The sequence below is a fragment of the Camellia sinensis genome, chromosome 12, assembly GCF_055761805.1.
Source record: "Camellia sinensis isolate YWXY chromosome 12, ASM5576180v1, whole genome shotgun sequence".
Lineage (NCBI taxonomy): Eukaryota > Viridiplantae > Streptophyta > Magnoliopsida > Ericales > Theaceae > Camellia > Camellia sinensis.
The window spans coordinates 109,097,307-109,169,395 of record NC_138972.1 but is presented as its reverse complement, the minus strand read 5'-3'; the positions used below and the strand labels follow the sequence as shown (position 1 = coordinate 109,169,395).

At 38.5% G+C, this 72,089-nt stretch overlaps 4 protein-coding genes and 1 non-coding gene across 7 annotated transcripts; 1 reads left to right on the top strand and 4 right to left on the bottom strand.

The window, feature by feature from the left end:
• Positions 1–26,302: 26,302 nt before the first annotated feature.
• Positions 26,303–28,401, bottom strand: LOC145788564 (cyclin-D3-1-like). Its single transcript, XM_082899562.1, has 3 exons — positions 28,197–28,401; positions 26,714–26,796; positions 26,303–26,601 (listed from the first exon to the last, which is right to left on the bottom strand). The coding sequence occupies exons 1-3, from the start codon at positions 28,261–28,263 to the stop codon at positions 26,485–26,487; spliced, it is 267 nt and encodes an 88-aa protein (XP_082755688.1). The 5' UTR covers positions 28,264–28,401; the 3' UTR covers positions 26,303–26,484.
• Positions 28,300–36,560, bottom strand: LOC114275323 (uncharacterized). Of its 2 annotated transcripts, XR_014347014.1 has the most exons (8): positions 33,868–36,560; positions 32,352–32,460; positions 31,665–31,939; positions 31,451–31,552; positions 30,738–30,876; positions 29,873–29,983; positions 29,589–29,666; positions 28,300–28,358 (listed from the first exon to the last, which is right to left on the bottom strand). XR_014347014.1 is itself a non-coding variant. In XM_082899561.1 (6 exons), the coding sequence occupies exons 3-6, from the start codon at positions 31,698–31,700 to the stop codon at positions 29,634–29,636; spliced, it is 282 nt and encodes a 93-aa protein (XP_082755687.1). In that variant the 5' UTR covers positions 31,701–31,939; positions 32,352–32,460; positions 33,868–36,560; the 3' UTR covers positions 29,494–29,633. The 2 variants fall into 2 exon arrangements, 1 of the variants encoding a protein (XP_082755687.1); XM_082899561.1 differs by lacking the exons at positions 28,300–28,358; positions 30,738–30,876 and having other exon boundaries at positions 29,494–29,666.
• A 6,666-nt stretch (positions 36,561–43,226) lies between these two features.
• Positions 43,227–46,090, top strand: LOC114275322 (uncharacterized). Its single transcript, XR_014347013.1, has 3 exons — positions 43,227–43,603; positions 43,695–45,647; positions 45,764–46,090. It is a non-coding gene; the product is annotated as an uncharacterized LOC114275322 (transcript).
• An 11,815-nt stretch (positions 46,091–57,905) lies between these two features.
• Positions 57,906–62,854, bottom strand: LOC145804707 (uncharacterized). Its single transcript, XM_082899559.1, has 2 exons — positions 58,916–62,854; positions 57,906–58,829 (listed from the first exon to the last, which is right to left on the bottom strand). Exons 1-2 carry the CDS (start codon positions 59,399–59,401, stop codon positions 58,572–58,574), a joined length of 744 nt encoding a protein of 247 aa, XP_082755685.1. The 5' UTR covers positions 59,402–62,854; the 3' UTR covers positions 57,906–58,571.
• A 15-nt stretch (positions 62,855–62,869) lies between these two features.
• LOC114275320 (FCS-Like Zinc finger 8) lies at positions 62,870–66,532 on the bottom strand. 2 transcript variants are annotated; one of them, XM_082899558.1, is made up of 3 exons: positions 65,969–66,532; positions 65,045–65,874; positions 62,870–63,316 (listed from the first exon to the last, which is right to left on the bottom strand). In XM_082899558.1, exons 2-3 carry the CDS (start codon positions 65,848–65,850, stop codon positions 63,235–63,237), a joined length of 888 nt encoding a protein of 295 aa, XP_082755684.1. In that variant the 5' UTR covers positions 65,851–65,874; positions 65,969–66,532; the 3' UTR covers positions 62,870–63,234. The 2 variants fall into 2 exon arrangements, with proteins under 2 accessions (XP_082755684.1, XP_028073139.1); XM_028217338.2 differs by having other exon boundaries at positions 65,045–66,479.
• Positions 66,533–72,089: the final 5,557 nt, after the last annotated feature.

The window sequence follows — 72,089 nt, the reverse complement described above, 5'->3', positions numbered from 1 at the left end:
ATTTAATTGTTAGATTCCTAATTTAACTTTGATGAAAAAGATGAGGATTCATAAACTAATAATAATTAAATTAAACAAAGCGATGAAACTAGCAATTATAAATAAAATTGGAATTTACTGATTTGGGAAAAAACCTAGGACAATAAGTTCACCACTAGTTACATAAATAAGGATTCAATTTGAAATCAATTATACTGCGGTTCGAACTAAATAATACTTCGCAACTATAAGTTCGAAGCATTTGTCAAGAAAATCATTACGTTCAATGTATAGGCACGAACCCATTAGTACGAATCGTTCGCTCTAAACTAGGGTAGCAAAACGACTCGTCCCTTGTAGTATGGCTCGTCTCATACCTTGAATGTGAAAGAAAAGAAAACCATTGTATGAAAAGCATTCAACAATCACAGAAAGCGGAATACTCAAAGAGACAATGAAAAATATTTATTTGAAACTTCTAAAGCACCATACAATTGTTCAAACCTTACATAATTAAAAACCAAAAAGAAAACCTCATCACATAGCTAGGGTTTTGTCAAAACCCTAGAAAAGAAGAGCCTAGCCACTCATCGAGAAGTGGAAATAGGTGGAAGAGATAGAAGACCCCATAGAAGTTAGATTGAAAGCTTGAGAATCCTTTGCTCCAAACCCTAGCCTCTTTCTCATTGGGAAAATATCAGAACCCTAACCTAGCCTCTTTCTTGTCTTTTTATCCTTTGCTGTCTTTCAAACAAGTTTAAAATATCGGGCCCATTTTCCGAGGTATGGCCGCACATGCGAAAAAAGTCAATGCACGTGTGAAAAGCTGTTTTCTCTCCAAATTTTGTATTTTTGCCCACTTTATGCTCCGACTATGTACAACCTGATTGACATTAAACAGACATAAAATATATAGTTTGATAAGCAAGTAAAGTTAAGAAATCCTAATTAACAGCCTCAATGTTGTACGATTCGGCCTTAATCACATCCCCTAACTTACAACTTGCTAGTCCTCAAGCAAGCAATAAAAATAAAATAAAATTAAACAAAATCTAGCTATTTCCTTTTCCGTGGGAAGAACAGTTGCATTTAGCATATACAACAAGTCTTTAAACCACAAAGTTACCCCAAGTGGACGAGTAAGGTCTCGTGAGGGTTTCCAGAAATGATACCCTTAAACATTAACATATTCACATCTATCCAACAACGATCAATCACACTACATCACTCAAGAATTAACTTATGTGCCATTATAGTGCAATATTAAGACATGATGAGTCATTGACGGCATAGTAGACAAGCATGAAAGAATCTATTGAGCAAAGACCACAATTTAGTTAATACAAAAGTGAAGTCTCATGAACTTGTGAATGCTAGTAAACACATCATCAGTACCCTCGATGTAAAGTGCAATCTCCATACTAGTTAACTGTCAACTATAATAGCCCAATGTAACTCATAATAATACCCAACATATACAGAAAAACTAAACTATTGCAACCAAGATTCTCAATTTTTTTTTTTTTTTTTTTTTTTTTTGTAAAGACTGTGCAATGTCTTGACCCATTAAGCTTTCTAATCAACTCATGTAACAAGCATTGGGCCAATTACTCTCAAATCAGACAGTTTTAGGGCACTAGGTGTAAAGACACCTCTACGGGTTTAATAACTCAAGTTGAAAAGTCTACGAATCAGAACAAGTCGTTCTCTTTACTTTACTTTAACTATGCAATGTCTAGGTCCCTTAAGCTTTCTAATTAACCTTTGTAGCAAGTATTGGGCGAATGACTCCCAAACCAGACGGTTTTAGGGCACTAGGTGTAGAGACACCCTTACGGGTTTAATAACTCTAGTTAAAGAGGCTACGAACCCAAACAAGTCAACGTTTTTTTATTTTATTTTAAATAAGAATCTTGGCTACTCATTTATTCTTTTCTACAACCCTAGCAATTATCAATGATGTACACCAAGGATTAGAATAGAGAGGTCACTACTATGAAAGTGTATTCATATGAATCAAGGCATACTCATGACAAATTTACTAATACTTATGACATACTCATGACATAATCAAGGCATACTCATGACAAGTGTACTAATACCACAAACACAAACAACTCTCCTAATGCAAACATCACATGCAAGTATCTACCCAATAAACCCTTTTCATGGAAGTCTATTATGCTCCCCAATTAACATATGCAAATATCATCACCCTACTCGCAGCAAGTCAACATCAAGTGAAGTAATGCACTCAAGTGAAGTAGGTATAAGCATGAATTATGAGCCTGTAGACGTCCCCGAACGGCCCGGGAGGGAATCTCCCCCGTTCTGTTCGTTTGTGGGTTTACTACAGTTCGGACTCAAATTGTCACGGTTCTGAATCTGATCTCACAATGTGCAATGTGAGATCGATAAATCACCAAAGAGTCCAAATTCGGCAAATCGTTTTTGAAAACAGATTTGTTTAGAAAGATGTGCCAGACATGAACTGCTTTACCAGATACAGAGTTGCCACCTAAATATTTTTATGGGAGAATTTAAGAAACCCTGACTCGTTTGCCTAAGGCCACATGTCCGTCATCACCAAAGTTGCCTTGGCTCGGGAATTTGGGTACGATTGCGGAAGGTCAGCTATGAGCACCCCCTCTCGCCCGATCAAAGATCGGCCTCTACTAACCATGATATCTAGTTTTGAAAACATTATGTGTTCTTATTCCGATTAGTTAGCTAATCTTACTATGTGATGCGCACAACACAAAAGTATAGACTAGATCGCCTAATTTGGAACAAAGCATCGCATATCCGTTTGTTTGAAAATCGGTTTGAAATTTGCTACTCGCAAGTAGGCTAAAACATGGATTTCAACGAGTTGTTCCAACTCAAACAATCCATCATTCACCCACAGGCATTCAAGCAGATATATCACATAAGCATATAGCCATATGGTAAGCATGTTGTCATATTAACATTCACACTCATGCGAGATGCTAAAGCATAAAACACTTACAGTGTACTCCAAGCCAAAACAATGAACATGTTAGCAATCAAATGTATGATCCAAGTCCATGTTAAATGGCTAATGCATCGCATACAAAATGCAATCTAGAATAGGCTCGGCTAATCTAAGAGTGGCATGTGGAATACAACAAGTAACACGTATTCAAGTTAGATTTGAAATACTAGGAAGTTAGTATGATGCGCCGAGCCTGGTGCATGCAATACAAATGAATGGATGCACACATGCATAGCATAAGGATGCTAAATTAAATATGTCCTAATACTAACCATCAAAACAAGTAAGTAAAAGGGAGAAAGAAGTGGGGGTTGGAAGACATGCACACACGCACCCACACTTATTACAAATTCGCTCTCGCTCGGAGGGACCGAATGAATAATACAAATTAATTAACCTACAAGTTAATTAATTAATTTATACAACACTTAACTAATTAACGAATCAATTAAGCTACTGAAAGCAGTAAAAGGCCTCGGGAAGAGGGACGCACGCATGCTCAGATTGGCTTCGCCCGGAAATCCGCCGCCATGCACAAGCTACCTCTGTTTTCCCTACTCTGCATCTCTGAGATTTGCACAAATCCCAAGGATGCTTCAGCATCACTCTCTGAAGGTTGTGGGATGTCACCGGCCAAGGGGGAACACCACCGGCTATAGGGAATTGGTCATCGACCATTGATATGGCTCTCGACCTCAAATGTTTGGTCGGTCGGCAATAGAGATGGTCGGCCGACCATGTATGCCTGCAGAATCCTGTTTTGATAGCAGCAGAGGGCAAACCTGGCATGGCAATGCATTTCAAGCAAATGTGCGCACCAACACCCTCCTTATCATGTTCATGACTCAAAGGAGGATGGTCCTTGACCCTCGGGGCACCAATCGCGCATTTCAATGCGTGATGGCCAAATGAATCAAGTATGCATTTTGATGTCAAAAGTAATGCAAGCCAAACACACAAATGGACCCAACCTCTATCATAATCGATTCTAGAGGCAAGGCATGCATGCCAAATGCAACCTAAGCATATAGGCTAAGTATGCAATATGAGGATAGGGGCAAGTATGCAAATATGCAATGTGCACTAGGCACACAACCTAAGCAAACAAGTATACGAGGCATGTAACAACTATGCAAGCTAACAAGCATGCAAAATGTAATACCAACAAACAAACATGCAAGACATGTGACATGTTAAACAACCAAAGCAAAAGAAATGCATGCCAAATGCACTACCACCTAAGCATGCAACAACATACAGAGGGGTCAAGTGTATGACAACATGCAAGGCAAATGTACACACAAACATTCATGCACACAAGGTCCAACACTTATGCATCAAAGAACAACTTTTAAGCACACTTAAAAAGATGATGAAAAGCATGCAAATGTGACAATGTTGCAAGCTCTGAAATGTGCTAAGAGTGATGCCAAATCACATAAACAAACCAAGCATGGCATGCAATAGAGCTTAAAGCCCAAAAATAGCAAGGGGGCTTGAACCGAAACCATGCAAAACAGAGGGCATATGGCAAATGTGACCCAAGACAGTCCTAAAGCATGGCGAAGTAAGCTTAACACATGCGATGACCAAAGCTAACAAGCTAAAAACGAAAGGGGCAAATGCATGAGGCATGCAAGGCCACTAGAGAGGCATTATACCACACTTAATGCAACCAAACATGGCATGAATTAAGCGACCAAAATAGAGATATGACATGCTAAAATGAGCCCCAAAACCCACCTAGATGGCATCTAAATGGCCTAGACCTAAAGACATGCAAAATGACCCAAGCATGAGGCATAAGGCATCAACCTTTTAAAGTATTAAAGGAGCATCAAATGTAAACATACAAGCATGCCACAAGGACTGAAATGACATGATAAGTGGTTCCAAACCACTGAAACAAAGCAAGTAAAGCATGCTAGAGGGGTCAACACTCAAGGCTTACAAGGGAGATTGTATGGTAGCTATACAAAGCAAAGCATGGATGACCCGAGTAACCAAAAAAAGACCTCAAGCACACCAAAACATGCATAAAAGCTTCACAAAACTAGGCCAAAATCATGCTAGAAATAAGGCTCAAAGCACAAAGCATGTTAAGGTAATTTCATGGCATTACAAGACAAGTATGCTAAGCATGCATGGTGTGTCTAAACCAATTAAAAACAGTGCTATATCATGACAAAATAAGCACAAATACTACTTAAGACATGGCCAACATGAACTTAAACAAGATGCTCACACATGAGGCTAAAATGGCCAATATTGAAGGCAACAAGGAGAGGGGATGGCCCTCTCCTTCTTAGGACCTTAAAGAACCATCCCCACTACTGAAATCCCATTGGATTTCAGTGGTGAGGAGGCCCAAACAAGGTGGTCCCGGAGTTCACCAAAACAGCACAAAATGGGGGCCAAACAAGGCCTAAGAGGGGTCAAACAACCCCAAACACCAAAACAACCTCAAACAACTATTTTAATCACTTAAAATCAAAACTTTTATATGTTATAAGTTAAGCTTAAAAATAGATGCAAGGATGGCTAAAAGCCTATGCAAAAATGGGGAACAAAGAGCAAAGTTCTTACCCTTGAAGACCCCTTTCAAGAACTGAGCTCCAGCTGCTTCCTCAAGCTTGAATCCACTCAAGAACTTCAAGAACACCCCTTTGGCTCCTCAGCAACCAAGGTAAGGTGTGATACTAGGTGTCCTAGTGCAAAACTAAGAACAAAACACCTTTGAACACACACAAAGAGCAAAAGAGAGGGAGATATAGAGATAGATAGATACACAAGACCTAACCCTAATTCGGACCTCTGGAACTCTTTTTTTGTAACCCTTGAGGAGGGAGGAGAAGGCCTCCCTTTATAGAGATTCACTCTTGCAAAGCTTACAAAACAAGCTAAGCAAGAGTGAAATCCCTCCATACACGGGGTGCAAAGTAGGTGCCAGCTATCACAACTGGCACAAAATATCTGCCAAAAGCAGATGCACAGTGGTCGGCCAGCCAAAAATGACAATTTGACCAAAACAATGGTCAGCCGACCAAAAAGGGTGCCGGCCGGCCATAGACAATGGCCGGTAGCAACAAAACATGGCCGGTGGCCTCAAGCCATGGCCGGTGATGTATGGGGATGGCCAGCAAGCCATTCCCTACCCCTCAAAAGTAAAACACAAGTGTTTGGTGCAAAACCAAATACAAAACAGGCAAGTCGAGAGGTCTTGAGACAAGGCGCGTGGCCGAGACCTCCGAGAACTCAGGACGAACACGAACATGGATGATCACCGAGTGTTCAAATGGTGACATCCAAGTCTCGAGGACGGTCAAAAATAGGGTGTCTACAGAGCCAAATAGAAATGCACAAAAGAAAATACCTTCATCTCCCAACTTGAATATGACATTGTCCTCAATGGAAGCAAATGCGAAGTAAATAGGAAAGAGAGAATATTACTAGATAAGGTAGGTGCACATCCAGGTAAGCAAACAGAAAGATACACACACACACCTTTTTTTTTTTGAATGAAAGAAGAAATAACTAATAGTAAAAATAGAAATAAAAGAGACAAAGCAAAAGATAGGCTGGTACTACTAAGAATCTGGTGGTGGTGGTGACGGAAAATGCTAGGCAAACAAGGCGTTCATCAATGACGGCGTTTCGAATGCTTTATCCTAAACCCGGGCGCCGAGTTGGTCAAAACGTTGTTAGCTCGACTCTCGATATGTATAAAAGTCAGTTTGCAAGGATGCAACTGACAGTTGAATGTCAAGTTGGCAGGCGTTGAGCTAGTCGAAAGCCGCCTGAGAATAGTCTCGATACACCTCAAAATCCATGCGCAACACCATGAGAATCTGGTTGTGATCATAAAGAGTGCTGTGGACCTTATCCATAGAGTTCTGAAGCTGTAAGTACTCCTCGTGAGTTATGTATAGTGGGTCCCCTTGGGGAGGCACATGGGAGGCAAAATGAGGTGGTTGGTTGTGGACGGGGTCTTGGGCCTCATCAACTGGGGCACCAACTTGCGGCGGGATGCGGGATATGCTATGCTACAATTTCCACTGCCCGAAAATTTGGATAAGCTGTGTCAATCTCCTCAGTCAAATCAATGGGAAGGCCATTCAGCTCGAATACAAGTGTGAGCAAGTTGGCAAATGGCAGGCGCGAAGTTAAGTTCTACATAAGTTAAGACTGAACTGCCTCCTGTAGAAACTTGAGCATATGCATCCAGATGACGTCCGCAAGTGGTACCTGATAACCATGTTGGTACCCATGTTGGACCCGTACAAACTCCAATCGGCGCTCAGCTTCATGCCCAAGTGGAAGGGCATTCTTATGTATGATGGAGTCAATGAATAATACGTGGACAAGCAGCTTACTCCAGTGTAAGCATGTGTAACTTGTGTCACCGTGGGCCCCCGAGAAGTACTCTTGGATGAGACTGTGTATCGATTGTCAGTCCTCAACTTCCGGGAAGGGCTGGTGGTCCGCCTTGGAAAAGAACCCTAATACTTGGGCAATCATGGATGCGGTGATGCTGGCAAGGTGGCCATCAATAGTGGACAACAGTCCGACGTCAATGAGTGACTCATACATGTTTTGGTAGAAAAGTCGTACCAAACGAGGATAAGTGGGCGCTATCACAATGCAAAGGCCCACTTGTTGCTGGAGTTGGAGCTGCTCAACGGCCCAAGAAGTGACCGAGTTACGCTAAAAATATGTGATGTTAAACTATGTGAGCTTGTGAAGCGGGCGTGAAGCGTACTCCGATCGTGGCAACTTAACAGGTAGTGGTGGCGAGGATGGTGGTGATGGTGGCAGTGGTGGTGTCGAGGAGGTGGAACCTCTGGCCTTTTTGGAGGCCCGGGTGGATATCCATCGACTCGTGACCTACACACACCAAAATTATACAGAATTCTCCCCAAATTTTGTATTTTTGCCCATTTTATGCTCCGATTATGTACAACCTGATTGACATTAAACAAACAAAAAATATATAGTTTGACAAGAAAATAAAGTTAAGAGATCCTAATTAACAACCTCAATGTTGCACAATTTGGCCTTAATCAACTTAGTCATTCAAAACTGAACCTTAAAATAATGTCTAAATCACAAGTATACTCAATTAACATAATCAATTTGAATTTTTATTTTTTATTTTTTTAGGTCCTAAATGACTATTAAATTATTTAAATTCTTTTAGTAATTATTTGACTTTAAAATATTAATAAAATTTAATTATAAAATAAATATGTTCTTTTAAAAAGTATTTTAATTTATAAACTCTAGAAAATATATATATGTTTGCTTTTCATTTTTTAATATTTTATTATTTTTTTAGTTTATTTTGTAACTAAATAATATAATAATTAAATAAGCTAAAACTCTTTATACCAAACCCAATATGAAATTAAATAGGTTGAAAATTTTAGCTCATTCTAAAATTACAAACTAAATATTTTTTCTAAACTTTAAAAATATAATATTTTGATACTGTAACATGCTAAAATATAATATTAGCATGTGAACCGTTTAGATTATTGAGATCGACCCCAAAATGGAATCACCAAACTCAAACGCTCTCTCAAATTGAGATGAAAAATTTGAAAAAATCCAAACAGACTTGAAATAGCACAATCTACTATAAATGGTCTAAATGGAACTGATTGTGCCGAGCAAACTATGAAGAGTGATGCTAGGGAACCCAAATAATATACCAAATCTCTCACATGGGTGTGGGACCCACACACATGTGGGTTTGTGTGGGTCACACATCCATGTGAGAGCTTTGGTAGAAAATTTAGTAAATTATTTGGGGTCTATAGCATTTTTCAACTTTTAATAAACTAAAGTAAAACCTTAATGACTGACTAATAAGTATTTATTAATGTCAACTACAAGTGAAATATGTAAAAACATATAAATATCTGTAATGGTGTTATAAAAAGAAAGGAATTTATTTCATACTATATTATTCTAGGGGAAATATATGGGAGTTCAAGGTTAGGAATATGGTTAGAGAGGCAAAACTATGGTAATGTTTCAATAATGATGGAATGGCTAGAGAATGAGTAGCAGCAACTATCTGGGAAGTTGGAGAGTGAACAGCTGGATGAGGGTGAAGCAAGTAGCTCAAGAAGAAGACAAATGCAGTGCCAAAATGGGCAGCATCTCCCCTAATCCCCAAAATTCCTCCTCTTGAACCTTAGGAAATAGGTCCTATTTATAGGCTTTTCCTTAGTACCAAGAGGACATCAAGTGGCCAAATAGAGAGAAGATAGGTGTTCCTAAGGATCACACAGAATATTCTGATGGTGCCACGTGTCCTTCTACATGTACTGTGTACTATCTGTTTGCTTCTGCAACTACCCTTTTGAACCTTAGTGAGTGTAGTTGCGACGGGAGTCTTTGGCGTTGTAACTTCCCTTTGAGCCTCACCAAGTGCAGTTGCGGCAAGAACGTTTGCCGCTGCACTTGCCTTCTTAGCTCAAACCTCAGCAAATGCACTTGCAGCGGTAAACCTTGCTACGACACTTGCCTTCTCAGTTCTACTTGGCTAGTACATGTATTCTCAAGACTCCATTAGTCTGCTATTGACTATGTTCATACTCACCTCAACGAAGCCTCCACCCTTAGCCACCTAACTACAAACTCCTCAACTTCTTAGGGCGAAGGCCACAGCCAAGCCTGTTATTAGCCATGCTGTGCCTTAGTACCAAGCCTAAGGAGGCTTCCTTAGTCCTTCATGTGCGACTAAGGCAGGTCCATGACCTGGGTAATGGAAAGGGAGTCCCTTACACTCGAGCTACCCTACTGCCATCTTCGCGGGATCGTCGCGGTAAACTGGTATTTCTAGGTCTGCTATCAGCTCTAACCAGTAAGTCTTGGGGCCTGCTATCAGCGCCAAGCATTAGCCTCTTCTTGCAGAGGGGAAGCTTTTTCCAGAGGCTACTATCACCTTGGTGAGATGTTTCATTCGCAAATTGGTTGTGGCAGCTATAATTGCTGCGGCAGTCGTTTCCCGTGGCAAATTCAAATGGCAAAACCAACAATATTGGAGATGGCAGCGACAAAGTGCCTGTGCAACTTGGGCGCTGCAAATAATGCCTCTGCAACTTAGTTGCTTTGGTTCTCTCCTTCCCTCAGCAACTCCAGGTGACGGCGGAACCGACAATACTTGGAATGGCGACGCTGAGACAAAGTGCCTCCGTAACTTGGCCGTCGCAAGTGTCGCCTCTGCAACTTAGTTACTTCAACTTTCTCTTTCCCTCAGCAACTTCAGATAACGACTGAACCGACATTATTGGGCAATGGCAACGTTGAGGCAAAGTGCCTCAGCAACTTGACCGCTACAAATGTTTCCCCGGCAGCTTGATCGTTGCATGTATTGCCTCTGCAACTTGACTTAGGCATTTTTCGTTTGGATCCTTGGTGGGTCGAACCTGCTTCAGCCCTCTGTTGGCCCACTACTCTTGGGTTTTAGCCTATGCTCATTTTTCTTTCCTAGTCACCCCTTTAGGATGACCTCAGCACTTAGGCCCATACTTAATTTGGAGCACGTGAGGGACACACCCCTTGTTTCTCCCGCGTGCATGACGTCAGCAAGTAATCCAGGGGTTGCATTGGTTGGGTCAAGAGTTGCGTCAGTTTTCTACATTGACATAATGACTCTGAAAAGGTGCCTTTTGACTGATGGTCTAAGGAAGCGTGTTGGCGCCCTTTTGCTACTCTCTCTATAAATAGTGCCTCTTGGGTCCATTAGTCCCCCACTTCTGCCACAATACACTTTCATGTCTCTTTGTCTTCTTTTCTTCCTTGCCTCCACCTTCTAAAGTCTTATTTACTTTACTTTATTCTTCCTCATGGCCAGCACAAGGTTTCTACCCGACAAGGCTGCCCCACCCCTATTGAGTATAGGAGGGCCCCATACTTTGGAGGGCTAGCTGACTCTTTCTGGAAGGCAGTTGACTCCTTCGTTCCTGATGCCCTCTTTCTGGAGGAGCCTTTGCTTCCTTTTGGTGAGGCTACTTTGGATAATGTTGATATGGTGAACCCAGTCTCTGTACTGCGGTTTCGAGTGGAGCGTGGCGACTTTCTCCATTCATACATTTACTACCGCACTCACTCGGGCCCTCCAGCAGACTAGTCCCTCTAGGTTGATGACATCGTTGCAGATGACGGCTTCGAGCAACGCTTGAGGGATGTTCGTCTCTTCAATGTTATTTTGATTTTGAGGGAATTGTTGGTGCACAAGGTACAGACCAACACTGATATGCTCATCTTCCATTGGAGTCACGACACTCACAGCTTTGCCCCGGCATAGGGGGAGATAGCCCCAACCCTCGAAAATGTTATTGTTCTTCTGCGCTTGAGTGCCCGTGGAGACCACCCATTCGATCCAACGTCCCTGACTTCTGCAGAATAAATTGCTATCACTACCCTCCAAAGTGCCTTTCGAAAGGCACAAAAGTATGGCTTTTGATATGATCTTAAGACTGGGGAATTGCTCCAGGAAAGGTCCAAGAGGGACAAGACCACCTACTTTTCCTGGCTGAAATATTTCTTCAAGGACTTACAATCGGTTGTGGGCGACATTACAGAGAAGAGCTACAACTCCATAGTTGGGTCGAGCTATAGCGACGACTTGTACCTGGCCGCCTTTGTTAGTTATTTCATCTCTTTTTTTGTTCTCCCTAATAACCCTGTTGAGAGTATCAATCCTCTAGTGTTCCCTCTAGCTGTTAAACTCTGTAGCGACAGCCAAATCCCTCTGGCCCCTTTCTTCCTAGGGAACTTATACTTCCGCCTTGACCTCATTCACTTGGACATGGAGAGGTCCATGGGCCGCTATGATGTATGGAGCTTTGTACACACTCAGTTCCTGATCGCCTTCTTCTATGAGCGATTCCCTGCTATGGGCCCCGTCCCTAAAGAGCATTAAGCCTTTCTTTATCGATGAAGTCCTTGATGTAAAGAGTCGTCCTATTCTAGATACAGAGGGTCGACTTGTCACAAGACAAGTACACCAATCCGTCCATCGCATCTCCCGATGGTCTGGTCTTGGTATCAACAGAACCTTCGTGGATTACGTCAATCGCATGGGGGAGTGTGTGTTTAACCCTTTTACTCAACTTCTTCCAAGCATTTTTATTGTCCCATTTTATTTCTCAGAGGCTCATCATGTCAACTTCTCCCTTGACAAAGTCCAGGCCAACTCCCTTCTACTAGCTGCTATGATACGCCCTGGGTTTCTACCCGTATGGAATGAGGAGGGCATTTCCAGTGTTGTCTGTTAACTGGATAGGGTCCTTAGGACCAGGGCATCCCCCACACCCCTTCGTCTCAGACTGATTTTTATCAGAGCTTCCAGAGGTTTGCTCGTGACTACATCGCCTTACTCATAGAGGGTTTAGGTCTCATAGAGTTGCCTTTACTTGGATGAGAAGGTGTTTTCATTCCTAGTAATAGGTTATTCTGGCACTTCAACCTCAACTCTTTTTTTAACTTTTATAATAACGCACTCGTTGTCCCTGCTATAGAACCCATTCCACAGCCTGACTTATTATTTCGTCTCTCCTCTGGTCGAGGGAAACAGACTAGTATATTCTGCTGTTGTAATAACCCCGACCCATGATTAACGTTAATCCATGATTAATTATGTCTAATTAGCAATTAAGGTGAAATTCTGAATTAAAACGCATGCGTGTGTTGCATTGTTGTGTTTATATCTGTTAGGCGTAGAAAGATCTGTTCACGTTTTAGTTTCGGTTTGCGAATTGAAAACCTTATCGGCGTTCGAATCAGAAATTGACTTGATTTATATGCTAATTAGGATTTATAGAATTTTATGGTAGGTTTAATTAAAATTCGGTTCGGAACGATTAAACTAGATTAAAATAATACCATTTGTTTACTTTTGAATAAATTACTACTTATTAGGCTAATTGAGCCCCACTCACCTCTTTTATTTATCTTGATCACACTTAAGCCCATTCTAAGAGAGAAAAATGTGAGAGAGGGTGAGAGTAGAGGAATTTGGTTCAAGAATTTGAGATTGAGCTCAACTCAAGGAGGTGCTAACAATTGTTGATAATTGAAGAAGATTTGTAGAGCCTCAACCTTAATTTTTGGAGATTGAAGCCTCTAGGTAAGAGACTAAGCTCTTCATTGAGTAATTGAGTTAGATCCAACAAGATTGTTAGTGAACTAAGTGAATTCATATAGGAATTGTACTAGAATTGGACCATACCATGCATGCATGTACATTTCCTTGCAAATTGAGCATGATTTCAAAGGTTTCTTTCATGCATGTGTTAACCTCACTTACATTTTGGTCATTCATCATGTTTCCAATTAAACTACCAAGTTTGATTATGTTTTCGGAGTGTTTTATTCAAGAAAAATTCATGTGTATTGTGTTCATAAATTATCCTTGAGCTTCATGTTGAATTTTGCGCAATTGTATCCTTTTGGGCCATGATTTCTTGAAATGATGCTTTAAACATGTTGTTTTATGAGTCTCTAGGTGTTTTCCAAAGTTTTGGGCCCAGAAAATTGAGTTTGATGCATTTGAAGTTGAATTTGAGCATGGTGGTCAAATCTGGGAATTCCAGATTTTTGATCCACGCTCGAGCAGGGAATTTTACGCTCGAGCGTGCACTCTGAGTACATGTGCTCCGCTCGAGCGTCGAGATTTACGCTTGAGCGTGAAATGCATATACCCAGAAGTTCTTGTATTTTGTAGTCCGCTCGAGCGGGGGAATCTATGCTCAAGTGAAGGTTTGAGTCTCACACTCGAGCGGAGGTCGAGCGTCCGTCGAGCGTGAAAATCATGCATCCAGCACTTTTCCAAGAGTTTACAGTCTGCTCGAGCGAAGAAAGTCACGCTCGAGCGAAGCTTCATTGTCTGCATGTCCGCTTGAGCGAGGAAAGCCACGCTCGAGCGTGGACCTTATTTTCAGCAAGTTTTAAGAAATATTTTCCAATACATTCTTGCATCCTCATTCCATCCTAGGCATTCCTAGGCCATGTTTGAGACTCCATAATGAGGATTAAGGGTTAGAAACAAACTAAGAGCAAACGACATAAGTTATATACAATTCAAACGTGTGTTTCAAGTATGTATCTGTTATGTGTCATGTAGGTCACGTGCCGCATACTGTTTGACCAATCTGCTCTATCCATCTGTCTGTCTCAAGGCCAACTGTGAGTAATAACTTAGTAAAGTTATGTTCAACTGTATTTATTTTCTGTGTGATAAAATAAGATCTGTTTTCTAAAGTGCTATGTTCTGTACAATGAATGACTGTCTAATTTCTGAAATGTATTCGTGACATCCTTAGCATCATGTGATATCTGTTGGCTGTTACCCGGTATCGGAGGTTCCTTTATGGAAGTTAATCTGTCTGCACTCTATTACCCGTACCGGAGGCTCCGTTATGGGGGCTCAGCGTATTTATTCTCTGTTACCTGGATCCGGAGGTTCCTTTATGGAACTGGTTATTCGTAACCCTCACGTGTCTGCATCTGTTCTGTATCTGCTCTGTTAATGCTAATGGATGTATCACGTATACTTAAGCATACCTCATGATTTTTGTATATGATCTGGACAAATTATGAATTTGATATGAAACTGAATATTGATTTCTGAATCTGTACGAACTCATTCATTGAAACCATTTTACTCTGTTATTGTTCATTGAGCTTTCACTCACAGTTTATATTATGTATGTAGGTGAGCTGACGCGTGATCAAGGCCAGAGTTGACGGCCTTCTTTTCTGTTTTTGTCAGCCAACTGTTGTGCCTCCCGAGGAAGTTCTGATCGAAGCCTAGTTACATGGCTGTTTTTGTACTTATGCTAGTCTATGTCGATTTTGTACGTCAGGTCCTGGGAGTTACACTTTTGTAAATGAGTTGTAAATATGGTATCCTTGACTAACATGCTTATGCATATATATAAGTTTTCAAATCTTATGTCCCATGTTTGTTATCACAGCTCATTGGACCTTGTCTATTTTGTATAATTGCTTCCACAGCCCCTTATTATATGCTTATCTGTTCAGAGGCCTTTGGTAATCCACGGATTATTGGCCGGTTACGATGCAAAACCTACCGGGGCGGGTTTGGGTCGTGACAGAGTGGTATCAGAGCACGTGTTCTACCGCATACATAGGTCCAAATGAGCTTAGGATATCCTCGTAAGCGTTAGGGGCATTCCATCTGCATGTGTGAGTGTGTGGTAATCTAAATGAATGTGAAAACTGAATATAAATTTGAGCAAATGAATTGAAGGAAACAAATAAGATTATGTCTATGTTTATTATCATTTGATGACTCTATAGCAACATGGAGAATGCAAAGGGAAGTGATGTATATGAATCTTCAGAGGCTCACATGGGCCGAATGGAACAAATGCTTGCAGCATTGACTGAAACTTTGATACAACAGCAAAGACAACAACCTTTGCCCCCTCCACCTCCGCCGGCACAAGCTGAAGTAGATAATAATGACATCATGAACTTGACACAGAAATTCATGAAAATGAAACCGCCGACATTCTATGGTGGAATTAAACCGTTGAAAGCAGAGACGTGGTTGCTTGAAATGGAGAAGCTATATGAAGTGTTTCCTTGTTCTGAAGTCCAGAAAGTCCTCCTAGCCACCTATACTCTGAAGGATGAAGCTCGAAGATGGTAGTTACTGATTCGAAGTGGCAATGGGAATATGACGTGGGCACAGTTTAATGCGATCTTCTATGATAAATATTTTCCCCAATGTTTCAGGGATCGGAAGGTGTCTAAGTTTCAAGAACTTAAAAAGGGAAGAATGTCCGTAGCAGAGTATGAAGCCAAGTTCACCGAACTGGCATGGTTTGCTCCACATACGGTGGATACTGATTACAAGAAAGCACGAAAATTTGAAGGTGGATTGGATTTAGAGGTTTTTGATCGGGTAGGCGTATTGAAATTGCCTACTTACATGGAAGTTTTAGACAGGTCCTTAATGGTGGAAGCCACCATAGCTGCTATGAAACAAAGTAAAGCCCCAGCAGCTACAACAACTGATTGGAAAGAAAAGAGGCCTAGGTTTGGTTTTAGAAGAGGCCAGTCTTTTGTCAGTAAGAAGCAAAACACGGGGTCTACAAGCAGCTCGAGTCAGAGTAGCGGGTCTATCCCGATCTTTTCTGATTGTGGTAGAAGACATAGGGGTGTGTGCTACCGAGTATCCGGTGCTTGTTTCCGATGTGGCCAGTCAGGTCATGTAGTGAAAGATTGCCCACTTAGGTCTGAGAATACTAGCCGTCCTGCAGCAAGTTCAGCTGGATCCGCCTCTGTAGCCAAAACAAATGCAAAAGCAAATAGTGGGAAAGAACCTCTGAGACAAGGTCGAGTGTTCGCCCTAGTGCCCGGTGGCGTACCAAACACCTATCCTGTGGTGTCAGGTACACTTTTTGTATGTTCTCAAAATGCATGTGTACTGATAGATTCTGGTTCTACACATTCCTTCATATCGCATGCTTTCTCTCGAAAATTGACTAGACCATTAGAACTTATGACATATGTGTTATCTATATCTACGCCGTTTGGGGTTTCTATGATGTGTGCTCATGTTTATCCAGCATGTGATATTATGATTGGTGATATGATGTTATATGTTGACTTATTGCCCTTGAACATTGATCATTTTGATTGCATTTTGGGAATGGACTGGTTGACTAAATACTGTGCTACCATTGACTGTGCAAGTAAATCTGTTGTGTTTAGACCACCGGGTATGCCTGAATTTATTTTTACTGGGAATGGGGTAGTTCCTCCCCCATATCTGATTTTGGCTATGAAAGCTGTAAAACTGCTTAGGAAGGGATGTAGGGGTTACTTGTGTTGTATACTGATTGCACCATCTGACAGTACTACTGTAGAAACTATCCCTGTTGCTTGTGAATTTCCCGATGTGTTTCCGAATGACTTACTTGGGGACTTAGTTGATAGAGAAATTGAATTCACTATTGAGGTGTTTCCGGGAACACAACCTATTTCCAAGACCCCCTATAGAATGTCTACCTCAGAATTGAAAGAGTTGAAAACTCAACTTCAGGAACTGCTGTACAAGAAATTTATCCGTCCGAGCACTTCGCCTTGGGGTGCTCCAATCCTGTTCGTCAAAAAGAATGATGGATCTTTGAGGCTATATATAGACTATTGGGAACTGAACAAAGTAACTATCAAGAACAAATACCCTCTACCCCGAATAGATGACTTGTTTGACCAACTTCAGGGAGCCCAAGTATTTTCCAAAATTGACCTTAGATCTGGGTATCACCAATTAAAGGTTAAGGCTGAGGAGATAGAGAAAACTGCATTCAGAACTAGATATGGACATTATGAATTTTTAGTAATGCCATTTGGGGTGACCAATGCACCTGCTGCCTTCATGGACCTTATGAACAGAGTGTTTAAATCATTTCTGGATGAATTTATTGTTGTGTTTATTGATGATATCCCGATTTATTCTAAAAGCAAGGAAGAACATGAGAATCACTTGAGAATTGCCCTACAGAATTTGAGAGAAAAGAAATTATACGCTAAATTGTCCAAATGTGAATTCTGGCTTGACAGTGTGGCATTTTTGGGCCATGTAATCAACAAGGAGGGTGTTTCTGTTAGCCCTCAGAAAATCGAAGCTATTGTGGACTGGCCTAAACAGACAAATGTGACAGAGATTAGAAGTTTTCTGGGACTTGCAGGTTACTATCGAAGATTTGTGAAAGACTTTTCCAAGCTTGCCATGCCATTGACCCAATTAACTCAGAAAAATGTGCCATTTGACTGGAATGAACAAAAAGAGGTAGCCTTTCAAGAATTGAAAACCAGGTTAGTGACTGCACCAATTTTAACCTTGCCTAATGGTACTGATGGGTTTCAAGTTCACAGTGATGCTTCCTACAAAGTTTTGGGGTGTGTGTTAATGCAAAACGGAAAAGTGATTGCCTATGCTTCTCGACAACTCCGACTTCATGAAAAGAATTACCTGACACACAATCTTGAATTAGCAGCTGTGGTGTTTGCTTTGAAAATCTGGCATCACTACTTGTATGGGGTAACTTGTGAGGTGTATACCTATCATAAAAGCTTGAAATATTTCTTCACCCAAATGGAATTGAACATGAGACAGAGGCGATGGTTAGAGTTAATCAAATTATGATTTGTGGATTCTATATCACCCAGGAAAAGCTAATATCGTAGCACCTCAAGCCGAAAATCCAGTGCAAATTTGTCATGCTTGCTGTCCAATTGAAAAGAACTGCTAGACGACCTGGAACAGAAGGAGATTGAGATTGACGTACAAGAACAAAGTGGGATTTTAACTGTTATTTCCGCTCAACCTATAATTCTTGACGAGATCAAACAAAAACAATGCGGAGATGAATACTTAAAAAAGATCATAGAGGAATTTGATTCAAAGCCGAGGCCGGGATTTGTGTTTGAGAATGATGTGCTGAAATTTCAAAACCGTTTTTGTGTACCCGATTATTGTGATTTGAGAAAACGTGTGATGACCGAAGCTCACATCAGTAAGTTTGCCATGCACCTGGGGAGCACGAAAATCTATCACTATTTAAAACAGAATTTTTGGTGGCCTGGAATGAAAAAGAGTATTGTTGATTTTGTGGCTAGATGTCTACATTGCCAACAGGTTAAAGTTGAACATCAACGACCCGCTGGTTTGCTACAACCATTCCCAATACCGGAATGGAAATTGGAGCACATTACCATGGACTTCATTGTGGGATTGCCTCGTTCTTCCTGAGGTATGGACTCTATCTGGGTTATAGTTGACCGTTTAACTATGTCTACCCATTTTCTGCCTGTCAAAACTATTTATAATGCAGATAAATTGGCCAATATTTATATGACTGAAATTGTGAGATTGCATGGAGTGCCAGTATCTATTGTGTCTGACAGGGACTCAAAGTTTGTGTCAAGATTTTAGCAGAGTTTGCAACAGGCTTTGGGGACTGAATTGAGGTTGAGTAGTGCCTATCACCCACAGACAGATGGACAAACTGAACGGACTAACCAAACTTTGGAAGATATGTTCAGAATGTGTGTGTTAGACTTCCAGGGGAATTGGGAGACCTACTTACCATTAGCTAAATTTGTGTACAACAACAGTTACCATTCAAGCATTGGAATGGCTCCTTACGAAGGTTTGTATGGAAGAAAATGCCGTTCTCCGATTTGTTGGGCTGAAGTAGGTGATAGACCTTTGTTGGGACCGAAACTTGTGCAAGAAACAACCGAGAAAGTGAAACTGATCCAGCAACGTCTGAAAAACTGCACAGAGTCGGCAGAAGAGCTATGCTGATGTCCGAAGAAGAGATAGGGAATATGAAGTTGGAGACCATGTGTTCATTAAAGTGACCCCAATGAAAGGTCAAACTCGGTTTGGTGTTAAGGGCAAATTGGCGCCAAGGTATGTTGGACCTTATGAAGTCCTTGAAAAGATCAATCCAGTATCGTATCGGATAGCCTTACCTCCACTAATGGAGCATATGCATAACGTCTTTCATGTATCGATGCTTTGAGAATACTTGAGGGATCCACTCCACGTCATTGAGCCAACAAATGTGCTTTTGAAAGATGACTACACTTATGAGGAAAGACCTATCCAGATTGTGAACCGCAGGATCAAAAGATTGAGAAACAAAAAAGTACCGTTGGTAAAAGTTGATTGGCAAAACCACAGAGGAACCTATGCAACCTGGGAAACCGAAGAAGACATGATGAAGAGATATCTAGATTTGTTCCCATTGGACCCGATGTTGTTCCAGAATGAAGGTAATTCAAGTTTGGAGGACCAAACTCTTTTAAGGGGGAAAGACTGTAATAACCCCGACCCATGATTAACGTTAATCCGTGATTAATTATGCCTAATTAGCAATTAAGGTGAAATTCTGAATTAAAACATATATGTGTGCTGCATTGTTGTGTTTATATCTGTTAGGCATAGAAATATATGTTCACGTTTTAGTTTCGATTTACGAATTGAAAGCCTTATTGGCGTTCGAATTAGAAATTGACTTGATTTATGTGCTAATTAGGATTTATAGAATTTTATGGTAGGTTTAATTAAAATTCGGTTCGGAACGATTAAACTAGATTAAAATAATACCATTTGTTTACTTTTGAATAAATTACTACTTATTAGGCTAATTGAGCCCCACTCACCTCTTTTATTCATCTTGATCACACTTAAGCCCATTCTAAGAGAGAAAAACATGAGAGAGGGTGAGAGTAGGGGAATTTGGTTCAAGAATTGGAGATTGAGCTCAGCTCAAGAAGGTGCTAAGAATTGTTGATAATTGAAGAAGATTTGTAGAGCCTCAACCTTAATTTTTGGAGATTGAAGCCTCTAGGTAAGAGACTAAGCTCTTCATTGAGTAATTGAGTTAGATCCAACAAGATTGTTAGTGAACTAAGTAAATTCATATAGAAATTGTACTAGAATTGGACTATACCATGCATGCAGGTACATTTCCTTGCAAATTGAGCATGATTTCAAAGGTTTCTTTCATGCATGTGTTAACCTCACTTATATTTTGGTCATTCATCATGTTTTCCATTAAACTACCAAGTTTGATTATGTTTTGGGAGTGTTTGATTCAAGAAAAATTCTTGTGTATTGTGTTCATAAATTATCCTTGAGCTTCATGTTGAATTTTGCGCAATTGTATCCTTTTGGGCCATGATTTCTTGAAATGATGTTTTAAACATGTTGTTTTATGAGTCTCTAGGTGTTTTCCAAAGTTTTGGGCCCAGAAAATTGAGTTTGATGCATTTGAAGTTGAATTTGAGCATGGTGGTCAAATCTGGGAATTCCAGATTTTTGATCCACGCTCGAGCAGGGAATTTTACGCTTGAGCGTGCACTCTGAGTACATGCGCTCCGCTCAAGCGTTGAGGTTTACGCTCGAGCATGAAATGCATATACCCAGAAGTTCTTATGTTTTGCAGTTTGCTCGAGCGGGGGAATCTACGCTCGAGCAAAGGTCTGAGTCTCACGCTCGAGCGGAGGTCGAGCGTCCGTCGAGCGTGAAAATCATGCATCCAGTACTTTTCCAAGAGTTTATAGTCCGCTCAAGTGTAGAGAGTCACGCTCGAGCGGAGCTTCATTGTCTGCATGTCCGCTCGAGCGTGGACCTTATTTTCAGCAAGTTTTAAGAAATGTTTTCCAATGCATTCTTGCATCCTCATTCCATCCTAGGCATTCCTAGGTCATGTTTGAGACTCCATAATGAGGATTAAGGGTTAGAAACACACTAAGAGCAAACGACATAAGTTATATACAATTCGAACGTGTGTTTCAAGTATGTATCTGTTATGTGTCATGTAGGTCACGTGCCGCGTACTGTTTGACCAATCTGTTCCGTCCGTCTGTCTGTCTCAAGGCCAACTGTGAGTAATAACTTAGTAAAGTTATGTTTAACTGTATTTATTTTCTGTGTGATAAAATAAGATCTGTTTTCTAAAGTGCTATGTTCTGTACAATGAATGACTGTCTAATTTCTGATATGTATTCGTGATATCCTTAGCATCATGTGATATCTGTTGGCTATTACCTGGTATCGGAGGTTCCTTTATGGAACTTAATCTGTCTGCATTCTGCTACCCGTACCGGAGGCTCCGTCATGGGAGCTCAGTGTATTTATTCTATGTTACCCGAATCCGGAGGTTCCTTTATGGAACTGGTTATTCATAACCCTCACGTGTCTGTATCTGTTCTACATTTGCTCTGTTAATGCTAATGGATGTATCACGTATACTTAAGCATACCTCATGATTTTTGTATATGATCTGGACAAATTATGAATTTAATATGAAACTGAATATTGATTTCTGAATCTGTACAGACTCATTCATTGAAACCCCTTTATTCTGTTATTGTTCACTGAGCTTTCGCTCACAGTTTATATTATGTATGTAGGTAAACCGGCGCGTGATCAAGGCCAGAGTTGACGACCTTCTTTTCTGTTTTTGTCAACCAACCGTTGTGTCTCCCGAGGAGGTTCCGTTCGAAGCCTAGTTACATGGCTGTTTTTGTACTAATGCTAGTCTTTGTCGGTTTTGTAAGTCAGGTCCTGGGAATTACACTTTTGTAAATGAGTTGTAAATATGGTATCCTTGACCGACACGCTTAAGCATATATATAAGTTTTGAAATCTTATGTCCCATGTGTTGTTATCACAGCTCATTGGACCTTGTCTATTCTGTATAATTGCTTCTGTAGTCCCTTATTATATGCTTATCTATTCAGAGGCCTTTGGTAATCCACGAATTACTGGCCAGTTATGATGCTAAACCTACATGGGCGGGTTTGGGTCGTGACAGCTGTTTCAAGCTTCTGTCCCTACTTGTAGTAGAGGAGCCTCATCCATCTTGGGCAATGTCTGTCCAACCCCAACAAGTTGTTCTTCTCCCAATTGGTATAACAGTATGCATGACCCGTTCTAAACTGAGGGCTGCCCAGGAGGCAATGGCATCAGTTGCTGAGGCACATGCCTCATCAAGTAGGAAGAGACTCCGAAAGGTACCCGTACTTAGAAAATAATTTGCATTACTTCCTTGGACTTTTTACATTTATTTTAGTAATCACACGATCTTTTTCCTTTTCATCACATGATCTTTTTCCTTTTCAGGGCCCATCGGCCATAGAACCCTCAGGCCCCGAAGGTTCTTTTATTGTCATTGGGATTTCTTTAGATTCAGACGACGACGACGACGACCTTCCCATTGCTTTAAGGGTCACAAGATTCAGAACCCGCAGAATGGTACTTCCAGGTGTTGAAGAAGAACCAAGTGCTAAGGCCAAACCAACTACTAAGGCTAAGGCAGTTACTGAGGCTGAGCCAGTTGTTGAGGCTGCAAAAAACGAACAAGTCCCCTCTATTGTGGAAGTTGTTGCGAATGGTATAGTTACTGAGGGTGCAGAACCTCCAAACCTTGCTGATTTTGTTCACTCTGGCTGTTCTTCTGTCGGCGAAGATGATTTTGTTCCAGAGACTCCGAGAGAGGATCGTGGTGTAAGAGAGCCATTAGAAGTTATACCACCCCCCTTGGAAGCTGTATTTGGGGGTTCTTCCCAGTCCACTAAGTCTCCACTGGTTCCACAGACCCCACTTCCCAATGTTCAAGTTGCTGAGGGAGGTGCAGATGTAGCGGCTGTTCCTATTGTGGACCCCTCCAAGTTTAGCTCAACTTGCGGTGGTAGCTGTCAATCTGGCCGGGTGCTAGCTAATCTTGGGGGATCACGAGACTTTAATGTGGGCATGGACACCACTGTTGTGCTAGATCTGAATGTCAAGGACTACCCTATGGACGACCTTTTTTCAGAGCACCATAATGGTGCAGATAGCTTTGGCCTTTCTTGTGAAGTCAGTTCGCCCGATCGCAATCCAGCATCTACCCATTCCAACGTCACTGGGTAGTTGTCTTCAGGGGAGGTGCGTCATCCCCAAGCCTTTGGTCACTCTACCAGTCTCCCTCTAGTAATCGAAGCTAGTGGTGGTATGAGAGGGTCCCCTTAATCCTTAGGGAAACTTTTTTTTCCTAAGTTATTGGGTCTCTCTCGAAGCTTACTCTTGTCCGTATCTAGGCGCTACACCCTGGCACCTTCATTACTTTCAACATTCCGGGCTCAATGGTGCAGACAGCACTATTGGAATCACTTGCCAGCTTCATCCGCGACCTTCCTGCAAAGAATATTTTGACGACTCCCAGTAAGTTTGTGAAGAGTGCTGAGGCTAATTTGAGCGGCTTTGAGAGGAATGGTCTTGACCTATCGTCGATGAGGGCTAGGCTTCAGGCAGTCGATGGCTTTCTTGAACATGCAGATAATGTTGTGATGATTGTATCTTTGGAGAAGACTATCAAGAAGTGTGAGGGTGCCTTGAAGCAGCATCGGCAGAACCTGGCTCAATTCAAAGAGAAAACTATGCACTGGTTGCTCAGCTGCCTAGGGATGTGACCCTAATGGACTTCCTCATGAAGGGTTTGATTTGATTTATTGTGATTCTGTTATGGCTCCTTTTCTTTGTACTTTTGCTACCTTTTTTCTTTTATTTTATTTTTTTCCTTCTAATATTGTAATCACGCTGTGGAAGACTTTGATGTTTATGAGGAACAAAGATACTGAGTAGTCGAATTTTGCTTCACTGTCTTCTTTTCATTGTGCTTACATAGCTTCTAAGGATAAACAATATACTTGCTATGAACAGAATTTCACAATGACTAAGTTTTTATAAGGCTAAAATTTCACTGAGTATGGAAAACTTTCCTCGCACTAAGTGTTTACAAGAGTAATAGGTTCACTAAGTGTATGACGTTTTCTTTACACTTTGCTTTAGAAGTATTAACAAAGAAACTTACAGCTCTTTTTTTTTTTTTGAACAAAAAAAATTAAGGAAAATACTTTTTGACATACTTGGCATTGATAGGGCCAGTTCTGAACCCATCATCTATTGTTGTCAACTTGTAATACCCGTTGCTGCTTGCCTCAACTACTTTGTAGGGGCCTTTCCATCTGAGTGAGAACTTGGGGATTGGTTGCCCCCGCATGATTGCATCCACTGTCTTCCATACCAAGTCTCCCTCTTGAATTCCCTATGTTGAACAGACTGATTGTAGGTGTGAGCTATGGACTGATGATACTTTTCCATTGCCCGCAAAGCTCGATCCCTTCTTTCTTCGGCTACCTCTATGTCGTTCTTTCTGCTGTCTGGAACTAAGTGTGCTGGCATAGCCATTCTTGTTGAGGGTACTGCCAACTCAACTCGTAATATAGTTTCGAACCCGTATACTAGGAAAAATGGGGTTGCCTGAGTTGGCCTCCTCTTTGACGTTCTATACGCCTAGGGTGCTACATGGAGTTGTTCAGGCCATGTGCCCCCTGCTTCATCTATCATTTTACTAACATTCGAATGAGAGTTTTGTTGGTTGGCTCAGCTTGTCCGTTCTCTTGAGGATAGTATGGACTAGACTTATGGTGCTTAATCTGGTAGGCATCCAGCAGTCTTCCTACATGTCGATTTACAAAGGGAGTTCCATTGTCAGAAAACATTACTTTGGTTATGCCAAACCTACAGATTATGTTTTCCTTGATAAAGTTGGCCACTCTTGCCCCATCTTCTTTTCTCATTAGTAGAGCCTCTACCCACTTGGTGCTAACTTTCGTCGCTGCGAGTATCTATCTGTGGCCTTTGGATTGCTGCGCTATAGGACCTACCAAGTCAAATGCCCAAGTATGAAATGGGTAAGGAGTCTTGATGTTGGCAGCTCAACCGCTGGTGCATGTATCAAGTTCCCAAACTTTTGGCAAGATTGACATCTTCTTACAAAAGTTTTGGCATTTTCTTCTATTATCGGCCAATAGTAGCTGAGGTGAATGAGATGTCTATATAATCGCTACCCTCCTTGATGCTCTGTCTTGTCGGATTCCCTCAGCACTTCATTTGCCTCGTCCTTTGATAAACACGTCAAAGGTTCCCCTTCAAAGCTTCTGCAGTACAGCTTGTCTTGGTCAAGAAAGAAGCGAAATGCCTGCCTCTTTAACTCTAATTGCATCAACTTTATTCTTAGACAGTGTGTCATTTCCAAGATAGTACACATACGGCTGCCTCTATTCCTCACTGCTTAAGAAATGGGCTTCTTTCTTTTTACGATGGGACTAACATTTTGCACATTGCCTCTGCAACTCAGTGCTTTCTTTTTCCATCTTTAGCCAGTAATACCCTTGTCTCTATACTTGTCGGTATAGACTGATATCTCCATCTGCACAGGACTTAGCACTACAACAAAAAATGGCTTTTACAGTGCGCAATGCACATCGTAAAAAACCTTCTACGACGTGCAGCGGCACGTCATATTATGTCTAGTCATGAAAAGTCATTTACTTTCAACGACATGCCATAGTATGCCGTTAAAAACTATTTAACAGCAGATCTTGCGCGTTGTTTTTACTTTTTTTACGACTACTTTTGCACGCCGTTAATTGGTGGGACAAATAACAACACTGATTACGCACTGTAAAATATAAAATACAACGACTTGTTCAGTCTACCGCAGATAAGTAGATTATACCATGACGTTCGTAGAATGCTGTGGAATATGTCATATAATGGCCTAATTTGCTTGTCGTAGAATGTGCATTGTTTTATTTTATTTTTTTTAATTTAGCAGGTTCTATTTTGACCTGTTTTGTACAATCTAACAAACATTACAAGCAAGCTTCACAAAATATCAATCAACCACCAAAATATTATTTCAAGCATAAAAAATATACTATATCCATAAATTATGAATATTCAAAAATTATCAATATATACATTCCAAACATTCAAAAACTAACCTTAATTCAAAACCATCCAAAAAGAATTATCCTTAAATTTTAATTGTCCAAAAAGTTTTAAACTGTCTAAAAACTAGGTCATATATAAGTTTCTAAACAGAAGGTACATTGAATCTGACATGTTTAACCCATACTTTCCAACACCCAGGGCCAAGAAGCTCCATTCTCAGGATTGTCTTGGCTTTAATCACAAACTTTGATTCTTCCACCTAATCACAACACAAAGAAATAAATCAATGACAATAAAATGCCCAAAAACCATTCAGTGAGACATTTTCACAAACACCCACATTGCGTATTTAACAATACAATATCACATACTTGGAAGTCTAAGAGAAGGGGCACTTGGGTCTCCTCAACTTTGGCAGCTAAAGAGAGACAAGCAACAGCAACAAGTTGACAATCTACAAGTGAAAATAGACTGCTACATAACCAATGACAATCTGCAATTCTAAGATTAATGCAGTTGAATATGCAAGTGAAGAAATGCGAATGTCATGAATTCTCAACAAACATAAGGCGTCATAGAAAGGATTACAGACAATTGTATAAAAAGGAAATAAAGATTCAAGTAGTAAATCCAACAAAACATGTACTATGAAAAAACTAAAGGTGTCCTCACCACATTAAATTTTGAAAAATAAAAAATAAAAAATAAAAAAATAAAAAATGAAACATAAAAAATGGAGAACAAAGTTACTTATTTGACCACTCTAATATGGAAATCCAATCATTAGCTAGTGCATGCGGCCCTAATAATTGTGAGATTTCTACACCCTGGTACACAAGTAGGAATAAAATCATAAAATTAAATATAGAGGCATACAAAAAATCTGAAATACGGTCAGCAAGTACATTCTTTAAATATAATAGCAGCTCCACAGTTCCCAGAATGATTTCTAGCTTCAATAGAATGAAATCAATAACAAAAAGGTCTCAATAAAAGTGGAATAAATGTCCAAAGTCTTCCTTCCATCATCATACTATAAATCATGTTTAACTTACAAATTCAATGGAAAAAGTGATGATCATAACTACGCAAATTGAAATTTAATTTAATAATTTAAGAGTGGTATCTAAGGCATACCAATTCAAGCTCATCAGGAGTCCCAAGCCGAGTTTGCTGATTTGCAAGAAGGGGAATTATGTGTTCCCGCTGGTTAGAAACATTGTCTTTTTGCTCAAAACAAAAATTTGAGCTGTGAGATCAATATAATACATACTATATATATACTATCCTTTGAATCACAACCACATATTGAATGGAATCACATCATATATTTCATAAATGCAAGTTGAATGCTCAAAAGTATATACAAAGGAATTAATAAAAAAAATTAACTGTGATTATATATATTAAAAAAATGAAAAAACTTGAAGCACAAAGTCCCTGAATTCTTTGACCATATTTTGCATCTCTCTAAGCAATTTCTGACTTGAAAAATGAAAATACAAATTAATTCAGATGATGCTTTATCTTTGTTAGCATTTCCCATTCCAGTAGTTTTGCAGTTGGAAAAATACATAATTTTGACTGCATGGACATGTATAAGTTGATATTATCATTAGACTACTATCAGACAAACAAAACACACAAGTAAGAAATGTACGCAGCTTGTATAGAGATACTAGTGCCTGTGAGTTGCATTATTTATTTCCTCTGCCTTTTCAATGTGTATCAGATTTTGTTTGGCTATTCTATGCAAAAAAGATTTCAAGAAAAAGATCTATGGAACTGAAAGTCTAAGAGAATACCAATTAGCAAGATGAAGTACAAAAGAAGCTCATTAAATATAGGGCATACCTTTCTCTATCCAATCAATCAGTCTGCAAGACTTTGCATCCGTTGGTGTTAGCTTTTTGATCTTCATCTTTGTTCATAATTTCATGATTGTTCAATTTATTCACCAATGAGAACTTAAATTTCATAGAAAACTTGAAGTAAATCTGATGCTGACAAGTTCACCTAAGGCAGGAACAGACTTATCATTGAAATATTTCTTAGGAAATAGGCCTCTTATGTAACTAATGTTAAAAATGGCAATGCGCGACAGATTCCCTGTCTGTTTTAGACAAAACCACTAAAGAACATGAGATCAACATTGAATAAATTAACATCAATAAAGTTTTTGAACATCCATTTTTGAAACATTAACAAGAATACAGTATAGGTTTTGAACTCCAGGAATACTATAAGCTTCAAGTCCAAATTAACAGTCAACGGTTGTTCATCATAGCCTCTTTCTTCACTAGAAAATCAACATAATCAATAGCGCAACTTCAGTTTATCACTTAATTTTATAGACAATCTCCTTAATCTCCAATAAACAACCAAATCATATTTGCAAGACATTATAATTTCTCTCTAAATGTGGAAAATTAAAGCATTTCATATCCAAACTCTCTGCAATATAGCTAGCATTTGAAATATGGATAAAGTTTTGATTCAATATCGATCACATCAACAACACCATCGCCCCTAGCTACAACACATACCTTGCCTAATCTATCTACCATATCAACTTCAGGAACAACTATTGCATGGACGGATGCAGGATTCAAGCATTGTCCTGCACTACCTCCGCTATCAGCGTCAGGCACACCTGAATGAAAGGAATCAATCTATCTGACCATTAAGACCATATTAATACCCTATTTGTTTCCATAGAAAATAAAACAAACACCAAGCCAAGTCTATCAAAGGTGTTGAATGGGGTGTAATACTTAATCATTAATGAAGTTATACTATTGTGATCTTGAATAATGCATTACACAAAATCCTAGACTGCCATCCACCACCCAAAAAACTAATTGTTGTGTCACTTCATATCCTTTTGATATACTACAAACTTAATTTCTGACTTCAAAGATTTTAGATAACAACTACAAGCCTTCGATAAAAAAAATATACTATCTACTAAACTTTCATGACCAATGTATTCTGTTGATCAAGATCCTTTGGATAGAGAAACACAATTTTGTAATATTGACAAGAATTTAAATAGAACAAATTGACATAAAACTGGGCAATGTCTTTCCAAAGCTGGAAGCACAAAAAGATCACATCCATGCTAGCATTTCGAACCTAAATTTTTCTGAAGGCCACTAACTCAGGGGAAGCAAACCTAAATGTAATTAGTTCACACAAAGAATAATAAGGAGCACACAAGGAGAAAAAAAGGATTAAGACTTGTACCAAAGTCAACAAGTTTTTGTGGGCGTCATTTGGAGAAATCCCATATCACAAGCTTTGAATCAAGTCCACCAGCAATGGCTGCAACACAACGCCACACACAAACTACTAATCAATAAAAATAAATTCACGTGCATATTTTAAGATGTCTGAAACTCATCGCATTTGCAATTATGACATAAACTTAACATGACCCATAAAAACAACGTCATAATGAAAAATTAGCAAAAATTCAAGATTTCAACAGTCTCAACGTATAAGCAAATAAAATCTACACAAAGCAAAACCTTATAGCGGAGGAGTAGCAGGTAAGCAACAGCAATAGTATTGTTATAGCAGCAGCAACATGAGACTAGCAGCACCATGAAGCCATAGCAGCAGCAGCACTTTGACAACAACTTAAAAGCACAACAGAACAGTGGTTAACTAGAGGTAACAAGAGAAAGATGACAGCATCAACTCAACCAATCAAAATGTCTGGATTTAACCCATCTAGAATAAGTTGGACAACAAGCAAATACAACAGCTATATCTAGCCACCTATGATCTCACTTAAGTCAACAGCAGCTCAAAGAAGAAAGAAAAGAACACAGCCACTAAATCACTAGCAGAGCCTCACTAACAGGGCCTTACGTTCCTCAACAGTCCACCAAATATAGTAGATCATACACCCCTATGAAAAGAAGCATACACACACCACTCTAGCTCAAAGTTATATAACAAAAAAACAAAAAAAAAAAAAAATTATGGCGAATTGCTTCATGTCCGTCAAGAACTCATCAAAACTAAGGCATGGAAAGGATAATAATAAATAATAACAAAAACACAATCTAGCCACTTCCAACACCTAATCTCAAATACAAGCTCTAATGTTATGGAAGTTAAAAATAAAGTTGCTCATTTGGAATTCCTTGATAAGTGGTTTGGTTTTCACCCAAAAAGACTCATAAAATTTTTGTTCCTTAGTGTTCTATTGAGTTGATAAGTTTCTTGTTATGCTAGTAATTTTTTTTTTTATTTCATTTTGATAATTCAGTATCTGGCTCACTAGACCAACTATTTTGGAGACTAATCTTACCATCCACTAATAGGGTCTATCAAAATTAAGGCAAATCTCCATATAAAGTGGCCTCAAGAAATTATTAATAGTACCTATATTGGAGTCCAACCACAAGGGTCTGGATAGAGATTTGAGCCATTCCACCACTTCCCCACAAACCCTTGAATAGCATAATACAAGGCCTTTTGCTCCTTTTCCTCCATTGGAGCTATGAGAATGTCTTCTTCTTGGCTATTGCACAAAATATATGGACCAACGACAATGAACACGACGAGCAAGAAAACCCTAATGTGAATTTCAGAATCGAAATTCTTCATTGCCAATCCGAATCAAATGAAAAGAATGAAGAAAAAAAATATTAAAAGAGAGCAAAATGAACTAAGGGTGGCTTGCTAACAGGTTAAATAACAAGAAGCCAAGAATTTTCCCAAGAAACGAACACCACCTACAAATGAAGAACCGGGTAGTGTTAGAAGCTGTAATTTTCTAGGAAAACCCAAAAAGAAAAGGGATGGAAAAGGTAAAAGCATAATGGATAACCTTTGATTCTATGCCTAAGAAGGAGGAAAAGCAAGAGTAGCTGTGAGAGGGGTGAGAGTGAGAGGAGGGAAAAAGGAAACACACTCATTTTTTTCCCAAAAATCTCTACTCAGCATTATACCACATAAATGCAAGTGGGCTCTTACTTGAAGGGCTTTAACATACAAAAGAATATATGAATGTAAATTCAAGCAGTTGCAATGTTCTAATTTCAAAGATTTTGAAAAAAAATCTAAACAACGATATCATGGAAATACCCACTCACCTCATACTTAATTTTGGGAATGCCAAGGAAAAATTCCCTTTCCCAGACATCACCACATCCTTTGCTAATATTGGTAAAGCAGGTCTGTGGACTCGCCGCAATCTGCATAAAAATGAAGCAACATAAAATGCACATAAGGCAGGAAAATATATACAAAACAAAAAATACCAAAGACATACATATTGAAAATATCTTCAAGAGTTAGCTTATTTACCATTGCAAGGGAGACGTGTAGACAAAGAATACACATTCAAAGATGTACAGTCATTTGACATCTGACATCAATAAATTTCTAAAGCTGTAGAAAGAGAAAAAAAATGAACTACCATGAAGAAATTTTCAACAAGAAAAAAAATACCATGAAGACAACATTGCGTATCTGTGATAAGTGAGAGGCATTAATTGTTCTACAATTTCTCTTGAAGGTAGATTGTTTTTAAATCCCATGCTTCCAGTTGCACAAAGTTTGTAGCCCATTTTGCAACAAATCTGTAGAAGAAGAAGAAGAAGAAAAAAAAAAAAAAGAAAGAAAGAAAAGAAGTGAATTTGTTGTTGTTACTGAAAAGAGAAAAGAAGAAGAAGAAGAAAAGATCATACACAAAACAAGCATCCACGGAACAAGTGGTACTAAAAAAGCAACTGGAAAAAAAAAAAAGAAAAAAAGCAACTATAGTTAGGCTTTAAAATGACAAATGCTAGCAAAAACACACCATTAAAAAGAGTGAGCCAGACTCACGTTTGTACAATCTCTCAAAACAATATATTGAATCTAGACTAGAGATAATTGTGAGCTATCTAGAACTTGTCAACTTAGCACTCCCATCTTAGCATCGTTTTCCATAGCAAAAGTGATCAAACTAGAAGGAAAACTTCCTTCCGTGCAATTAACAAAGAAAATTACCTGAGAAGATATGCACAAGGTTGACCTTAGACCACCAAAACGAGGTTGTCCACCATATTTTCCCAAATGTGTGTCATACCTCATTATCACGGTTTCCACATGCTCCATTCTGATAAGAGAGGGGAAAAAAAACCCAAGGCCTATCATCTATAAGAACTAATAGACCAACAAACACTACTATACTGATACAAAAGTAAATTAATTTCTATTCGCTTGTTTACAAGGGAAAAACATGTACACTTGAAATAACTACCCAATGCCAAAATTAGCAAATAAACATATCTAATCAAGATGCAAAAATGATTAAAATTGATGAAATGGTAACAATGCATTAACCACTGAGAAAATAACAAAAGCCCAAAAATATGGAGAAAATTTGATAAATATTGATCATTGGCAAAAAATGCACAAAAATTATTAACAAAAAAATGGAACAATATACATAATAGAACTACATATATTGTGTTTCTAATAATGTGGATATATTAACATTAACATCAAAGATGTCATTTTTTTTTCTTTTCTTTTGGGATAAGTTAAAGATATCTTATGGATATTTAAACAAAGATCACTGCTTTGCATAATACGAATCAATGTATTCAATCAAACAGCCCTCCAGCTGAAAATGCTACCTAGCAGCAGCATAAACTCAAATATAACCTAGCACCAGCATACAACAACTAAGTCCAACCACGAGCTTGAAGCATTACTCCAAGAGACTGAATAATTTCTCCCAAAATTAGCCACTCTTCGGTGTAAAATGTTATCCAACAAAGCATCAATTGATATCTATCATTGATCCACTTAATTGTATGAATTAGTAGGGCCAAGAAAGATGAAAAAAAAATATTGTTCATAATAAGCCATACCCAACCAAGTTCTAATCATCCTTATAAATCTACAACCTACATTATCAATGCTTTCAATTATTACATTGACCTTTGAGACATTTGGCATCCATGTTAACTACCATTCTCTTAATTTTTAGTTTCATTGGAAACTCCCCTGCACCAACATCACTAATAACCTCTTTGTTGTTTTTGCCTAAAATTCTTGCAACAGTTCATTACCAACAACGTTGTGGGATTATTTTCCATGTCTAAAACAGTCGGAGCACCTAACGTTTCATTCCCTTAATGGATTAAATAAATAATAACAGTTTCACCTGCATGCAAACTATTATTATTTATTAAAACTGAATGCATTGTATCTTAGGTTAAAAACTAAATAAATAAAGCAAATGAAATAGTCTAAATTTTCAAAGAAGTTCTGCTTGTACATTGTGAAATTTGATCAAACATGTAGCATACATGAAGAGAAGTTAAAGAAATCTAAGAAAATAAAACCCAAACAAAGAGAGAATAAAGATATACAGAGGGGCAATCAAAAAACAAAGCAATCATAAAAAGGAAATGAAACAAAATATTCAAAACCAAACCGAGAGAGAGAAGATGAAAAGTATATTCATAGCCAAAACCGAATCAATAGAGAGAGATAGCGAAGGGATCAAAAATACCTCGTGATGTTTCTCAATGTCTGTCCCTAATTCTTGAATACTTGAAGCGACGACGACGGCACTAACGCTTGCTCGGAGATACAAAGTCGGTGGTAGCGTTGAAGGAGGAGAATGGGCGAAGTCGACAGCGGCGCTGAAGAGGGAGTAGCTAGGGTAGAGAGCGAGGAAGGCAGAGAGTGAGTGTGTGTTTCTCAATGTTTGTCCCTCTTCCTACTACTACCAATACCATCTTTCTTAAACTTCTTCCTCTTTCCATCCCCGGAATCATCGTAGTCCGACTCTCCCCTCACAAAATCCCCCAATTCTTTCTCATCATCCTTTTCCTCAATTCCAAAATCAGGAGTGCTCTCATCGGCTGTCGTGTTCTTTTTGATGAGTCGCTTCCGAGGTTTCGACTTCACAACGAAATCGTTGTAAATTGGGGTCGAAGAGGGGTTTTGAGGGAAATTGAAGGGCCTATCAGAGAGGATAGAGGTGGATGATTTGAAAGGGGTTTTGAGGGAAGAGGAGAGAGAGAGGAAAGAGGGGGCGATGGGTTTGGAGTTGGAGAAAGAGAGAGATAGCCTTTTTTCTTTCTCTTTAAATGGAAATTTTCTCTAGGATGATTAGGGCTAGCATGGATGAGGTGAACAATTGAGAGGGAGGGACAGATTGGAGATGGATGAGCTAAAGTGAAGTAATCAAAGGGAGGGACGGTGATTAGGGCTCGAAAGGATGAGGTGAAATGAAGTAGATCAACACTGGGATGATTGAAGAGGGAGGGCATATCAGAGATGAGCAAGGTGAGGATGTAGATCGGTAATAGAGGAGCATCGACGGTGAGAGTTTTATCTCATCAGTTGCTTTCATTAATGCTGGGGCTGAAGATGTATATGTTCTTTTTCTAATATATATATTTTGGTGAATTAGCGCCACAAAATTTTATTTTGGCACTTTTTTTTTTCTAACATACAATTCACGACATGCATTGTGCATCGTAAAAAGACAATATTTTTAACGGCAGATGATGTGTACGTCATAAAAAGTGTAATACTTTTAATGGCAGGTATTGTGTGTGTTGTAAAAAGTACAATACTTTTCACGACTGGTGTATGTGTGTCGTGTATAGTTGATGTATTAACGATATGCCATATGCACAAACATTGCAAGTCGTAAAAAAATCATCATTATTACTATTTACGGCCTACGCAATAGACATGTCGTGGTTGGAAAAGTATTTACGACGTGTAAAAAAAGCAAGTCGTAAAAGTGAGAAACTACGGCGTGTATTTATTGTATGTCGTTGATGTGGTACCGTAAAAAGTCAATTTTGTTGTAGTGTAGCATAGATCTGCTTAAGTCTATAAGTTACTTCTTGTCTGCCAACGCACCTTGCCAGCAGGTTGTTAGGACCGCAAAAATACAACTCTCCATTGAGGAGCAGAAATGATGTAAGTTCTGCTGGTCTGATTGTTCCTTGGCCTGTTTTCAATTGCTGGACTATATCTGCTTTCCACCCCTTAGCATCTTGCTCTATATGTTCTTTGGCTAACACTGCTGGTGTTAAACTTTTTTTGATGACGATGGCTATACTATCATCTGGTATATCCACCTTTGCCCCTAGTGTAACCAAGGCATCAGGGAAACGGCTGTGTTTTCAAGGGATATGCTGGATTTGGACATCATCAAACTCAGTAAGCAACCTTTGAACTACGGTGCGATATGGGGCCAATAGAGGCTCCTTCAAGGCGAAATCACCCATTGTTTACTTGACAACTAGCTTGGAGTCGCCCTAAATTTTTTACTTGCGGAGGCCCTTCTTTGGGGCAGCAATTAGACCCAGTATCAACGCCTCATATTCAGCCTTGTTGTTTGAACATTCGAAGTCAAGCTTATATGATAGATGAAACTTTTCTCCTTCTTAACTAGTTAGTGTTATGCCAGCTCCACCGTTCCCAGCTCTGAAAGCTTCATCAAATTTTAAGTCCTAATGAGTCTCAACTACAGCTACTGAGACATGGACCTCACCTGGTAGAGGTATCTCTACAAGTTCATGTTCTCCAGATAGGAATTGGGCCAGTAAGTCTGCAAGTGCTTAGCTCTTAATAGCCTTGGGAGTAACACAAGTGATGTCATATTCTGCTCAGCAAGTAGCGAACTGGATCACTCTGGGTCACAACCTGGGTCAGGTGTGCCAAAAAATAGTGGCGCAAATTCTGCGTTATGAAGATTAAGGCTAAACAATGCCTCTCAATTGGAGTGTATCGCGACTCGGCACCATTGACTTTGCGACATATGTAATAGAATGGTTTCTTAATGCCATCTATGTCTTGGACAAGTAGAGCTCCAATAGACCGAGGTGTAGAGGTCAGATACAATAGCAGAAACTTTTCGGGTTGTGGGGTAATCATTGTAAGTGGAGAGAAAAGTGCTCTTTTCACCATATCAAATGTCTGTTGGTGTTCTTCTAACCATTCAAACTTGTGATTCCCTTTCAGCAGTGTCCCAAAGGAAAAGGTTATTTCAGCAAGGGTTGGAATAAACCTCCTGAGGTATGACACTTTGCCTAGGAATTTCTTCAAGGCCTTTTGAGAGTGTGGTGATGGCATCTCCATGATTGACTTGATCTTATCTCCATAATGACACTTTGCCTAGGAATTTCCCAGCGGTAACTCTGCAGGCACACTTGAGAGGGTTCATCTTTAGACAGAATTTGCGGCAACGCTGAAAAACTTTTTCCAAGTCGCAAAGGTATTAGTTTGCCTTAGTAGACTTGACCACCAGATCGTCTATATATACTTCCACTTTATGATGCAACATGTCATGGAACACTGCAGTCATAGCCCGTTGGTAGGTTACCCCGCATTTTTCAAACCGAAGGGCATCACTATATAGAAGAAAAAAAATTCCAAGGGCGTTCTGAAAGCTGTCTTTTCTGTATCTTCTAGTGCCATTTTGATCTGGTTATAACCACTGAACTCGTCTATGAAGAAGAACATCTGATGGCCTATAGTAGAATCGACAAGTGTGTCAACATGGGGCAATGAAAACTTATCTTTTGGGCAGCCCTTATTCAGCTTGCGAAAGTCTACGCAAACTCTGATCTGGTTGTTCTTCTTCTTCACAGGCACAATATTTGCTAGCCAAGTTGGGTACTGTATAGGCTCGCTAAACTTGGCCCTCTGTAACTTTTCTACCTCCGCTTTAATCTTTGCTTCAAGATCAGGGTGATACTTTCAAGCATGCTGCTTGATTGGCTTAGAGTTGGAAAAAATGTCCAGATGATGAGTAACAAGGGATGGGTCAAGACCAGGTATCTCGCCATATGTCCAAGCAAAGATGTCACTATACCGTTTCAGTAGTGTTATCAATTCTGCCTTAGCTACTGAAGCCATTGTATCGCTGATAAACATGGGTTTGCTTTGCCCTGGTAAGTTGCTGAGGTTGACCTCAGCAAGTACCTCCTATTGCTGTTTGGGTCTATCTTGCATGCATTCAGGGGCAGGCTCAAACGTCTCCATCAACCCTTCTTGGCACTCATCACCATCAGATTTATTTATCTCGGGGCCATTCTCCCAAGGTATGAAGTCTGGCCCCCAAGACCATCATAGGTAGTAAACTGTCTTGACGCCCTCGCGCACCTTAATAATCTTGGACGGAGGAGTTGTGGACTTGCTGCTCCTCTTCTGCCCACTACTTTCTAGAACAGCCTCTGCATCCCGAATGTCTTCCCACTTTTGTAATTTTACCCCTGCAACTTTACCAGTCCTTGGAGTTTCATCTGTTTACAACTTAGTAAAGAAAACTGTATTCGAATAGTGTGTCTCCCCCACTCCGAAAGGCTTATCAGACGTATTTATGGTTACTGTGTGCTTTCCCAACTTTGCCTTCATGCATTAGTGATAACTTGATGAGATAGCCCCATATCGGTGTATCCAAGCTCTGCCAAGTATCCTATGGTAATTTATGTCCGCTTCAATCACATGGAACTTAGTTGCGGAACGGATCTCACGAATCTCACTGACTGCTAAGTCCACGACAACATGGCCCTTAGTAACTTTTTTCTCACCATCAAAAACCATCATGGTGATGGGCTGGCGAACCATTCTAGACTCTAGGATACCAGCCTTTGTAAACGTGTCAATAGTAATGATGTTTATAAATGCCCCACTATCAAAGAAAGCACGCTTGAACTCTACGTCATTGATGTAAGCTGTGACAAAAAGAGGACGGTTATGAGGAAATGAGTATGCTCTGTCTACTTCTGAAAACGTAATGGCCCCATAATCTTCTTGGATACGCCGAGGCACATACTCCTTAACCTCAACAACTTCAACATGGTGCACTTCGAAAATGTTAATGAGGGCCTTTGTTACCTCCAACCTGGCAGCTTGGCTCAGCACTAGCTAGTCAAAGAAGGTGTGAAACTTAACAGAGTTTTGCAAGGCCTGAGCATGAGTATCCTCTGTGAATTTTGCCTCTGTAGGTACTGTCTCAAGGAGTTGGCCGTTAGCGATTTCTTCTAACTCATCATAGTAGGACACCATGTGCACTTGATCGTACTGGCCCGAGGTATCCAATCATATATACATTCTTCCCATTCTCTTTGTGGTTAGGATAAGGGTCCTTCCTTACATCACGATTACCGGCTTCTTTGAACTTCAACTCATTTGTGTCAACTTTCTTCTTGAAGATACTTTTCAAAGTCCAATAGTCCCTAGTATGGTGTTTAGTGGTTCTATGATAGATACAATAATCTAGGCTTTCTTTGTCCTTCTTGGTTGGAAGGAAATCAACCGGAGGTAAAGTAAGTTCACCATCGGTTACCTATTCTTTAACCAAGGCCTTAACATTTTTAAGGTTGCAAGGATATGGATTTTCGTCCTCATAACTCTTTATCTTCCGAGAGGATGACGCCTCCCCTTGCGAGCGGCTCCCTCCTGCAGAGGTTACCGCAGCAACTCTGCTATTGCAGGAGTAGCGGTGACTGTTATGAGATCTATATAGAGGGCCAGTGGTACTGAGGTTTCTAGCTGCCTTAACCAAGGCTGAAAAGGTAAGCAGATTATGATTCACCAAGAAAATTTTGTAGTCGCATATGACACTCTCTACACATATGCTGACTACATGGGCCTCATCCACTGGTTCATGACAGTCAATAGCCTTATCTTGGAATCGCTTAACACAGTCCAGTATATCTTCGCCTTCTTTTTGGATATCTCGCCCAAGTGTGAGGGTTATAACTTTCTCTTGGACTTGGAAAAACTTCGTATGGAACTTGTTCACCATCTCCTCCAAACTCTTGCTCGAGTTGGGAGCCAAGTTCACATACCAGCTATAAGCCTTTTTAGTAAGTGATTTGGAGAACTCCCGAAGGCGCATAGAGTGGTCACTGCCATGGACACCAAGAGTTTCAATGAACCTCACCACGTGTTCTCTGATATTGCCATGTTTCCCATCAAACTTAATAAACTTGGGCACTGTATACCCAGTTGGGTATGGCATGGTCAATGTCTCCTGAAAGTATGGGGGTTTCACATCTGGGTCTAGGAGAGATGGTTGTTGCTTCTTGCTACGCTCTTGCTCGAGCATAGCTTGTACATCAGCTAGAGTAACGAAGTGAATGGGTTGGAATGGACCAGTCTGCTATTGGGTAGCTGAACCAGTGGCCATACCGTTTGCCTAAGGTATCACCAAAGACACCTGGATTAGAGCCTGAACCTTAGAGAATAGGTTAGGTACTGGGTTTAGGACTGCTACAAGCGGAGGTGCTTGTGCTGGGGCTAGTCTGGATGTCATGGCCATAATAACCTCGGTGAAAGTTTGCAAAGCTGCCAGGATCTCCCTCTATGTATCCTAGACTGACTGGACTGTCTCAACTACAACACTGTGGTCACGGTTCTTCGCATATGCTGCTCCGCCATTGGAAGAGCCTTGTTGTCGTGGGGGTTACTGAACATCATCCCCTGCCATCTTTTCCAGTGAAGTGTGTAAGCCACTGCAGGTATGAACCATCAACAAAGCGGCCTCCCCCGTGGAGCCACCAGAAATGTAAGGGAGTTCAAGGTTAGGAAGGTGGTTAGAGAGGCAAAACTATGGTAATGGTCTAATAATGGTGGAATAGCTGGAGAATGAGCACCAACAATTGTCTAGGAAGTTGGAGAGTGAGCAGCTGAGTGATGGTGAAGCAAGTAGCTCAAGAAGAAGACAAATGCAGTGCCAAAATGGGCAACATCTCCCCCAAATCCCCAAAATTCCTCCTCTTGAACCTTGGGAAATGGGTCATATTTATAGACTTTTCCTTGGTACCAAGTGGACACCGAGTGGCCAAATAGAGAGAAGACAGGTGTCCCTAAGGATCACACAGAATATTATGCCTTGAGCCACCAGGCTGAAGGTGCCACGTGTCCCTCTGCATGTACTGTGTACTATCTGTTTACCTCCGTAATTACCCTTTTGAACCTCAACAAGTGTAGTTGCGACAGGAGTGTTTGGCGCTGCAACTTCTCTTTAAGCCTCAACAAGTACAGTTGCGGTGAGAGCGTTTGCCGCTATACTTGCCTTCTCACCTCGAACCTCAGTAAGTGCACTTGTAGCAATAAATCTTGCTGCAGCACTTGCCTTCTCAGTTCTACTTGGCTAGTACATTCATTCTCAGGACTTCGTTAGTCTGTTATCGACTATGTTCATGCTCACCTCAGCGAAGCCTCCACCCTTAGTCACTTAACCACAAACTCCTCAACTTCCCAGGGCGAAGGCCACAGCCAAGCCTACTATCAGCCATGCTGTGCCTTAGTATCAAGCCCGACTAAAGCAGGTCCATGACCTGGGTAATGGAAAGGGAGCCCCTTATACTCGGGCTACCTTGTTCCCATCTTAGCGGGATCACCGCGATAAACTGGTATTTCTAGGCCTACTATCAGCTCCAACCAATAAGTCTTAGAGCCTTCTATCATCACCAAGTTAATGAACTTTGAGGCCTGCTATCAACGCCAAGCATTAGCATCTTCTTGCAGAGGGGAAGTTTTTTCCAGAGGCTGCTATCACCTTGGCAGGATGTTCTCTTCGCAAATTGGTTGCAGTGGCTATAATTGCTGCGACAGTCATTTCCCGTGGCAAGTTTAAATGGCAAAACCAACAATATTGGAGATGGCACCGACAAAGTGCGTCTGCAACTTGGGCGCTGCAAGTAATGCCTCTACAATTTAGTTGCTTTGGTTCTCTCCTTCCCTCAGCAACTTTAGGTGGAGGCGGAACCAACAATACTTAGAATGGCAGTGCTAAGACAAAGTGTCTCCGCAACTTGGCTATCGCAAAAGTCGCCTCTGCAACTTAGTTGCTTCGGCTTTCTCTTTTCCTTAGCCATATCAGATGGCGGCTGAACTGACATTATTGGGTAATGGCAGCAAAGCGCTGAGGCAAAGCGTCGTAGCAACTTGACCGCCACAAGTGTTCCGCCTGCGGCTTGACCGTTGCACGTGTTGCCTCTGCAACTTGACTTAGGCATTTTCCTTCGTGGAGTCTGTTTGGACCCTTGGCGGGTCGGACCTACTTTGACCCTCTATTGGCCCACTTCCCTTTAGCCATAGCCTATGTTCCTTTTTCATTCCTGGTCGCCCCTTTGGAGCGACCTCAGCACTTAGGCCCATACTTAATTTGGAGTTTAACTTTTGACCCTCTACAATTATCAAGTTGTCATTTCTATTATTTAATTTATATCTAAAGGAATAGGTTTTATAGGCTAAAACTCTTTTAATCCAAACCCAATCTAAAATTAAATGGGTTGAAAATTTTAGTTCATTCTAGCCCTATGAACTAAATATTTTTTCTAAACTCTAAAAATATAATATTTTGATATTGTAACATGCTAAAATATAATATTAGCGTGTGAATGGCTTCGATTATCGAGGTCGACTCTAAAATAGAGTCACCAAATCTAAACACTCTCTCAAATTGAGATGAAAAACTTGAAAAAATCTAAACATAATTAATGGAAATAATGCTATATGCACCAATTAATGCACTAACTAGTGTACCAATTAATGATGTAACATAATTTAAGAGATTTTTGATATTTATAATTTGTAAAATGAGTGTGATCAATATTAATGTCATAACTAGTATTAGAACACTAATTAATACATGAAGTACCACCCTAATTAATGTACTTGAAGTAGCACAATCTACTACAAATGGTCTAAATGGAATTAATTGTGCCAAGCAAACTTTTAATCAACTAAAGGAAAACCTTGAGGACTGGCTAATAGTATTTATTAGTGTCAAATACAATTGATATATGTAAAAACATATAAATATCTGTAATAGTGTTAAAAAAAGAAAGGAAATTATTTCATACTATATTATCAAAATAACTTTTTATAGTTGTTGCTTCTATTATTTATTTTATATCTAAAGGATTAGTTTCTCTACATATCTTTTCATATAATAACCAAAAAAAATTAAATAATAAGTCATACTAAAAACAAATCTTTCTCATATTATGGTGAATGGTCTTGCTAACAAGTTCTCTTAGGGGTGGGGAAAAAGATTTAAAAAAATATCAATTTCATTGTATTTATTATTAAATTCAATACATTGTGGCTTATTTTGACAAATGAGTAAAAAGTTATTTTTTAACTTTTAACTTATTTCATGCCACATAATCTCTCTATTTTTTTACATGTGTTTTTTAAAAAAAAAATTAAAAAATTAAAAAATTAACTTTTAATCAACTTTTCAAAACAAACCTATTTATGAATTTCAAAACACATTATAATTATAATACACTTTTTCTTACTTTTAGTAAGTACCAAGGACACTTGTTAACCAAATATTATTAGTTGGTCCAAAAGCGTTACGTGACCATGTCCTTAATAAATCATAATTTACTATATCTTCTCATATTTCTCAATCACTCAATCCAAATTCATGAATCACACTCTCTTCATCAATCACAACATCGTTGGGGTATCATATAACGGTGTCTCAAGACCAACCAATAACTTCTTGTTAATGGAAGTATTTGAGAAGAGTGTTAGGCTAAAATAGTCCACTAAAAGAGAAATATATTAAAATAATTAATAAGATAAAATATCATATTTAATTTATAATTATTTCAATTTTTCTCATAATTAAAAAAATAATTATTTAACTTTCCAAATGCAACTAGGTTAATAATTAATTAACTTTCACTTATAAAAATTAAAAAAAAAGTCAAAAATCAAAATCAAAAAAGGTTAAAAAAATTAAACTAAAATAATTTAAAAAATTAAAAAAAATTAAATTATTTTACCTCTTTCCCAACGAAGATTAAAGTAACTAAAGAATTAAAAATAATCGATCAAAATAGCAACCTTTTCAAACGATGCGAAGATATGTTAATTGTGAATTCGAAAGTGTATGGGGATGTGAATGTAATTTAAGCCTTGACAACAACATCGCACTCACAAGGTGCACGCAGGCGTACCTGTGAGATGCTATTAAATCTGACTATGAAGTCATTTCAGATCCGGGGGATTCTGCTTTACAAAAGCTCAGAGGCCGAACTTCCAATGGCGTTGTGAGCAGACAACAGAGAGAAAAAAAAAAAATCCCACCTACTCCATTGAAAGATAATTCAACCTCTATCAAATCGATTCAGAGAGAGAGAGAGAGAGAGAGAGAGAGAGAGAGAGACCTCTATTTGTCACTCGTCTCAGTCACTCTTCATCATCATCATCACCATCATCGATCCACTCCAACTTTCTGGCCTGTTCAGGTAATTTTCTCTCCAACTTTCTCCGAGGAAATGAAATCGATTCGGTTTGGTTTAGTTTTGTTTTTCGCTTATCTGTTTTGTTTTTGTATAGATCTGATCGTTGAATCGACGACTGCTGCTTTGAAGAGATCAAGGACGACTTGTTTTGCTGGTTCTTGTCGATCTACATATATGCTTGACGTATGGTTTGGATTTACTGAAATCAACGCAAATCTGCTCAGTTTTTGGTGGTTATGGAGAAGATCCAGAGGTATTTTTAGAGTTTAGTATAGATCTTGAATGTTAATGTGTTAGAATCGGCTTAACTGGATCGAGTAATCGTAGTTGGACTCGCGGATAAATTTCCTATGGAGACTCTTCTTGTTGTTGCTCAGCATCAGAATCAATACTACAGTAGAAGCACCCGGGCTCATAATGGCCCTGCAACATGTGGATCATTTGGATCCCCTCCTTCGATAGGTTTCAAAGATATCAATTGCCGAACTTTCCAATCCGGAGAAGGGATACTTCCAACCCCGTTAAAGGCTTGTATTAGTACTGTAACCAAACAGGAATGTTGTTCTTCCCCCAAAACACCATCTCTGAAATCTCAGTTCAATGAATCTAAAAACTTGAAAAGAACTGTGACGAGTAGTACTAGTGCACCCATTCCTATCAACACTAAATCTGATCGTAACAAGAAGGGGTTTTTCAATGATGAGATTGCTTTCTCTGAGCTCTGGGCTGGACCAGCTTATTCCAATTCCCCTCCTCCTAGTTCTCTGCCTATACCTAAATTTTCACTTCGTCCCAAAAGGACTGTCTCACTTGACTTGCCTGCTTCATCAGCTTCTGATATCGATTTTCATCCCATAGCTAAGTCTGCACCCCCTTCACCCACAAGGGACCATAGCTACTCTACTAGAGCTCTCTTTCATAGTGCTGACTCTGCGACGAAGACCCTCCGTCGCATTCTCAATCTGGACATTTCAGATGAATGAAGCGTGAGGAGCGTCGGGCTGCTCCTGTAAATAAACTAGTGTGCAAACTTGGGTAGTGGTAGATTGTAAATAGAGTGAATAAAACAAGCCCGTAGTAGTGCGATTCTCTTCAAGTTAATTCAGTGATTATGTAGTGAGTGTAGACAAAAATGATGGTTGGTTGGTCATCAATCTCCAGATATTGCGTTGAAGTTTGATGTGGGCTTTATTTATATATTGGGTTGGGTGTGACATGGATTGGATGGCTGCTAAAAATGTTTCAGAAGCAGAAGGGGGATTAATGGATGGGGATTTTCTATCAATCTGTTTGATTTCTGCAGTCCTTTGTTGTGGGTTCTGAAAATTAACTACTCAATTCCCAATTCGGCTTAAAGGGAGGTTCAATTCTAGTTGATCGATGAAGATATGATACCTGGTTTATTGTATAATCTCCTCACAGAATTGCTGACTTTTACTTTGTTAGGTTTAGGGTTTTAGTTTCATATACTCTTGTGTATACTATAGAATCCTGACCCCATTACTTACATCTTCTGTAGCATATAGTATTTTGTTTTATTGTTGTTATGGTCACCTTTGGTCCTCAATCGTGGCTCTAGTGTCCTATGTTAGTTCTCAGATATAGCTTCACTTCTAGTTCAATCCTGCCTGAATTGACTACCTAAAAACATTCCTTGCATTCTTCTTCTACCCACCTCTTGTGCATGCAAGGAGCCGGAATGGGCTCCTCGCATCTCGTTCCCTTCATTTGCACCATTTCTTTTATTTTCTTTCTTTAGTTGGATCTGACTCCTATATCTTCACTCTGAGGGAGTGTTGCCTTCCCCTTCACCATCTTTTCTGTTTTTTGATAAGGAAAGTGGGAAGGAGGAGTAGGTAGTCGCCGCATCTGTTCTTTATTATGTAGACCCCCCTCGTATGGATATCTGTGTTGCACTGCCCAATTCTAAGGCCCCATTAGTTTCATAATTTTCGACAGTGGGTAATGCCACTTTGCTTCAGTCTTTGTAAAAGTTCATCTGAGTTCTGTTCATGGAGATCGTTGATCATACCAAGCTATTGACAAGGTAAGCGCTCTTAATTATTTCTCAGCACTGTGTTTGTTGCTAATGGTTCTTTTGAAGTGTCCGATAATTGTTACTAATGTTTTGTTTTGTTTTTTTATCTGGCTTTTATTGTGTAGGAAAAGGAATCCAGTGGAAGAACTTAAGGAGAGAGGTCATTTCTCCGAGAAGATGTTTTCTTGACGGGTGCCCTGTTTTCTTTTATGTTTATTGGGTCCTCTGAGTCTGTCTTGTTTTCGTGCTTATGTTTTCTTACAAGTCTTTTACCCTGTAATCTTTCTTGTGTACCTTTGCATCTGCTGGTTTGTTGGAACTTATAATGCAGTGTTGGATGAAGCTGGTAGCGGATATGTTCCCTGACATGTTACAGTTTTAGACTGCAAATGTTATTTTTGCTGTTGTTGGCATTCCCATTACTAGTTAAAACTGCGTTGGATTTGAGAACAGATAAATGGGTATTGTTCCAATGCATATGTTAATTAGTTTGTTTTTACATGATCGACAATGCTACGTAGCTCAAATTTTGTGGCTCAAATGGCCAAAACGACGTCGTTTTGAGTACAGAACAACATAAAAATGGCCAAAACGACGTCGTTTTGGCCATTTGAGCTACTTTTGAGCCACAAAATTTGAGCTACGAGACATTTTCTTTTGCCTGATTGTTTATGGTGTAACACACTCTGATTGTATTGAAACCGTGTTTGCAAATTGTGAAGTTTGGTGACTTGAAGGGCAGGGTGCTACAAGCCTACAACTGATTTTCTTGCAGAATGTGTTTCTGTTTTGATGTTTTATTCTTATTTTTTTAAAAAAAAATTTGTGACTAAAGTAACTTTGTCTGTGGCTGCCAATCTTTTTGATGCCTTAGTTATTTTCTGTGCTCAATTGAAATGAACTAATTTGGATGAGGGTATCTCTTTTAGAGACACAAGTTTTTCCACCTCATGAGACAGATCTATGTTACCACCTTCGTCACTACCCGACCAGTGAAACAACTGGATGGTTTATAAGAGCAAAGAAATTAATTTATAAGAAGATTTATTTTTAATTTTAATTTTTTTTTTCATTTTCTGTAAAATGATAAAAAGTGAGATTCTATTTCATTATCCTGTATATTTTAATTTATTATTTTTTTTTTTTGCAAATGATTTTTTCAAGTGTTTTGTATTTTAATTTTAATTTTTTTAAAAAAATAATAATAATAATACTAATTTTAATTTTAAATTATAATTTTAAAATAATAATAATAATTTTAATTTTTAATTTTATTTTATTTTCTTATGTATTTTAATTTTTTTCATTTTATTTTTAAAAATGAGTTTTCATGTGTTATATTTATTTGTAAATTACGTGACGAATGGTAAATTTAAGTTTTTATGTTTTTTTTTATAAATATTTTTGAATGAGGCGTATTTTTGTCATTATTTTTTTTTAATATACATTTTTGTCATTTTTTTATTTGTACACATTAATTTTTTTTATTTATTTGTAAATTACGAGACAAATGGTAAAAATTTATTTGCAAAAGTTTAAATAATTTAAATATTCAAAAAATTATTTTAACAAAAAAATTTAAATAATTTAAAATGTTAATATTTTAAATTTAAAAACAACTCTACACTCAAATCGTAATCAAACACATAAAATAAAACTCAAGTAATAAATTATTTTTAAAACTCATAATCAAATACATAACTTGAAATTTCATACTACTTTCACAACTCTACATTTAAATCATAACCAAATACATAACAAAAAAATTCAAATATTTAAAACTATTTTTATGAAATAGAGTTTGAATTTATTTTTATAAAATATTTTAACAAAAAACAAAAAAAAAATGTTTTTAATTTTTGTTTTTTCAACTTTCTTTGTTTTTTTCTGAAAAAATGTGTTTTTGGGATTTTTTATTTTGTGCTACCGCATGCCCCTCTTTCATGAGGGGTAGTTTTGTAAATTTCTCTTAGCGTTTCTTCTTGCCAGGCAACTGTGACTTTTTTATCTTTTAGTGACTAATTTAACCTCCACCAACCTCCTCAACGATGCCTTAGTGTGATTAGTCTTCCAGCTGATCTCCAGAACAGTGGTTTCAAATTTAGGATGAGACTGGTAAAGTGAACTTTATTTAGCTTTTAGTTCCAGAGGTTCATTTAGAAATTCATAATCCATACATGGCTTGACTAATAAAGTGCAACCAAAACAAAAAAATTCAACCGGTAGACTTAGGCTCCGTTTGGCAAGGAAATTTGAGGTTATTTTAGTCACAAAAAAAATAAAATAAGTTATTTTAGTCATAACAAATAAAATATCACATTAAATTTATAATCATTACACTCTTCTTTCACAAAAAAAATCAAAAAAATCAAAATGTTAAAAAATTCTTCTCAACTTAAACGTTTTAACTCGGACTAAAAAAATTAAAAAATTAAAAAATTAACCCACTTTTCAAACGGAGGCTAAGCAATTTCCTATATCAATCCATATTTTCCTTTTTTTTTTGGATTATCAATCAACAATAATTGGAGGATTCTTGTTCTTTTGTCCTTTTTTTCTGAACTGGGCTGTGGTAGACAATTTTCAGTGTATTTAAAGAAAGGACTTAAAGAAATAAGAGAAATTATTTGATTATAAAAATTAAAATAATATATATATATATATATATATGAGGTAAATTATAAATATATATCATGAGATTTATTTAAAGTACAAATTGTCTTTTATCATTTGAAAAATTATAAATATTTTTTAATTAAAATTTTTTATTTGACAGAATTAACTAAAAAAAAAAATCATAATTACTCTCTTATACAATAATAAAATTACTTGTTAATTGATTTGATAATTTATTAATAAAAGAGATGATTTGTTATGAAATTAGAAACCTCAAGGGGTGAAATGTAATTTCCAGAATCATAGGGGCGATTTGTATTTTAATCAAATCTTAGGGGGTGTATTTGTAATTTACCCATATAAATAAATAAATAAATAAATATATATATATATATATATAAAGCGATTCTTATTTTGTTACAAAAACAAAATCAGAATCTGGAAAAGAAAAATTAATAAAAATAGAAAAGTAAACTAATCACTTACTGTATAATTTTCTAGAACAAAATTTGATCAAGTCTAGTGTTGAATACTGTGTCATTAAGACAGATTCGTCTTTTCTACGTTACTCACAGATATTGGACGTCTATCTCCCAGGATGAAATAATCAACGACAACTAGTAGCAACACTACCAACTAATTGTCTAACGAACACACTTTGTGTTTATACTCTTTCTCACACAGGAAATTTATGTAGCAAAATGCAGGAAATAAAAACAGAAAAGCAGAACGAAAATGGATAAAAAATAAAATGAAGGATTTGTCTATTTATAAGTGAACTGGTGGCTTTTCAGAATGACTTCAACAATTACCAAACTTGTCTGGATAGATTTGAACAGGTAAAGTACTTGTTTGGGTTAAATTTGAATAGATAATGAACCTATTCGGTTGGAAGAAAAATTCTAAAGAGGTGCAAGGGACCAAACTGCCAATGTTCAGAAACATTGGGATCATTTCGGAATTAATTTTAAATTTCAAACGGTAAGAATATATATATATATATATATATTTCTTTTTTTGGAAAAAATAAAATTCAAAAGGTTTTGGCCCAAAAAGATAACCTAACCTCACACCCGCCTGACCGGACAACGACGGTGTGCTTGTGTGTTTGTTTTGGATCCAATGGGTCTAGCCCATTTCCAATAACCTCCCATTCTACAAATCTTGAGTGCCCCTTACAGCTAGGAATGGCAACGGGGCGGGGCGGGACCGGGATTACACTCCCCGTCCCCGATCCCCGATGGTAAACATTTCCCCGTCCCCAGCCCTGATCTCCAACAGGGAACTTATCACCATCCCCGTCCCCACCCCCTGACGGGGATCGGGTTTACCCGACCCCGAAAATTTCCCAGACCAAAAAAAAAACAAAAAAAACAAAACCCAAACAGAGCAGCAATAAATTCAACATCCTCAACAAACATCATCAACATCCGATCAAAAAAAAAACAAACAAACATCATCAACAACATCATCGACCAACAATAACATCATCGTCGACCAACATCAACAACAGAGAGATCGATCTGGTGCGAGAGAGATCTGAGTAGACAGAGAGAGAGATCTAAGTAGAGAGAGAGAGAGAGATCAATCTGCTCAGATCGACTTTACCATTGCGACACAGAGAGATCGATTCGGCACTCAGGCATCGTGGCATTGCGGCAACTCTGATTCTGTGCACAGAGAGAGATGAGAGACGGTAAGGAAAAGAGAGAGAGAGAGAGAGAGAGAGAGAGAGAGAGAAAGAGAGAAAGAGAGAGAAGATATGAAATGAAAAAATGAAATGAATGAGAGATAGGGAAACTAATCAAAAAGTATATATATATATATATATATATGTACCACTTCAGGGACAAATGGGGCCGGGGCTGGGCTGGGCCGGGCCGGGATACTTATCACCGTACCCGACCCGAAATTGATTGAGGATTGATTTTTTAATACCATCCCCATCCCGTCAAGGGTATTTTTTGGGAAAAAACCGTTCAAATCAGGGTTGGGGAATCGGGTCCCCGTCGGGCCGGTTTTAAATTGCCATCCCTACTTAGGGCTACCCCAAGGTCCAAACTCAAAGCTTATAAACCTATACAATGTTAGCCTAGCTAAGCAATGTGGGACAAACTTTCCTTCTTTCAATTTGGGAAACCCACCAAAACACCATTTCATGGAGCTTATTTTGGCATCAATTTCTTATTCACCCAATAATAATTTTGAACAACCAAATATACTACGTGAATCATAACGCGACATAGAATGCGTTACCACCAATACCCGCCAACCTTGACGCATGAGTCCCACTTAAAAAATAGATCAAAATTTAAGAAAAACCTATTTTTGCAAAATCATTCTTCCTGGTTCAACAATAAGGACATTGATATTCATGAAAGAAAAAAAAGCATATAAGATTTTCAAAAGTGAATGGAAAATCCATTTCCAATTGACTGGTTCAGAAAATTTGTCTGAAAAAGACTTCCAACTTTGGATTTATTCCATTGAGAAAGTCAAGTTTTAGATCAAAGACATATAATTAATAGTATGAATAAATTATATTGATCTTTCCTAAAATTTTGAGGAAAATATAAATTAATTCTATAATTTTTGTATAATTACATTGATATTCATTTTAATAAGATTAAAGAGAAAAAAAAAATTTGAAGACAAAGATAAACAAGAAAAAAATATATTTTAGTGTAAAAGATATTATAACATTATTTTTCTATCTATATGATTAATTAGTTATTGTGGGGATATATTTTCTGAATACCAACACGTGGCGAAGGTGACACCGACGTGTCAGCCAGGGTGCCACGTGTCCTGGTCGCAACGCCGAGGTGATCTCGGCTAGGCCGAGGTTATCTGCGAAGATATTGGAGTCTGGGATAAGCGGATGAAGGACAAGAGTCCTAGAATCAGGAAGGACTTCAGCTTGGATAAGGATAAAGCTCTTGGAGAGTTTATCTTTATCTATTGGAGAGTCCAAGCTAAGCACTGAGTAGAAATCCATTGAAGCTAGGCTTCTATTTAGACTAGGATTGTGTTGGCTATAAAAGAAAGGCACCCCCATGGGTCTAAGGTACGCAATTTATATTCTGAATAGTAAGTTAAGCACTATTGATTATCTTTGAGAGATAACTGACTTGATCGTCGGAGTGCCCCCGGGTGGACGAACCACCGCTGGAATCTCTTCTTTCTGTTACAAGTCATTCAGGCGCCATCTATTCCGCCAATGTTCTCCAGCTGAGTGCTTGATTGGCAGTGTGGTCGGAAATTGACACACACAATTTGGCACCGTCTATGGGAAAGAAAGGAGGATAGATGGCCAGCGACGGACAAAAGGATAAGGTTGGGAGCGAAATCCCTACTGGGAACGGTAAACATGTTGACCCTAACATGGAGGAAGATGGTTGCAACGAGGAGACTCAGGACCAGAATCACGGTAAGGAAGACGTCGGCCAGGAGGGCGACGTACCAAAGAAGTCAGATCGAAGCGGGTATTACAATGAGGACACCCTCCGGGTATGGAAAGATAGATGCCTGCGAAATGACGAAGAGGTGAAAGAGATGGCTAACAAATTGGCAGACCTGCAATCAGTCGTCAATTTCATGATGCAAAACAACATCATGCAGCCACCGTTCTCGCTGCAGGACACACCGATTCCAGCGGCCAATACCCGGAAAGGAGGGCAGAAAACAATCCCTGTAGCCTCCCAGCACACTAGGAGCGAAAAATACTCTCACCGGCCTTCAAGGGAGGTTGGGCGAGGAGAGTCAATGAGGGAAGAATCTCGAAGGACACATCGCACCAGGGAGGCAGACCCCAAAGAACATCGGCATGTTCAAAGGCAGGAGCTATGCTTCGACACAAGTAATGGAGAAAGGTCGAAAAGGGTTCACAATGAAGCTAAGAGTAGTGCACCAAAAAGATTGAAATCAAGAGATAGCCGAGCTCCTGGGCGGACCAAAGAGGACTTGAGAGATTACCTCAAAAGGAAGCAACAAAATGCCGAGATAACTTCCCTTGTTAAGCCGAGAACACCATTCTCGGTGGAGTTGAAAAAATTTGAGGCCCCGAAAAGATTCAGTATACCGAGGTTCCAGATATACGATGGTAAGTCAGACCCTAACTTTCATATCGGATTATACCTGAACTCGATGGCATTATACATTGGGAATGAGCCGTTGCTCTGCAAAGTGTTCCCCTCATCCTTCGGGGAAATTGCATCGGATTGGTTTCACAAATTGTTGAAAGGAAGTGTAAAGACCTGAGAAGGCCTGGCCGAGATGTTCGTGGCCAGGTTCGTGACAAACAAACTACAGCCATTAAGGGTAGACGCCTTGATGGCTCTAAGAATCAGTAAGGATGAAGGCCTTAGGGCCTACGTTAAAAGGTACTATGAAGTGTTCAACCGAATACCCGAGTGCAACCAAGAGGTAGCGATCGTATCTTTCAAGAACGGCCTAAAAGATGTCTGTCCACTACGAAAGTCTTTGGCAAAAGCATTGCCAAAAAGCATGGAAGAGCGCATGGCCAGAATTGGGAAATATGCCAGAGCCGAGGAAGACACGTCAGGGACTAAGAAAACAAAGCAAGAGAAAGGAAACGGCTCGCCGAAGCGAGGCCGAAGTAACAACGGATCCAACAAGCAAGAGATAGGACTGAGGGCTGCACAGACAGTCACAACTGTGTTCCGAATCCCAATTCACAAAGTCCTGGATAAAATCCGAACCCAGCCCTATTTTAGAGCACCAGCAAGGGTGCTAGGAGAATTTATGGAAAGAAGCCTGGGTAAACATTGTGTCTACCACAATGAGAATGGACATCTGACTCAGGGTTGCAGAGCCCTAAAAACACACTTGGAAGACCTGGTAAGACAAGGCCATTTAAGGGACCTTGCAGATGAGGCCAGGACAAGAGAAGAGCAAGCAAAATTGCCTCAGGCACCAGCAGCTCCACCTCCCCCAGCATAGCAACCGCAGGGAGGCGGACCTCGGGTAATTAATGTAATTCACTCGAGGGTCAACGAAAACGAAATACGAGGGGAAACCCAGAAGGTAAAGCACTTGCAGCATGTGTACCAGGTCGGAGAGAAACAACATCGGGCCGAGGAGTTCCAGGGACCAGTAGTGTCCTTTACTGAAGTCGACCTTGAGATGGTACAACATCCACATAACGATGCCTTGGTAGTATCCCTCCAGGTTGGGGAGTGCCAAGTGAAGGGCATCCTAATTGACCAAGGCAGGTCTTGTGACATCATATATGTCAAGTGTTATAAGGAGCTTGGCCTTCACCCAGATGATATGGAGCAATCTAATGGCCCAATGATTGGGTTCAATGGAACGCCGACATGGCCACTGGGAGCAGCAAGCTTGGAGGTGCAAGCTAGCACCAGGAAGATAGAGACAGAGTTCACCATAATTGACACACCTTCCCCTTACAATGCTATCTTGGGAAGGCCATGGTTGCATGCAATGAGGGTTGTTCCCTCAACACTGCATTAACTATTGCGGTTCCCAACAGAACATGAAATAGAGGAGGTCAGAAGAGATCAGTTGCAGGCAAAAAATTGCTCCATGGCAGCAATGAAATCCACCTACAGCATACGAGAACCAGAGAGGGCAGAGATCGAAGACGAGGATGTGGAGGTCCTAGAGGACGTCGGTAAGGAGCTAGACGAGAAGAGTGAAAAAGCACTGAAGAAAATCCTCGTCCAGCAGGGAGATCAAGAGTGCTTCTTTCTTCTCAGCTTGGGCTTAGCCGAAGAAGAGGAAAAAGAGTTGGAGGCCTTCTTGAGAGCAAACATTGAGGTGTTTGCCTGGACGCCTTACGAAATATCTGGCATTGACCCCGAGGTCACTTGCCATAAACTGAACGTAGACAGGTTAGCCAAACCTATAATCCAACGAACAAGAAGACCAACATTGATGCACGTTGAAGCAATGGAAGAGGAAGTAGACAAGCTTTTGGAAGCCAAAGCCATTCGAGAGGTAGATTACCCGACATGGCTATCAAATACAGTGGTGGTAAAGAAAAAGAATGGTAAATGGAGGGTCTGCGTGGACTTTACCAACCTAAACAGGCCCTGTCCCAAAGATAGTTTTCCTTTACCCAAGATCGACCAACTAGTGGATGCCACTTCAGGGCATGAAAGGATAAGCTTCCTGGATGCCTACAAGGGGTACCATCAGATAGCCATGTACCCCCTAGATGAAGAGAAGACTGCGTTTATCACCCCAAAAGGGCTGTATTGCTACAAAGTGATGCCTTTTGGGTTGAAAAACGCAGGAGCAACTTACCAAAGATTGGTAACCATGATGTTCAAACACCTGATTAGCCGAACAGTGGAAGTTTACATCGATGACATGGTCGTGAAGACCAAGGAACCTGCAGGTCATCTGGCCGACCTAAAAGAAGTCTTTGACATCCTTAAAACATATCGGCTCCGGCTTAATGCATCGAAGTGTGCATTTGGAGTTGGATCTGGTAAGTTCTTGGGAACCTGGTGACCAGAGGGGCATTGAGGCCAACCCAGATCAAATCAAGGCCATCCTAGAGTTGAAGAGCCCGACATCGACAAAACAGGTGCATATGCTAATTGGAAGGGCTGCAGCCCTGAATAGGTTCATAAGCAGAAGCTTAGACAAATGCAAACCTTTCTTCAGCTTAGTGAAGAAAGCCACAGACTTCTTATGGACTGAGGAGTGCGAAGCCGCCTTGGCCGACTTGAAGAGGTATTTGACCACAACTCCGGTTCTTTCAAATCTAGAACCTAGAGAAGAGTTGTTATTATACTTAGCAGTTTCAGAGCATGCGGTAAGTGCAGTGGTAATCTAAGAACAAAAAGGGGAACAAAGGGCTATTTACTATGTAAGCAAAACCCTGGCTAATGTAGAAACCAGGTATTTATCCCTAGAGAAGTTGGCGTTAGCCTTAGTAATGGCTTCAAAGAAGCTGAACCATTACTTTCAAGCCCACAAAATGGTGGTGCTAACTGAACACCCTTTGAAGTCCCTGTTGCAGCAAGGAAATCTGACAGGTAGAATAGTCAGATGGGCAGTAGCCTTGGACCAGTATGACCTAGAGTTTAGACCTAGAACAGCAATCAAAGGCCAAGTTTTGGCCAACTTCGTGGCTGAGTTCACGCTAGAATCCATCATACATTGGGCTCTGTTGAGCCGAGGTGAACGATGTCCAAGCGAGCAAAAAGGAGCTCAGCCGAGGGCAATGGAACAAAGGAAGGAAGAAAAACTTAGACCCTGCAGCATTTACATCGGCGACTCCTTTTGACTGTTTGTTGATGGGAGTTCAAACCGACAAGGAGCAGAGGCAGGAGTAGTGCTGGTATCTCCAGATGGACAGATACTAGAACAGTCCATTCGTTTGGGGTTCAAGGCCTCAAACAATGAAGCAGAGTATGAAGCACTGATTGTAGGACTGAAACTGGCGGTAGCAGTAGAAGCAGATGAGGTGACAGTCTTCTGTGACTCTCAACTTATAGTCAACTAGACAGCAGGCAAGTTCACAGCTCGAGACGAAAGGATGTCGACCTATGTAAAGGAGGTCGGTCGATTGGTGGCAATATTCCAAAATTGCCGACTACAGTAGATTAGCCAAGATGATAATAGCCATGCTAATGCCCTGGCAAACGTGGCTAGTGCAATACAACCTGGAAAGGAAAGAACAATAATAGTTGACTACTTATCTGGTCTGAGCATCGAGCCACTGACCACAGAGCGTGAACCAATGTGTGTGGACATGGGACCAAGCTGGATGGATGTAATAATAGTATTCCTGAAAGAAGGAAAACTGCCAGATGATCACAAGGAGGCACAAATGATCAGATTGAAGTCGGCAAGATTCAGTCTGACAGCAGAAGGACATCTCTACAGAAGATCCTTCACTGGACCCCTTTTGAGATGTGTACATCCTTCACAAGTCGAAGATTTTTTGTATGAAATACATGAAGGAGTATGCGGCAGCCACGCTGGGGGCAGATCACTTGCTCATAGGGCCATCACCCAAGGGTATTGGTGGCCCTACATGCAGAGGGATGCAGAAGCCTATGTCAAGAAGTGTGAAAAGTGCCAAAGATTGCATCATTGATACACTAACCAGCAGTAGACCTAAACCCAGTATCCAGTCCTTGGCAGTTTGCCCAATGGGGCATGGATCTTGTTGGAAAACTACCCCAAGCAACTGGGCAAAGGAAGTACCTGCTAGTAGTAACAGATTACTTCACCAAATGGATAGAAGCTAAACCCCTTGCCAAGATCCGAGACGTGGATGTGAAGAACTTCATATGGAAGAACATCATCACCAGGTTTGGGATCCCAAGAGCACTAGTTGCAGACAATGGAACACAGTTCGACAGTAAGCTAATCAAGAGCTTCTATGCAAAGTTCAAAATCAAGAATTATTTTTCCATCCCAAGTTTTCCTCAAAACAATGGACAGGCAGAAGCATCCAACAAAGTCACATTGGATAGGATTAAGAAGAAACTGTAAGCAGCAAAGGAAAAGTGAGTGGATGAACTGCCAAGTGTACTCTGGGCATATCAGACTACGCCGAGAAGATCAACTGGGGAATCCCCATTTGCCATGGCTTATGGCACAGAAGTAGTCATTCCTCTAGAAGTCGGAATCCCAGGGATCAAAACCCAGGGAGTAGAGAATGGGACTAATGATGTGTTATTAGCCTGAGATCTGGATTTGCTAGAAGAAAGAAGAGAGAGAGTTGCAATTCAGCTGGCAGCATACCAGCAGTAGCTTGCCAAGGCTTATAATAAGAAGGTCAACCCAAGCGAGTTTTAAGTCAGTGACCTGGTCTTGAGAAAAGTCGTCGGCAACAAGAAGGATCCTGCAAGCTTGGCCCGAATTGGGAAGGACCCTATAGAATCATCTCGATAATGGGCAATGGGGCATATCGGCTTAAAGATAATGAAGGCAAAGAGTTGCCAAGGCCCTAGAATGCTTGCAATCTGAAATTTTTTTATCATTAGATTTTCTTGTTCTTTGTTATTAGCCAAAGTAATAAATACAATTTTAGTTTGATTCTTCTTTTACACTTGTGACTAATACGATACTTGACGATGTTTTACATACATAATGAGAACCCAAGTGGAACTTAAATTCACATTAGGGGGCAGAGAGCTGGAAAATGGTTTTAACACTTGTTAAAATTTGAGAAAAATTTACAAGTTGAAGTTAAACCGAGATTATGTTTAACACTTGTTGAAATTTGAGAAAAATTTATAAGTTGAAGTTAAACCGAGATCATGGTTAACACTTGTTGAAATTTTAGAAAAATTTACAAGTTGAAGTTAAACCGAGATCATGTTTAACACTTGTTGAAATTTTAGAAAAATTTACAAGTTGAAGTTAAACTGAGATCATGTTTAACACTTGTTAAAATTTGAGAAAAATTTACAAGTTGAAGTTAAACCGAGATCATGTTTAACACTTGTTGAAATTTGTGAAAAATTTACAAGTTAAACCGAGATTGTGAAATGAAAGAAGTACTTATGTACTTGCCGAGATAAAAGCCTTTATTTTTTACCAAGGTACATCACCCTGAGAAGATTGCACAGACTAAGATGAATGTTGAAGACATGCAAATGATTCTAAGTATAGAGTCATGCAAAACAGACAAACATACAAGCATTCAAAAGTGGAAGTTGTATTTACATTTGAAAGAAGGCACATTGGCCAGACAGAAAGCTTACATTGTTTTAAAGAAAGAAAGAAGTACAAAGAAACAGAAAAAAGGAGAAAGAAATAAAACTAAGACTCTTCGGCGGCACTAGTTGGATTGGTCTGGAGATCGGAAGACTGCTGAGAAGACATGTCGGCCGCCTTTTTAGCCGCGAGCTCAGCATCTATTTCTTGGAGTGTTTGGTCGAGGCTCTTATCGGCAATAGGCACGTCCAATGTTGCCTTCTCAAGAGTAGCATCTTGGGGAACCTCCTCACCTTCCTCATCTTGAGTCAAGCCCAAGACTTGCTCGTTTGGAGTAGGGGACTTGGCCCCAGCAGCTTCCTTTGGCTTCCTCACCAGAGCTTCCTCCTTAGACTCAGAATCGTCGTCGGATTGGCTTGGAGTTAGAGGGAAAGACAGGACGAGGACGTCAGTGTTCCTGAGGGGGGAGTCCTCGGGGACTTCAAGCTTTTTCAGGAGAGCCATCCAACCACGGGTGAAACCTTTGTTGCATGCCTGCTTCACCTGTTTCTCGTAGTCCGCCGTGACATCGGCCACCCCCTCAGCATATTCCTTTTCATTTGCGGCCTTGATCTCGGCATCCTTAGTGGCCAAGGCATCTTTCAGTTCATTTTAGGCCTCGGCCATCTTTGTCTCAGCCTCTTTCTTTTCTGCCGTGAGGACCTTGGCAATGGCCTCGGCAGCGTCAGCCTTCTCCTCAGCTACGTCCTGAGCTTTTACAGCTGCCTCGACTTGGTCTGCCAAGGTCTTCATCTTGTCCTTAAGCCTTGTTGAGGGAATTTTGTAAAGCAACGACCTCCCTATTTTGTCGGCCAGCTCTTTCTTCATCTCAAAACCTTGCATTGAGAAAGAGTGGGCGTGCTGGATCGCCTGAAAGAAAATCAGCAGAACAAAAGTTAGTAAAATCCTCTGAGTATGAAAGAATGGAAGAGAAATACCAAGTGTGGAAGACTTACCTGAACAGAGTGCTGAAGCATCAGAGTGAAGTTTTCATACTCACTCATCTCGGCATTTCGGTTTAGATCGTTTGGAAGGAGCAAAGCCGTTGAGAGGGTGACACCGACTTCAAGATCGGTCGCGCTGTCACCGGCTCTGACCAGCTTGTCCTCAACGGTGATCTGGGGGGCCCAGGGGGCATCTGCTTTCATGGTCTTCGAGGTCGTGGCAGATTCTGACCTCGGCCTCTTTGACCGAGTTGATTGGGATGGCTCGGCCTCGGCGAGCCTCTTCTTAGGGGGAGAGGAGGTCTTTTTGCTCAAAGCCAACTTTGAAATTGGCAAGGTGTCCTCAGTATCAATCTGAGTCACCGTTGCTTTTGGCTGAGCCTTCTTTATTATTTTTGGCTTTGACTTTGGTGGAGGCTGGGACTGCGCTGGTTGAGCGTCTACGGTGAATGGAATGTTGGCCAAAGGGTCTTTAGCAACTGCTTTCTGACGGCCCATTTTAGTAGCAAAAACAGTTCATCGTCGTCGTCGGCGTTGAGATGGTGGGATCAGTTGTGGAGCTGAGGAAGATGGCTGCTCTGTTGGATCCGAGGTTGACCCTTGATCTGGCCGAGATAAGGACGTTGTTGGAGAAGTTGTGGCAGAAGGGGGAGAATGGCTTTTCTTCCTCTTTGGGACGTCGGGGAGTACCGACTTGTAGGTCGGGATGAAGTTGAGTACCAAAGGGGCTCTGCGTTTGTGGACTGGTAAATCCAATAGCTTCCCTTACTGGGGAAAAAGAACTTGCGGAAGCCTTTTTCTGGTTGGGGAAGAGTTGTAAGAAAAATAGACATTAGAATAAAACGAAGTATTGAAGACTTTAAAAAACAAGTAAGTATAAACACTGGGCTCTTACCATTACCCTCTACAAAAACTGTTCGAGGAAGAGGGTAGAGGTGGAGGTCCTCATCTGGAGCGAACTCCTAGTTCCCCGAGATAATGAAGTAATCATCCCCGACTCCCTTGTTAGAGTCTGGGAGGTCGGCAACGATTTTATACTCTGTGGACCTTGGCTTGAGGTAGTAACTATAGCCTTTCTCGTTTTTAAGGCCACACATGGTGTAGCAGTATTGGATGTCGGCTAAGGTAACCCTAGCATTTTCTTGTTTGGCTAAGGCTATTATACCATTTATGACTCGATAGGAATTGATGGCAAGCTGCATTGGGTTCAACTTATAGTAATGGATTATCTCACGGAAGAGGATGTCGAGTGGGAGCCTAAGTCCGCACTCAATAAAAGCTACAACAGGGAAGGGCATAAAATCAGTTGTAGGCATGATGGAGTCATCCTCCCCAGCCAACCTCAGATGAACGTCGGCCGGGATGTCAAACTCCCGCCTAAAGTGTTCTAACTTGGTCGGGGTGTCTACCCTATGCTTCCACATACCCATAACATCGGCTTAAATTGGAGGAGTTAGATTTCAGGAATAAGGTGTTTTGTAAGAGTTATAGGGACCTCGGCAAAAACCTAAAATATGAGCTGGGGTAAGAATTTGCGGGGATCGTTTCAGTTCTTCTTAGAATTTGTGGGTTCTATAAATAAATCCCAAACTTAGATCTATGGAAATGAAGATTGGAGGCAAGAATCTGGAAAAAAAAACATGGCAAACAGAAACAAGAGCAATGATTCAGAATCAAGAATAGGGGTGAATCATCAAGGACACTGTGACAGAGTGTGTGCCAGGGTGCAAGGCCAAGAACAGTGGCAGAATAAACAAGTATGTAGGTATTATGTGTATATTCAAGAAAAGTTTGGGCAAAAAGCAAAATCATGAGGAAAATATGCTCAGAATACATGGTTGGATTCAAAAAAACAAAAATGAACAACATTACAATCACAGTATACAGATATAACAGTTTGAGGAAGAATAAAAATCAAAACGGAGGAACAGTGACTTACAAGGGAAAATTAGAGTCGCCGAGATCAGACAGTGGCAGCAACTGGGAAAATGCAGCGAAAATTCTCGCCGGAGGGGAGTAAACGGAAGTAATTACAAAAAGCTTTGAAAAAACGATAATGGCAGATTTGGAAGAAAAAGTTAGAGAGAGGAAAAACTTCAGAAACGGTGGTGTAAAGTGAAGAGACGGAAAGAGGAAAGGAAGTTTTGTCTAAACACAAAAATGGCGGCAAAAAACAATTAATGTGCTTAAAACGACATACGTGCCAGACGGCGCACACGAGAGCAATTCGACTTAGTGGCGCGTGTCGAGTACAACCCAAAGAGAGAGAGACGCGTAGCAAGAACGGTTGAATAGTCATGTGTGACAGCTCAATACGTGTGATAAAGCTCTTGGAATTCTTGATTTCATGGAGCAGTACCTCGGCTTGGAGGATGATCTTGGCTAAGAAACTTGAACAAATCCTGGTTAATGGTTCTGAAGCATTGATGGAAGTAGACTATGGATCTTGGTCATACTGAGCCAACGAGTTCTTATTTCGGCAATGAATTAAGAAGCAAGCTTAGTCGACGTTATAGGAGGAAGTACTAATATAGGTTCCATCACCTCAGGATGCCGAGGTAATAGAACCTAGGGGCAGTTATAAGGATATATTTTCTGAATACCAACATGTGACCAAGGTGACGCCGACGTGTCAGCCGGGGTGCCACGTGTCCTGGTCGTGACACCGAGGTGATCTCGGCTAGGCCGAGGTTATCTACGAAGATATCGAAGTCCGGGATAAGCGGATAAGGGACAAGAGTCCTAGAATGAGGAAGGACTTCGGCCTAAATAAGGATAAAACTCTTACGGAGTTTATCTTTATCTATTGGAGAGTCCAAGCTATGCATTGAGTAGAAGTCCATTGAAACTAAGCTTCTATTTGGACTAGGATTGTATTGGCTATAAAAGAAAGACACCCCCATGGGTCTAAGGTACACAATTTATATTCTGAGTAGTGAGTTAAACACTATTGATTATCTTTGAGAGATAACTGACTTGATCGTCGGAGTGCCCCCGGGTGGACGAACCACCGCCGGAATCTCTTCTTTCTGTTATAGGTCATTCAGGCGCCATCTATTCCTCCAGTGTTCTCCAGCTGAGTACTTGATTAGCAATGTGGTCGGAAATTGACACACACAGTTATTGATAAAAGTAGATTAAGTGTCATATGAATTAAAATTTTAAGAGTTCTATGTAATTATGTTAAAATTGTAAGATTTATTATATTGTTTTCAAAATTTCAAGAAAATTAATGTAATTTACCTTAATAGTGTTCATTCATGCTTAAGTTACCTTGAAAGGGAAAAAATGGTATTCATGTTTAAGATGATTACTCAACCAAAAGAGGCAAATATAACCACTACCTATCTAGTGTTGATTAATGTGAGTGAAATAATTTTACAATATGCGAAAAGCATATTGAAATTGAAATTGAAATTTTTGATATTATTTTCAGGATTCGATAATAAAACCCTTTATAGATAAATAATATGACGACTAGCATGAAACTAGAACAAAAATAATGCAAGTTTTCAATGTAATTTACCCTAATAGTGTTCATTCATGCTTAAGTTACCCTGAAAGGGAAAAAATGGTATTCATGTTTAAGATGATTACTCAACCAAAACAGGCAAATATAACCACTACCTATCTACTGTTGATTAATGTGAGTGTAAAATAATTTTACAATATGTGAAAAGCATATTGAAATTGAAATTGAAATTTTTTATACTATTTGCAGGATTCAATAATAAAACCCTTTATAGATAAATAATATGCCGACTAGCATGAAACTTGAACAAAGATAGTGCAAGTTTTCAAACCTATAATCGGAAGCTGAAAGCATCCTCTCCTCTTTACCCAATTTTTAAATAATAATTATTTTTTTCATAATTTATTTTAGTCATTTAAGGTATTATTTGACACAGAGTCTCAAAATTAAAATAAAAATTAAACCCAAGCAAAAAAAAAAAAAAACCTGAGAGAGGCTGACAAGCAATCAAATAGTCAATCAAACCATCAAAATAACATCTGCACTACAAACCTCACTTATCTCCATATCCAGGCAGAGGTTAAGAAAGAAGAACAAGAATCTATAACCCAAAAGAAAGGGAAAAAAAAAAAATGAATTGAAAATTAAAACGAAAAAAGAAAATAACGAAGAACAAGAAGAAGAAGGAACAACACCCATATTGATGAAACAATGTTTGGTCCCTAGAATAAAAAGTCATCCTCCACTGATCAAAGCAATGAAAAATTGAAATTCTACATTGCTGAAATTCTTGTAGAGCTCTGTAGCAAGAAAAGGAAGAGGCAAAGAGAATCAAGAACAAGTCCTTTTTAAAAGAGCATCAATCCAATTCCGGATTCTCCACTCCATCAAAAAGCATTTCTTGGCAGCGGCATTCATGGCTGCAAAAGGCCTTCTCACCTCTGCAATTTAGAACAAGAAAGTAGATTTTTTTTTTTAATTAGTAGGGGATAATTACAAATATTAGAGCATCTCCAATGCACTAGGCATATAATACTTGTTAGTTAAAATGTCTGTGATTCACTTTTTTCAATTCCAATGCACTAGGCATATGATTAGGCATTTTGGCTCAACTCATATTCACTAGCTACATGTAGCTAGCCTTCAACGCTAGGCAAAATGTATTCAATCATTAGGATCATTTCCCTCCATCTTTGTTATTGACGTGGCATTCTATAAAATTAATAGTATTTGGATAAATAGCAAAAATAAAGCGCATGGTTGCAGTAAAAACATGAAATAGTTGATAGGCAAAATAAAATATATATTTTATAGTAATATTTAGATAAGTAAAATGCCTACTACCTTTGGAGGTGGAAAATAAGATAAACTTTTTGTTCAATGAGAATAGTAAAAATGCAAGAAAGCTCATTTTAATTTAAATTTTTGTACAACTCATATCAGCATAAATTACTTGCCTTCCAATTTTTTTGCAATATATATATTGTTTTATCATCAAAGTTGCTAACTCTTTCTTTAAAAAAATTAATCTTAACCAAATACATAATGGAAAATCATTTTTCTTACACTTTTTTTTATTTATACAAAAACTTCACTTTTGATTCCTTTTACTTTTCAACATATTTTTTCTACTAATCAACAGATCCCATGAGAATTGCATGAAACTAATGTTGAATTATAAAAATGAACCCAACAAATACAAGAAAGCCACCAAACAAATACAAATGGAAAAAAGACCTGTTGAAAAGAAAATCAAATTTCCAATTTTCTAACCTCCTAGTAAGGTACGGGACTCTTGGCCAATGGTGTAGGCCGGTTTATTATAAATGGAAATAAGAGGAACATTAAAATTCAAAATATGTGATCCAGCTTGGAGAGACAAATAAACAAAGCTTTCGAAGACAGACAAAATAGAGTACACAATGACAATGAAAGTGAGAGACTTGAACCAATGTAAGATTAGAACACTGATGCTGTGTTTGATTGGGGATTTAAGGAGAGAATTGAAAAGAAAAAGGAAAATAGTAAGTGAAATGTGAATAAAATATACTTATATTTCACTTAATTTTACACACCACTTCTTTTTCTTTTTTTCAAATCTCTCTTCAAATTCCCTAACTAAACATAGCATGTTTATTCCAAAAACTTAAGTTACTAAAAAATAAGTTTAAAAATATATGTCAAACTAACAGTTCTCACGTGCGATCCTATCTTGCACTTGAAGAGATAGATATGGACGATGTCAAATCAAGAATTGTGACAACAAATCAAACTTCCCTTATGAACAAAAACAAATTCCAATTACATGCATGGCAGCAAAATTTGAAATGACCTCTTCAAAAAATTCAAACATGTTATTCGGCAAGGGATGATTCATGATTGCACATCTTTTATGCAAGTCAAATTAGTCTGTTACTTGTAACACTTTCATTACAAAACTTGTAAGTGTTTCTATGAAAATATGAGATTCACAATTGAAGTAAAATCTAAGGCCTCGTTTATATCTTATCTTATCCCAGATCAGTTATTTCATACGATTGAATTCATATCATTGATATATAATTAGAAATATCGATAATATTAGACAGTTTAAAGTTCAAATTCTCATAGGTATCGCCCAATATTTAAAGCAAAATTCATACTATTCAAAAGAAGGTGCAAGAACTAACCTGTACATGTAAATGTCCTTGCCCTGTTCAAGATTCTTCCTGCAAGTGTAGCACAAGCTGAGGAAGCTCTCCGATGGAGAGTTCGACTTTACATACGAAGAACAGTTCTTTTTCAATTCAGACAATCCAACAACACCACAACAACTCTCCACAATGCAGTTATCATATATATGGGTTGTTTTCGGATTAGGCCCATGAGAGATCACACACGTATAGTCCTCAGAAAGCTCCATATCACTAGCAGAAAGAAAATCAGGGAAAGCCTGAGCAGAGTCCTCTCTCTGATTGCCAGAATTCACAGACCCAAATGGGGATGAAGAACAAATGAATTGTGAAGTCCGGGTTTTGATTCCGAAATCGGCTGGAGATTTGGGTGATTCAGAGGGAGAAAAGGCAGAGGTTGGAAGTTGAGGAATTTGAATCTTGAGTTTTGATCCAAACAAGACCATTCTGTTATTGGGTTGAGAAAATTTTCTCTCAGTCATATCATCATCCAGTGAGTGAACAATAGCAAGACCAATGCCTTTCGGGTTTAAATTTTCCCAGGAGTGTTTGTTTCCTGAGAAATTTTTGGGGAATTGGTTGCCAACAGGGGAGAATGGTTTGATGTCAGAAATTGAATTAGGAATAGGACTCATTGTTTCAGTTTCAGAGTGACCCATTGCTTGAAACCCATTGAAAAATCTTGGGGAACCAAAGAAAGAAGAAATGGGTATGGTGTGATTTGGGGGGAGAGAAGCTAGAGAGCTCTGGTCCGCCGTTAGAGCTTGCTTTCTCGTCACTGCTCTATATCTATTCCTCAGCATAATGACCAAATTCGATAAATTCCACTGCAAATCACGGATTCAGAACTTAAGATAGAGAATCATAAAAAGTAAATCATCTTAAGAATTAAACTCAATGATGAGAAATGTTGCCCGAAACTCAGAGAATGGAAAAGTCTCCTAAATTTCTTTAGCTTCCATGGCTGACTTTTTTTTTACTTCTTCTTCTTGATTTGTCTGTGTGTGATCTTGCTCCATCAGCGAGAACAAGAATCGATTGACACTCGCATGCAAGCCATGCGATCAACGTTGAGCTGCTCTGCCATTGACATGTGTGTTGTTGATCTATGGACTCTCAAGTTCGTGCATTGAATTTTCCTCTGTTCTCTCTTCTCTCTTCTCTCATCTCTCAGTGGGTTTTCATTTTCATTGTCATCAATTACTTATATGCTGGGTAGAGAAAAGAGATAAGTCAGGGAGAAAAATGTTCTAGCAAATTATTTAATACTTCTAGGACACTACGTGATTATATTTTAAGTTAATTATTAATTATTTAGGTTTATATTAGATTTTTATTTTTAACTTAAATTGTGAGTTCTTATTCCTTTTCACCAATCAAAATTATATAAAATATAACGTATTCATACTCTGAAAGTATTAAATAATCACCCAAAATTCTATGGGCTGGTGACATTTTAAATAAGGAAATCGGTTAAATGGGAGTAAAAATTAAAGAGTCATGCTAGGATACTAAATAGTTTAACAGATTTTTTATTTAACTTTTTATGTGGGTGTGGTTTTATATTTATGTGGGAGATTTGTTAAAAAATATAAATTATTTAAAATTTATATTAATTTTTAAAATTAAATATAATAGTAATATTATTTCATTATTTATATATAATAATATAAAAAAATCGTTTGGTAAATGGGTTAATTTTTTAGTTTTTTAATTTTTGACTATTTTAATCTAGAATTAAAAAATTTTATTTTGAAAAGAATTTTATAATTTTTTTGACTCTTTATAAGAAAAAAAATATAATAATTATAAATTAGATATAATATTTTATCTTATTAAATTAAAAAAATTATTTTATTTTTTTATAACTAAAGTAACCCAAAACCCAACTCAACCCATTTTCCAGACAGGGGCATAATCACTATATTGAACTCATTCCATTAACACATATGAGAGACAATGATTGATTTATTATAGCATGTGGCCAACATGACATGCTATAATTGTCTCATTGTATTATTGTATAGGCAACTTGTTACTTATTTTTATAATATATTTTACTTATTTTTGTAATAATTTTATTTTTTAATAAAATTACTATAATTTATTATTTAAGAATGAAATTATTTATTTTTTAGTAATGTTAGTATTATTTCTAATCCTTCACCAAATTTTTTATTAAATTTAAATTTGATGAAAATTTTAATAAAAATAATATTTAAATTCATTCATCAAACTTAAATCAAGTTTTCATCAAAACATTTATGGAATGAGAAATGAATCAAATCTTTCATAAAATTTTTAACAACTTTTTTTCCTCTTAAATTTAATAAAGGGATATTTACACACAAGTTCTGATTTATGAACTTACTCCAATCCTAACTAAGTTGGTGTTTGGGATAAATTTAAAAAGTACACTTTTTCTACTTACACACACTTTTTTAGGTCGCATCAATCAACATCTATCAGCATATTCTTTCTACTTTTCTAACCACTTTTTTTTACTTCTCTATACATTTTTTATTTTCGATTTTTTATTGATAAATCCAATTTAAAGATGTTCTATCCCAATAAGTCCACAAAGGAAAGTTACAACCTAGTTAATCTCATGTATTTATACTTTTTGTTAAACTATTATACCCTTATATCTATTATTGATATATATTATATACAATAATGATATACATATTTCTCTCTGTTTTTGTTGTGGTAGGTTTCGTTCCTATAGAAGAGAAGACGAAGACACAGAGTTTGTGATAGTGTTTCGTTGCGGTAGAGTTTCATTCATGTAGGAAAGAAGATGACGACTTAAAGTTTGTGCTCTGTTTTTTTTTTTTTTCCTGTCATAGTTACTATTTCAGCCGAAAATCAAAGGAAAAGAAGAGTATTTGAATCGAAGAAACAAATAAGATGGCTTACAAACTTATTCAGTCGATTGATTGAAATCCACATTCGATTGGATTGAATCAAAGGGAAAGAGAAGATAGAGGAGTTTGTGCTCTGTTTTTGATTTTTCTGTCAATTAGTGTGAATGTTCACATTTCATATTGTTCTTCTTTCGAATGATTTCTTCTTTTTTCACAATTGTTAAAATTATCGCCCACCAAGTGTTTGATTATATGTTCAAATAAGAAATTCAGCAAAAAAGGTTGTTCCCATTGGAAACAACATCTCTAGTGATGTTTGCTTGGATTAGTGAACATGATTCTATTATTATCATTGATTTTGATTTTTTGTTATTGGATTTCAATGTAGTAAAAAAATTTTGAGATTGGTAATGTGTCTGATATAAAAATGATGTAAATGTCCATATTATTAATCAGTGTTAATATTCACATTAATTTGAATTGAAAATTTTTTATGTGAGTATCAAACACATTCACGTGAATATTCACATTACTTTTGTTTTCATATCCACATGCATGTGAATATTCACATTACTTTTGTTTTCATATCCACATGCATGTGAATATTCACATCTCCAGTAATATTTGCTTGGGTTAATGAGCATGATTCTATTATTGTCATTGATTTTGATTTTGTTATTGAATTTCAATGTAGCAATGATTTTTTGAGATTGGTAATGTGTCTGATATAAAAATAATGTAAATGTTGATATTATTAATCAGTGTTAATAATTATATTAATTTGAATTGAAAATTTGTCATTGTGTTGTTAATTGGTGTTAATATTAGTCACACACCCATACAATATTGAATGATGAATATGTTTTCGTTGTGTTCATCACCATTGTAACAAGGTGATGTTAAGGTTCATATCAGTATTGCATCAAATTACACAACCACAAGCCTCAACTTTCATTTTGAATACAAACATGATGTGAATATTCACAATAAAATATACAAATGTAAAGGTTCACATGAATTCAGAAATATAGATAAATGCACTATGGTTTCAAAGTATTAATTACTAATATAGAATGATGATATTAAAGTTCACATCAAAATTGCATTGCCCACATATCACGTTAAGCCAATGATTATGTGTACACAATTGTAAAGCAGCTAACAACAATGTAAAGGTTCAAATCGATTTTTTAATATCTAAAAATATGACTACATTAGCATTGTATTAACCACAAACTATCATTTTTGTGTGTATACAAACATGAAGTGTACATTTATGCACAATTAGATTATTGATGTGAATGTTAATATCACGAATAAAACATCAAACAAATTAATTTAGTTACATTAAGCCAATGATTATGTGTACATAATTATAAGACAACATAAACCAATATAAATATTAATATTGACTTTCTAGTAACAAATATTATGACAACATATCATTGTATCTTATTAAACACAATCAAAATAACTAATTATAGTTCTTTTGTCCAGTGTATTCTAATATTTACAAAATCGTAAATGATGTGAAATTCATGTTCATATTTTTATCGCCGATGTAAAATATGTCTTTTGATGCCTTGTACGTCTCTAGCACGCATACGATGACATCGTTGAACTTCATGCATTTGTTGAGGTCAACTTTACCGATCATCAACACATCAAACAACTGCCAAAATGGCGTTTCCTTTAATCAATCCAGCTGAGGATTTAAAAACTTGGTGATGGTCATCAGTTTCACTAACCCAATGATGTTAGATCGGTAGTTAACCTTTTTCAAGATCACTTTCGGGGGCCTGGCTATTTGTTTAAGTTTGTCTTTGACGTGGAACTGTTCTTTTTTTCTTTTGCCATGAAATCTATGAGAAACATCTGTTTGTTCAATTATAAACAAATTTACTGTTAATGGTCACAAATGGTAAATCATAACAAGTGCAAACTATATGTGTTGTGAATAGTTGAATGATGTGACCAGGGTTGCATTGAGCAAAACCATGATATCAATATTCACATGAACACTGTACAACATAGAATAAAACAATAAAAATCAAATAAATGGTGTGAACATTCACATGGATCATATATCATGTCATTAGTTCATGTATCTGAAAAATGAACAAAATTTTGGGAGGTCATATCATTTGATCATAATCAACAACTCCAACAAGGATAACAACCAAAAAATGAGAGGAAAATAACAGATGAAATATGGAATAATAACATATTACAATTATTAAACTAACACGATGTATACATGATGTTAATCTTTCCATCATTACATTATATATTTGATTGTGAATGTTCACAGCCAAATATATGGTATGAATATTCAATGTGAATATTAACATTATGTTCAGAATGTGAATATTAACATTATGTTTATAATGTAATTATTGGCATTATGTTCAGAATGTTACAATGTGAATATTAACATTATGTTCAAAATGTAATTATTGACATCATGTTTAGAATGCACATATTGACATTGATATCACTCAATAACAAGTGAAACAATATGATGTTATTATTTACAACATGCTTACAAGAATTTAGATGTAACCAAAATAGGATTGACAATCATCCAAAATTTGGTCTATAATTATTTCATGACCATCAACAACCAACAATACCAACAAGTTTGACATTGACACAAGGGAGGAGATAAGGAATGTTTTACAAAATAATAACACATGACAATTTAAGACAAATAAGTCATTACCAATATTTGACAATCTGATGCAAATATTGACATTATGTACAATGGGATTCTCATTGAATCAAAAGAGGGTTGACAACCATAAAAAATTGGGAGCTCTAATTTTTCATAACCATCAACAAGTAATAATACCAACAGCTCCGTAAATATTTACACCATATTTCATTGATGTCAGAAGGTGAATATTGACATTATGGTGATAATGTGAATATTGACATTGATATCACAATGTGAATATTGATATTATGCTCAGAATGTACATATTGACATTGATGTTAATCAATAACAAGTGAAACAATATGATATTATTTATAGTATGTCTACAGGAAATTACATGTAACCAAAACAGGGTTGGCAACCATCCAAAGTTTGGACTGTAATTATTTCACGACCATCAACAACCAATAACACCAACTAGTTTGACATTGACACAAGGGAAGAGATAAAGAGTGTATTACAAAACAATAACACATGATCATTTAAGACAAACAAGTCATTACTAATATTTAACAATCTGATAGAAATATTGACATTATGTATAATAGAATTCACATTGACCCAAAAAAGGATAAACAACCATAATGTGAATATTGCCATTGATGTCACAATGTGAATATTTACATCATATTTCTGGGTGAAGATTGAGGATTCTATGGACATCAACAATTAACAATAAAGAGTTCATTACTGTAACAACCCTGACCTATGATTAGCCAATCAACCATGATTAATTATGCCTAATGACTAATTAAGAGGAAATTCTGAATTAATTGCATGTGCATTGCATTATTTGTGTTTATATCTGTCGACGGTAGGAATATTTGTTTGTGTTTCTGTTATATTTTGCGAATTGAAGGCCTTATCGGCATCCGATCACGAAATTGACTTGGTATATGTGTTATGTGAAATTTATAGAACTTTACGATAGGTTTAATTAAAATTCGATTCGGAAAGATTAAATTAAAATAATTAATGTCAATGTGATTAACCTAAATCAAGTTTAATTAAGCCTCTTTAATTGAGCCTATAAAAGGCTACTTTGACTTCCTTAGTTTATTTTACACCCTCATTTCATACTCTTAAGCTCAAAAACGTGAGAGAAAGAGATAATTAGAGAGCGAGAGTTGATTTCAAGAAGGAAATAGAGGAATTACTAGGCAATTAAGGGGCAATTGGAGAATTGAGCTAGGACTCACCAAGAATTCAAAGAATTGAGGACTTTAGGTAAGACTTATGTAACGCCCTCAAAAATCTACCCATTATATATCATTGACATGCATTGTTTAAAGAGAACACTTTAATAATTCCTTATAATGTCCATCAGAGTCTTACAAATAATAAAAGCATTACATGCAACATCAAAGTAAATGCCCTACCGGCTTACATCTTTCCAAGCCAACACTTGGACACAAAGTATGAGTTCTAACTCAAATAAAAATAAAGCCCTAGGCTTGAG

Coding starts and splice junctions, on each gene's coding strand:
- LOC145788564 (XM_082899562.1), bottom strand. CDS start 28,263: ATGAAGATCAAAAAGCTAACACCAACGGATGCAAAGTCTTGCAGACTG. Junction 26,797..28,196: donor GATTGATTGGATAGAGAAAG/GTATGCCCTATA, acceptor TTTCACTTGTAG/ATTGTCAACTTGTTGCTGTT. Junction 26,602..26,713: donor CCCTTCTCTTAGACTTCCAA/GTATGTGATATT, acceptor TGTTGTGATTAG/GTGGAAGAATCAAAGTTTGT.
- LOC114275323 (XM_082899561.1), bottom strand. CDS start 31,700: ATGTGTATTCTTTGTCTACACGTCTCCCTTGCAATG. Junction 31,553..31,664: donor TACACGTCTCCCTTGCAATG/GTAAATAAGCTA, acceptor ATTTTTATGCAG/ATTGCGGCGAGTCCACAGAC. Junction 29,667..29,872: donor TGCTACTCCTCCGCTATAAG/GTTTTGCTTTGT, acceptor GTTGTGTTGCAG/CCATTGCTGGTGGACTTGAT.
- LOC145804707 (XM_082899559.1), bottom strand. CDS start 59,401: ATGGGCCGTCAGAAAGCAGTTGCTAAAGACCCTTTGGCCAACATTCCA. Junction 58,830..58,915: donor TGCTTCAGCACTCTGTTCAG/GTAAGTCTTCCA, acceptor ATTTTCTTTCAG/GCGATCCAGCACGCCCACTC.
- LOC114275320 (XM_082899558.1), bottom strand. CDS start 65,850: ATGCTGAGGAATAGATATAGAGCAGTGACGAGAAAGCAAGCTCTAACG. Junction 63,317..65,044: donor AAGGACATTTACATGTACAG/GTTAGTTCTTGC, acceptor TCTAAATTGCAG/AGGTGAGAAGGCCTTTTGCA.